Below are 72,089 nucleotides of genomic sequence, written 5' to 3'. Positions count from 1 at the left end.
CTTTCATGTTAGGCCACCAGTATAACTTTTTAAGATCTAGATACATCTTATATGAACCTATATGGACGGAGTAACGAGTGTTGTGCGCCTCGCTCATGACTAAGTCTCTGAAGCCACCAAGTTTCGGGGTCTAGATCCGATCCATGAGATAATAAGCTCCGCCACCCTTGACTTCCAAGTTCTTATCCATCCCCTGCAGGGATTCACTGGTCACATTTTCAGGTTTCAAAGCGTCGAGCTGAGCCACCTGTATTTGTGTGGATAAGGGTGAATGGATAGTCATCGTCAATGATTTGACTCTTCGACCAGAATATTCTTTCCGACTTAGGGTGTCAGCTACTACATTGGCCTTACCGGGATGATAACGAATTTCGCATTCGTAGTCACTGAGTAGCTTGACCCACCGTCGTTGTCTCATGTTGAGCTCCTTCTGGTCGAATATATGTTGTAGACTCTTGTGGTCTGTAAAGATTGTGCTCTTCGTACCATAAAGGTAGTGTCTCCAGATCTTCAGAGCAAATACAACTGCTCCTAGTTCAAGATCGTGGGTAGTGTAATTGACTTCATGTGTCTTTAGCTGTCTCGAAGCATAGGCGATGACCTTACCTCGCAACATTAGAACACATCCGAGTCCTTGATTCGATGCATCACAATAGACAACGAAGTCTTCTATCCCTTCGGGAAGGGAAAGTATTGGTGCGGTGCACAAGGCTCGTTTGAGCGTTTGGAAAACTCTCTCTTGCTTCTCTTCCCAGTCAAAGGCCACACCTTTCTGGGTCAGTGTTGTCAGAGGCTTCGCAATGCGGGAGAAGTTCTGAATGAACCTGCGATAGTAGCCGGCGAGGCCTAGAAATGGACGAATTTATGTAGGCGTCTTCGGTGCTGACCAGCTCTCAATGGCTTTAATTTTGGATGGGTCCACGTGTATTCCCTCCTCGCTAACCACGTGCCCTAATAATTCGACTCGGCAGATCCAAAATTCGCATTTCGAGAACTTCGCATAAAGCTTCTCCACGCGCAATGTTTCTAAGACTAAACGCAGATGTTGACTATGCTCTTCCTTACTACGAGAGTAGATAAGTATGTTATCGATGAAGACGATGACGAACTGATCCAAGTAAGGACGACACACCCTATTCATTAAATCCATGAATACAGCGGGCGTGTTTGTTAATCCGAACAACGTCACTACGAATTCATAGTGCCCATAACGAGTTCGGAAGGTTGTCTTCGGAACATTCTCCCCTATCACTCGTAGTTGGTGATATCCGGATCTCAAGTCGATTTTTGAAAAGAAATTCGCCCCTTGCAGTTGATCGAATAAATCATCTATCCGAGGCAAAGGACAACGATTGTTGACGGTCAGTTTGTTGAGCTCCCTATAGTCGATGCACATACGGAACAATCCATCTTTCTTCTTGACGAACAAGACCGGAGCTCCCCAGGGTGAGAAGCTTGGTCTGATAAAGCCCTTGCTGAGCAGTTCGTTAAGTTGACAGGATATTTCTTGCATCTCTGCAGGTGCTAGAAGATAAGGCGATTTGGCTACGGGAGTAGCCCCTGGAACTAAGTCGATTCTGAACTCGACTTGGCGTTGCGGAGGTAATCCCGGTAGCTCTTCTGGAAAGATGTCGGGAAAATCGCGTACTACTGGAATGTTCTGAATAGGTTTCGTTTCTTGGCTCACATCGACCACATGAGCAAGGAATGCGCGACATTCCTTTCTCAAAATTTCTGAGCTTGAATGCTCAAGATGATACGAAGGTTCGTGCCGGGTTTGTCGCCATATACTACTAGGGTTTCGCCAGACGAAAGATTTAGGCGGACAACCTTTTCGTAACACATGATATTGGCACGATGAAGACTCAACCAATCCATACCGATGATGACGTCGAAACTTTTAATTGAGACCGGCATGAGATCGATCGAAAATGAATGGCTATCTAAAGTTAGGATACACCCTATGAATATACTGCTAGTGCATTCCGTCTTTCCATTGCCCATTTCTACTATGAACGGTTCTTTGAGTGCTCGTGATTTTTGCTTAAGTAATTGAGCAAATGTTTGATTCACGAATCTCCTCTCCGCTCCACTATCAAATAGTATACATGCATAAGAGTTGTCGAGGAGAAACGTACCCGTGACCACTGTGGGGTCGGCAACCGCCTCCTCATGGCCTATAGCCAGAACTCTTCCTACTCCATCGGCATTCCCTGTCTTGGGGCAGTTCCTTTTGTAGTGGCCCACATCGCCACAGTTGTAGCAAGCTTGGCCCACTCCTACGCCGGGGACTTGGGTGATTGGCCTCGCCGGAGCCTTGTAGAAACGGGCAGTGTGCCCCTTCCTGTTGCAGTTTACACACTGCATTTCCCGACAGGCTCCCACATGGTGGTAGTTGCATTTGTTGCAGAGCGGCAAACTTCCAGAATACTACTTTAATGGAGCAGCATCAGTGGCAGGTGCTGTCGTAACATGAACTGCCACGACCTGCTGTTTCTTGGCAGCCTTCTTCTTTTTCTTGTCATCCCAAAATTTCCGCTTGGACTCAGCGGTTCTATCGGGTTCTGAGATGGTCAGGGTGGTTGTTGCAGCCGGGGTACAAACCCCGTGGTCAATTAGCTGTTGTGCCAATCGTTTGGCATTATCAAAGGTAGTAGGGCGTGATGACAAAACATTGACCTGGTATGGTGGCACCAGCCCCCATATATACCTTTCGATCTTCTTTCCCTCTGTATGAATCATATTGGGACAGAGGGCCACCAGTTCATAAAACCTAGCGGTATATGCGACAATGTCGGAGCCCTTCATGGTTAGGCGTCAAAGTTCTTCCTCCAGCTTTTGGATCTCGCCCCTCGGGCAGTACTCCTCACTCATGAGGTCTTTCAAAGTATCCTAGCCCATATCATTAGCCACTGAAAGAGATAGTGACTTAACATGGCTATTCCAGCATGTTAGGGCTTTTGTTTCAAAGGTGCAAGCTGCGAACTTCACCTTGCTCCCTTCTAGACAGGAGCAGATTGCGAAAACCGATTCGGTTTTCTTGAACCATTGTGAGAGTACAATGATTCCGCCAGTTCCCCTAAAGGATAATGGCTTGCAGTTTGTGAAGTCCTTGTAGGAGCACTCTCTCGAGCGCACAGGGGTTTCAACATGTATAGTTGGAATAGGAGTCCCTCCTCCAGCGGAACTTGAGGAATGATATTCAGCCATGGCTGTTGCCACAACCGCAGATACAACAGCATTGAGGGTTGCTGTATCAAATTGAGGAATAGGTGGTGGTGGATTATTTCTTGGTGATTTACGTGGAGGCATCTTTGAGCTGAAAGTTTACAATGATGAAGATATTGATAAGAATAAGTTAGAGAGAATTGATGAGAATGAATCATGGACTAACTCTCCATAGCCCAACAACATAATTGAATGGATTCTTGAATGAGGATGAAAGCTTTTGGATAATAATTTCCATTGGATTAGATATCCGTCAAAGATACTGGAAATACAGATGTAATGAGTTCGGGAAAAATGACCTAGAAGTAGGTCTTACATCAACCAAGATGGAAAATTTTGACAGAACTATGACCTAATCAAGACTTAACAGGTCTAAGATTTACAAGGATAGGAAATTAGATTAGAGTTTTGACATAACTACGTTATATCCAAAAGAGAAGTTGATAAGATTCTATCAGCGACGAGAACTGCTAGAGTGAGTCCTTGAATCCGATAGGAGACGCTCTATGTCTCTCACATGCCTATCAGATCTTGCTTGCTGAGCTCGAAGTTCCCTGACTTCAGCTCGGGTTTCAGCAAGTTCCCTCTGAAGCATTGCATTACCGACCTGAGCCCTTCCTTGAGCGGACTCCAGTTGGCGAATGTGGACAGTGTTAACGCCAGAGTTGGCATCAACCTCCACTACTCGGTCGATAGCTGCTCGGCCTTGCTCGGTGTTCTGAGAAATCCTATGAACCATGATAGGTAGGTCCCTATCAGCTGAACCTCCCTCGGTGAGGTTGTAGAAGCTTCTGTCTCCATCGTAGGGCATGGGCTGCCCTTGCTCTTGACTCTATCTATTCAAGTTTGTGGCCCACAGAGGTGTGGGTCCTTGAAATGCTAGGCGAGGGTTTGGGTTATGAACAGTCGGGGGTTGGTTGTTGACTTCAGGCTCCGAGTCGGAACTATCCGAAAAGACTTCAGCATGGTGATCATACAAAGGGATTGGATGGTCATCTTCTGGCTCGTCACCCAGCCATATTGCATTGGTGTTGGTGGGAAAGTACGGGTCTCCAGGAAAATGGAGACTAGCCATTTAATCTACGCGAAAAAAGGGATAAAGAAATAATTAATAGACGAGTTAACTAGATAATTATAATATGATCTTTATTATTTACTTCAACATTTGCGTAGTGCATACTAGTCCTATGTAACCAAGACAGGATAGACCTTCGAATAAGTGACCCTAACTCTAAGCCCACAACCAAACAAGGAACAGGAAGTAAAGCAAAGATCACAGATTCTAAGTCTATGATACCCTAGACACATATAACCTTAGCGTATCCACTCAACAACTATTGACATACTAATAAAGACCTTTAGTTCTCAGATAAGTAATTATAGTAACACAAAATACTCCTATAGTATTTTAATTTTATTGCTCTGTTCTACTGTTCTTGTTGTAGAAGTGTTGGTAAGTTTTTAGACTTGTTGCAACCTCACAAACATACTTAGGCACATGCTAATCACTCCTCGGATAATGTAGTTGATCAGGCTACATCTTCCCAGGGTTGACCATATGTCTCTAAGTCTACTTGTGATGTCCAACAATCATAATACTTTTGTTCTGTCCTAGTGACACTGATTTTTAGTATGAATGCAGGTATGTATACTTGGTTAAATATTTTATTATTTAAAAGTATAAACTCTTTATTAGAGTACTTTAATCCCACTTTTGTTTATAGTTCGTATATTTTTATGGTTTGATACACTCGATTCACTATAAACAGTGCTCTGATACCAATCTGTCACACCCCAAAACCTATGAACGGCAGAAACGTTCCGGGGTGGAGGACGTCATGTACAGTATCACAACAATGTAAAGTAGTAAACAAGCAACAACATCATCCATTGCATTAATAATATAATTTCATACAAGTGTGTTCTGTCAAATTATAAAGACACCAAAAACAATATACATCAAAACAAAAGAGGAGTCTTGAACGAGCTCCAGCTTCTCAAAACCTGGCACCTGTACCTGTCTACTGGTGACCTGAGAATACAAGTTATTTTGAAAGAGTTTATCAGCTTTAAAGCTGGTGAGATCATGAATATATTAGTGTCTGCGTTTGTATGAAAGCATTTGTAAGATGTTTTGTAAAATGTATTGTGTATGTTTGTAAAAGTTTTGTATTTGTTTGAACTCTCCTAGAAAACCCTATGTTTCCTACTAAAAGTAGCCTTCTACCAAGGCATCTAGCATTTATGTGTGTGTCTCTTGTAAAAGTGTGTATTTTCCCAAATCCGACTATCATTAACCAAAAATATAGTTTTTGCATTATTTTTTATTGTGTGAATATCACAAAGTAAAATGTAAAGGGAAAATGTTTTAGTACTGTAATGTAGTATTAAGTAAACTACTGCTGTACTAACTACCTTAAGCCAATTGTATATTTTAAGGTAACATGTGATCGGCCTGTATCTTGCTACCGACTCAATAGTAAAGTGACAATGTAAGATGCCACAAAAATGACGTTTGGCACCCGTAGACTTGCAAGTCCCACTGTAGCGAGCAGCAAGGTGTAGGATAGTCAATCCAGTATAGATCTATACACAAACTCATACGCTCCCCAATTAAGGAGATTCTGATGCAAAAACAGTCATGGCAGGTAGTGCCATGCCCTGTTTAATGGCTCACATAAATGTATTAATGTATATGTTATGTGAATTGTGTGCTAGCTGTATTGTGTGTTCTTTCTCTGTCTAGCTTGTATGTTTGTTTCTCATCACTCTGTTATTATGTTTGTTTCTCATCACTCTGTTTTATGTTTGTTTCTCATCATAGTATGTATTCATGTATGAACTGACTCATTGTATGTTTCATTGTTCTAGTAATAGTATCTTCCTAAACTACCCCTATAGTAGCTTACTAGTAATGTATGAACATGTTTGTATACCCTTGCTACCCAAGGGCATGGAATTTAATGAAAGAAATAACCTTTTATATCTATATACATATAGATAATATATAACTAGGATTCAAATGACCTTCGGACAACTAACCTTAATACCCTAAGTCCACAACCAAACAAGGAACAGGAAGCAAGGTAGGCTAGCAGTCCAAAGTCCTTTCAATCCTACTTATATAACTATATCTATATAGATACACTGAATATAAGTTAAAAGAGTTTAATAAAAGTATTTGACAACTAAAAGAGTTTGTAAAGTAGTTTGAGGTAAAACAGTTTGATAACAGTTTGATAAACAGTTTGAAAAGTAAGAAAACCATTTGATTGGTAGTTATTAATCACATCTGATTGATATAATAACTATAATTGTTCAACTTGTATTACCCCTATAAAAGCATTTAAAAACATTTAAAAGGTTAATTAAGGGGTATGAACTCACTTGTAGTGAGTGGTTCTGATGAAAATGTCGGATTAGATGCTAAGTGTCAAGTGGAGACTTGAGTATCCACGCGAATCCTATTTAATATATATTGATACATATATGAATATAATTAGTGTTATAAATAACTAATTATTGAATTGGGACCACCTCAGGGACTAGTAAACACTTATATTGAAGTGTTACAACTATATATGATTGTAAGAAGGGGTTATAAGGCTATACAAGAGAGTGTATGGTCAAAATACACACTATATGTGTGTGTGCGGCCAGGTGTGCGGCCAGCATGTGTGTGCGGCCAGGTGTGCGGCCAGCATGTGAGTGTTGCCAGAACACATGGTGTTCTTGGTGTTCTTGGTGAAAGATGTTACCTTTTCGGATGATACTTGAGAGGATTTTCGGGTCCTAGCTTTGAAGAAGTGTAAGAAATGATCAAAATGACCAAGGGTAGCATATATAGGAGAGAGTGTGCGGCTGGAGGGGTGTGCGGTTGGGTGTGTGCGGCTGGCTGGCCGCACACGCGCACACACCTAGTTTGGTGTGTTTGGCCCGATTTTTCGATGCTACATACTTCCAATCCCATCCTCCAACACGTATCTTGATTATACTAAGCCTTAAGCACTCATATAGACCCAAAACTTCATTATAAAATAGCAAAACGAGGCTAACTTTGATAGAAATGAAGAATGTATGCTATAAATTTCGGGTTGTCACAAGTTAATTATCATAAAATTTTCCACAAGTGTCTCTATCTCTTAATCTAATTTTGGTAGTTTAGCTAATTAAAATTAGATTGTATCATATATACATACAAATACACAAATACATATACTCGTCCACATAATCATATACATACATACACCTATACATCATAAAGCTTGAAAATTCAAAAGATATAGAAAATATCGCTTCAAAATCATTGATTGTAATACATTATAAAGCTTGGACATGTTTTTAGTCATGTTACTACATCTTAACTAGTAACTTCTATCGTAAAACGAAATGTAGATAGGATTGTATAGAAAAATCACTTAAAGCATTGCAATTGTCGGTCAATTAAATAAGTATATACCTATAATGGGTAAAAATTAAAGTGGATTGCCAAAATTGGTAGCGGGAGTAAAGAATACAGTTTTCTGTTTTGTCCATTTTCTTTATTTTATAAATAGTTTATGTATTGAATCTTGGTTTTTATTATGGTTCGTCATCCAAGAGTTAAGAGATACAATTTTATACTCACATTTAGATTCGCTCATTTAAGTGGTGTTGGTGATTTTAGTGTCACCATGTCATTTTATGTAATTCGAACTAACATGTGAACTAAGGGGCTTCATAATTTGTACTATAATATATATATATATATATATATATATATATATATATATATATATATACGGCTTTGTGCGGAGTACACACATGTATAAGATCGAATTAGAAGCCGGTTCGGCGACAAGTCGGGGGTTCGGGGTTTCCAAAGGGGCAGCACGCCCTTTGGCGGGGTCTAGGGGCAGTGCCCCTAGCGGGGTCCAAGGGACAGAGCCAGAGTCCGAATTTTACATATGTGAACATAGTGGGAAATTCAAATCCTTGAAGGTGGTTATGGTAAAACTAACAAAACTCGTTAGTTTTGGAAACCTTAAATCCTCATTAAAATTCGGATTTCCATGACTTGCTTTCAAAGAAACCCTGACGACCAACCCTAATCTTGTTTATTATAAATAAATAGCTCTTCTATTTGAGAAGAGACAGATGCAAATCATTAGATCTCTTTTTCTTGAAAGAAACATAGAATCCTTTTAGCAATTTGGCTTATGATTTCTATACCTAGAATCGTAAGTGTCCTCTTGGATTATCTTATGCTGAATTTCTTACAACTCAAGCATATGTTCGAAAAGTGTGTATCCAAATCTCCAACATAAACCTTAATTCCTCCAACAAGTGGACAACCATTTTTATGATTTTGAATCTAAATCGAGTACAAGATATATCTTGTACAAAGTAGGATAGGACAATTGAAATGCATTGTATTGGTTTGTATTTAAATTACTTTTATGAAGTACATTGAGTAAATGCAAACTACAATGTTTTAACAGATAATGTTTATTGTAATATTTTTTTTTGTGGATGAATAAGAATTTTATTATAGTTTTCATATATTGGGTTTTTTTTTCTGCAATTTAGGCAGAAAATATCTGGATTCTTAATTTTTTTTTACTCATTTTAGTGACGAAATCATCTGTCACTAAAAGCTGAAATAGTCTATTAGAAATCCATAAAAAGACAGTTCGTTTGTAATTCTTCACAAATCCATCGGAAATTGATCGTAAATACTTACCCATGATCATTTTTACGAAAACCTACTTCCCGTCGAAAATCTATTTGAAATGACATTTAGTGACGGAATACATTAGATATGGCCATTGGAAAAACCACACATTTCTAGTAGTGTTTTAAGCAACAAAAATGCAATGGTTTAATCACTATGAAAAGTAGTCAAATGAGCTAAATCAATAGAATGTTGAAAGTACGTTGTCCATTTCTCTATTTGGCCCCAACTCAAAATAGAAAGTGTTTTACTTTTAATCGATGTGACCAATCCCATATAAGAAACTTCATGCTTATGAATTAGGTAGTTAGGAACTATACAAGTGATTATTAATCGATATTTGAAGAATAAAATGTCAACACCTTCATTTGAGGGTTAAACGTATTTTCAATTATCTATTTGTTATATCATCCTACTTTCATTTCTTTACAAAACAACTTTCACTGATATAATCTGGTAGAATGTTCATAGTACAAGTGATCTCAATAAGAAAAGTGTTGAAAGTACAATGCTAGAACTAAGTAGTTTTTCTATAGTATAATGCATTCATAAATAAACAAAAATTTGGAAGTACATTGTTGCAATACGGAAAAATGAAAATAAGATGTTATAATAAATAGAAGTACCTTTTGAGACACCTTGTTTGTCATAGGAAAACAAACACTTGTTGATGCAACTTTTTGTCCTGCCAGGTAGATTAAGATGAGACATAGACTTGCGTTGTTAATAAAATATTCTAATATAGGGATGAGCAACGGGTCAAACCCGGACCGGACCGGCCCGAAGACCGAAAACCCGAAGACTGAAAATCATGAATTACCTTGCCCGAAAACCGGACCGTTTTTGCGTGTACCGGGTCCGGGTTCGGTCCGGTCCGGTTCCCGATATTAAACCGGGTTTCGGGTTTTGGACCGAATTATACTTTTGCAGTTTTGTTTACGGTTTCGAGTTTTGTTTGTATCTTTGTTGTTTATGGTTTCGGGTTTTGTTTGTAATATTACTCTCTAGTCTTTATCATACTATTTCAAGTTATAATCTTACTACGTAATATCCATCATTCGTATTTTTGTTGTTTGCACAATTGGAATAAAAAAAATACATAATTGAAGATGAATGTAAATGTAATAAGTAGCAAACCAAAATTACCAAAATATTATTGTACCAAAATAATAATAACCAAACTAATAATAACCATGTACTAAACCAAATTACCATTATACGAAAACAAACAATTTATGAAAAAAACAATTAAACTTCAATCAGCTTCTTTCCATTCCCTCTGTCTTCTTTTTCCTCCATCGCCGCTTCAATCTCTATATAATTAACACCAAAGCATAGTGAGCATCTAAATTTTTTAACAAACAACAAATAAATAAAATATGATTTAAATTTACTACCCAACGCTATGCCATCATCCTTCAATATGTCTTCATCATCATCTATAATGGGTTTCGTGATTTTCTTACCTAATCTTGGGTACATACTAAAGCTTCAACAATCGGCGTATTCAAACGTATTCTATACTCATCTAGAATTCGACCGCAAGTACTAAAAGCGGATTCTGACGCCACGGTCGTCACTTGTATGGACAAAATATCTAACAACAAGCAATCATAAAATTATAAATATAATAATTTATAACTTAACTAAAAGAAAACAAAGATAAATAATAGAATTACCTTTTGCCATACGAGCGACTATCGGAAAACGCAATGCATTTTTTTTCCACCAATCTAGGATGTCAAAATTTTTATCAAAAGTCACTCTAGGTTCATTTAAATATCTTCTCAATTCGTTTTCAACTGTCGCCGACGTGTCTCCTTGTCCCATCAAGAAAGCGTCCAAAAAATCGTTACCCACATCACAACTTACAACTTCTTTTACTTTCTGAGACGAACCTACATTTGCATATTTTTCTTCATAGGTTTTAAATAAATTTTCCATTCTTTTTTCAATTTCCCGCACCGTAGACATCGTATTCAATTTTATGGTGCTTTCCAACAATATGTTTTCTTCCGTTCTCGTGTTTTCGATCATCTTCTTGATGATAGCTGACAAAAAGATAGACGGGGTCCAATAATACGGCAAAACACGTGAAATCATTCAAATTTTCTATTGAACCCCAATACTTGTTGTATTTGGTACGCATGTCGGGGATCATATGGCAAAGATGTACTTTTGTTGAACACGTTTCTAGATGTTGGTCAACATCTATAATTTCCCGTAAAACAGCTTGTACCAACGGTTTTGATGAAGCCGACAACATCTCCGTTTTTGTTTTGAACTTTTCAAGAAACATTATAACATCTTCTATCACTTCGAAATCGGTACGCTGCAGGACTCTACTTAGATCACGTGCAAATGAGGTGTCTACAAAAAAATAGCAATTTTAATAAAAAAAATTGCACTCTAAGAGCTTTTATTTGTAAAAAATAACAACAAAAAAAAAACATTTTTACCTTTAACTTCATATTCAAAAAAAGCATCTTTTAAGTTCAAAGCGCTCTTCAACAACTCAAATGTCGAATTCCACCTCGTTGGACACTCTCCACATAAAAACTTATCCTCTTCTAAGTCGGAATCCTTCATACATTTTTTAAACTTCCTAATTCTAGCGGTTGAATGTCTAATGTATTTCACCGCTCTTTGAACACATGACACGTGAGTATTGTGATATTTTAACCCATCTTTCACAATTAAGTTCAAAATATGAGCCACACATCTAACGTGAAAATGTTTTCCACCTTCATACAAGTTGGGAAGTTTTTTGGTCAAGAATTCCAATGCTTTGTCATTTGTAGTGGCATTGTCCACACTTATAGTCATCACATTTTTTATCCCCCACTCATGTATGCATTCAAGTAACAAACGTCCCACGTCTTCTCCCACATGAGTATCTATTGGTTTAAAATTTAAAATCCTTTTATGCATGACCCAATCGTCATCTATGAAGTGCCCCGTAACAACCATGTAATTCGTTTTTTGACACGATGAAGTCCAACTATCGGTTGTCAAGTGTATCATGTTGTGTGGATTAGCAAAGAAAGTTAACAACTTCTTCCTTTCTTCAACATAAAACTTGGCAACATCACGGCTAATTTTATGCCTAGATGGTATTTTGACTTTCCCGTTTAGAGCATTTGTGTATTCTATAAAAGCTTCATTTTCCACAAATTTAAACGGGAGTTCACCTACAACAAATAAGTTTAGCATAGCTTTTTTAATCCGGTCTTCATCGTGTTTCCATACGGTGACACTAGTACCATCCCCAAGAGGTTGTTTTTTAAATTGTAAAGTATTTTGCCCTTTAATATTATCCGGATTTTGTTTGCATTTTCTTGCATGTCTAAGTAAGCTAGAAGTTTCATTTGTGTTTACATCGGAATTAAAGACTTTAAAGCAATGTTTACACTTAGATTTATTGGTTTTCTTTCCATCTTCGTCCATAACCACTTCCATTGAATCCCAACATTTTGACCTTTTTTTTGTGGTGCCCGTTTTCTTTTATTTTCTTTCTTTGGCAATGCAGTGTTATCTTTAATATTTATGTCTCCTTTGTCAGTATCAACATCATCATCATCAATAATATGTGGGGTGTTATCAACAAAGACATCATCATCCTACAATACAATAAAAATACAATAAAGTAAAAACAATTACTTAGTTAATAATATGTGGGGTGTTATATAATCTTAACAAACAACAAATACAGTAACAATTGCCATATTATATAAATAGTTAATAATAAAAAAAATCTCAAAAGTAGAAATTAAATAATAAAAAAATCTCAAATCCCAAATCTTAAAAGTTGAATCCAGGAAGAAAGTTGAATCCTCATTAAGAGGAGATGAAGTCTCAGATGATCAGAAATATAAAATCAAAACCAAGACTAATTAACAGCATCAGGCGGAGCTTGCTGCAACTACATCTTTTCAAACTTATTAACTTGGATTGAAGTAAGTTGGATGTTTGATTACCATACTGCAACATGTATATATAATACTTGATAGGCTAATACACCATTAACTAATACTCACCCCATACTACATTATCTTATTACAATACCCATACTCTAAATCTAATATATTAATACAACATCATATGAAACCCATACTATTGGCTGGTAATTAGTTCCACCACATGGGGCATTCATCGTACGTGTAGCTTGTGTATGCCGTAATAAATGCAATCTAACACTATTTGGCAAGAAAGAGTCCACATGGGGCAATCACGTACCCATGATTAAAACATAATAGAAAAACGACCCACGGTTAAAACTTACATTACGAGTTTACGACATCAAACATAAAAAATATTGAGACTTACTTGACTTTGATTATCTTCCATGGAACCAACCCAATTTTCAATAACCATTGTAGAGGAGAGGAAGTATTAGAGAGCAAGAGGGAAGAAAGCATCGATTGACACTAAGAACGAACTCAAAGAAATCAAGCCGTCGATAGGGTTTCTTGTATCGGCTTCAATTGTTTTTTTTTTTTGTACACTCAAAAAAGGAATTAAGGAAATAGTATTATTAACTTATTAATAAGGTTTGATTTCCGGTCCGGTCCGGGTTTACAATTTTATTCCGGGTCCAGTCCGGTCCGGGTTTACAATTTTATTCCGGGTCCAGTCCGGTCCAAACCCGAAACCCGGTTTTAGTAAAAAACAAAACCCGAAACCCGGTTTTAGTAAAAAACAAAACCCGAAAACCGGCCCACCTATAAGAATATCCGGTCCGGTCCGGTCCGGGTCCGATCCCAGGTTTTTTCCAGTCCGGTCCGGTCCAACGGGTTATATGATCATCCCTATTCTAAAATATCATGCAACTAAACGTCAAAAGTGGTTTTTATGTATAAAATGCACACAAATGTTGAATTACTAATTTTTCGCATGAGGAAGCATAAACTTGTTTAGGTGAGGGTATATTTTGGTTTTAGTGTGGAATTTTGGGTACCTTTATGCAAAATGATGGGGACCATTAGAAAAAAACTTTCTGTTTTTTACCTCGTCTGATCGTCTCCCAAATTCAGAAACGGGTAAAGTGTTTGTGTGCAGTTTATAACGACATAAGTGAATTGAATGTGACTTCCAAATTTAAGCAATAATAATGAAGATCGAGTATAAGTCAGAGGCTCAACCAGTTAAGAAATCAGCTAAAAGATAAGGAATCAAGAGTGCGAGACGATTATCAGGGTAAAATCCCGAACCCTAAATATTGGTACGCCAATATATCAAATTGGGAGTTTTGTTGAATGAAAAAAGCATGCTCAAAAATCAGTGTAAGGTACGTTATATCACGTAATTATATTTACCGATTACAAATCAGTGCTTAATATTTTAAGACAATAGTTTGTAACTTTGTACACTTTAGGATTTGACATGTTCAACATACAATAACCTCAAGATGCAGGTTAGTATCCTTAAGAGTAAATTTTGGAGGTTAGGTGTTTAGTCTCTTAGTTGTATGGTTTAATTGATGAATATATTAAATCTGCAGGTGTTAGTAGTTATATTATTAAGAAATAAGTAGAAAGAACAGAGGAAGTAACAATAAAAGTTGCTATGGCAACTGATTATATTTTGTTTTTTTAATTCAGTGTGAAGTTTAGTTGTTGGCATATTTGTGATTGTAGAGGTTATGTTGGGCCTATTCTTCATAGACAAGGATACTCATCATATAGGAGAAGCCATAGAGATGTTAATATACCTTTGTTGGCTCAAAAAGGGTCTTAACCCTATTATTATGGTTGAAACAATAGAGATGTAAGATGCTACCTAGTTTTGATTCCCTAATAATTATGTCTTGGGAAGCCTAAAGGTCTGGCAGAACTTGAAACCCTGATGATGTTTTTGCGTTGATTATCAGTAGGATGGAAAGATTTACAACTTGAGCATGTGCTTATTCAAGGAAGCAAAGTTTGATGTGTGTCATTATCCTCCCAAATGATTATTAGTATTCATTTCAATTCCATTTCTGACTACATGTCTATTTTTTTATGTTCTATTGCTTTGTTTCTACATCATGCAACTTTTCTTGCTTCAAGGTAAAAGGTCGAGGTTGGGCTGTTGCCGTGAGAGCTCAGGTAAGGATAAAAATGGTTGCAGTTTCAGTGGGAGACAACAACTACTTTCATAAGATTTGTTTATTCAAATATTCTACTTTGAAAAATCTACCCAATTATCACAATCTCATCCAAGTATATAAGTTTCACTGCTATGATTGGTAGAATTTTCAAAGTACATACATGGTTGTAATATGCTGAAATGAAAGTAAGATGCTATAATTGACAAATAAATGAAATTACATTGTTATTACTTGTATTTAGTCCAATTATTAAAATTCTGAACTTAAATTGTGTCAACGTACCATGATCTCTCCGTTATTTCAAATTTATTTGTACATATCTTGTTGACCCCTTGAAGATGGACATGTTCATCTTCTTTGCACATAATATATATATATATATATATATATATATATATATATATATATATATATATAGTTTTTGGGTGGATCGAAATTTGTTACATGTCTTATTTCCTGCCTAATACATATCAAAAGGAATTATAAAACTGAGCCAAAGGGAAACTACTTATCAATATAAAAAATTTACTTTTCTTTTATGGCACTACTGCTAATATAAATGAAAGGAACATTTGAACAATAACGTAGTTTAAGAGAAATTTTTAACCAACAATAAAATACTTGGAAAAAGAAACAATAGAAATGTAAAAAAATAAAAATTATGCAACAAACTCTCAACGATTGATGGCGTAGAGCTACTTTGGTCACCATTACGTTGCAAACCATCTCAAAGGCAAACCTTTTGGCTATCAACAAATGTGCCCAAAGAAATCAAGATCATAAAAAGCAAAATTATAATCAGTATGTAAAAGAATAGGTTTTGAGAAACTTTATGATTTAGGTTTGGGATTTCGTTTTTCCAAAGCTTGTTACATGTTTGATGTGGTAATGTTTGGATGCCAATTTGGTATATGTACTGCTCAATTACTTTCCTTGGATGTTATATTTAACGTCACTGAAAAACAAAATTAAATAAATGCTAACATGTTACAACTTACAATTTCTCTAAGTTGAAAATGTTATAATGTAAAGGAAATTATAAGTTGGTTACCCAGTAGTTTAAAATGAAAATTATCAAATTATATTTGACATCGTCAATGGTAAATTCGTTGTTACTTTTTCAGTAATAATTTTGAAAATTAAAATCTTGATGATTTATGGATAGCTTCACGACCGCATCTAATACTTATTTTTGCTTGACATTGAATTAATGATATAATAAACCTTTTTCATTTACTTATGGCTAATTATTAGCTTCTAATCACTAAATTTTTCTATTTTTATATTTATGAGACAAACAAAAGTTCATATAAGAGATATACCTTTGATCATTAATGAAGAGACGAGAATTAAATAAGCAGTAAGGATACCAAACCCCCTACAAGGGCCTGACATCTAAATGCTTTTGCTTTTCCCTGTTGATGCTTTAGCTTTTCTCTCTTTAAATACCCTTCTGAGTATGTTATTCACAAAAGTTTGAGAGAGTTTCAGAGAAGAAGATTGCAAGAACAAAAAAAAGGTCCAGGTACTGTATTAATTTACAAGCATTTTCTATACAAGCCATTGTTTTTTGTGTATGTTTTTTAAATTGAACCTGGATTGTGACTTGATGATTCATAAGATATTGCATGAATTTGGGATTGGGTAAGAACAGGAAGCGAACCCAGATATAATAATGGTAGTAAATGATGATGAGAAAGAGACTAAAATGACTACAAAATTGTTTTAATTTGGAATTAATTGATCTGCTAAGTTGAAAAACTCAAGCTAATAGTAACAGATTGGTCATGCTAATTAGTTTTAAAGAATAACAAACTCAATAGTTTTTTTTTTATTTATTTATTTTTTATTTTTTTAAAGATTTTCTATCTTTTCCAACCAAACTAAATAAAGACAAAGTTGCATATCATTCTTCGCAAGTAGCCTTCAATTTTGTTCCTATCATCATGTTGAAAATTCCACAAGTTTATCTGTAATTTCATTTTAGATTATGAGACCGACTATTTTTACCAATTACATTATAGTCTAGGGGCCAAAGCTAATACAATTTGACTCCACTAATTAATGGAATCGAGGTTGGATAGTTGCTGGATTATACATGTCTTCCATACCGGAAAATCAACATAAATTTAAAGCAGTTAGCAGTCATTTTTAAAGTATCCTGGCTTTTGATTTCCTTATTTATGGCCAGATTATTTTATGAAATCTGTTTCTTCACTCCATACGAACATTCCTTTCTTACAAAATCTTCCAAAACAAGGTTTAATGTCAATTTCTACACCATAATCTGTTTGTTTGTTTTTTTTTAAATGGAAGAAAATGTAGGAGGATATTTAATTTCTCTTTTTTTAATATCATTATTTTCCATTAGATTCACGTTAGATTATGATATGAAATCTTTATACAAATCACATATTTGAACTATTTATGCTAACAACCTTACTCCAGTATTCCAATTAAAAATAATGATAATCCCAACTCTTCTTTTTCAGTATTTACAGTCCATAGTATATCAAATAAGTAGTGTGTGTGTCCGCGTGATAAAAACCTATTTTCCCACATGAGGAGAGAGATCTTAAATACAAATGATTTCAATCAACTTCGTCTAATTAAGTTTATAATTTCATCCGCCATGTTTTTAATTATCAAGAGAAGACTTGGATAATACAAACTAAAAACTTTATTATAGGTAATATGAAAAAAAAGGTTGTTATTCTTTGTTCTAGTTCAATGAAAATGTGATGACTGATTCGTACTATATTATTAGTATATTACCTTATATAACCGGTTAAGATATGCAATATTTTAATGATTATTAAACTTTAATAACCAATTAAAAGTTATAACATTTACTTTAATTTTTTTTTTCCTAAATAATGATAAGTTGTAAAAGACCAACCATGAAAACAATAACAAATTGATGGAGGAAAGTCATAAAAAGATTATTCAAATTTTTGTTTTTTCAATTTCATCTTTGATTAATTTATTTTAATTATAGGTTTCTTGGCAAAAGGATAGATCTATTAATAAACACTCAGGTGTGGTTGCAAATCACGGGGATTTAATTATAATAATATAATTCTCAAAACTTTATTATAAGTGTGAAACTGAAGAATATGCATTAAATAATAATAAATTCAGGGACCAAATTTACCATCAGGGAAAAGATTCTAATGTTGTAGGTGACATACAGTAAGGTTTTGAGTTCTAGTTTTTGTTTTCAATCTGCCCGTACTCTTATTTATGCTACATGAAAGGATTATTTGGGATTGCTTATTTAAGGTGCTTATTAATTTTTGCAGTTTGACATTGGTTGATAAATAAATTTTAGTTTTTGGGTAGATTAAAAGTAAAAGTGCTTATGGACATAAATAAAATGTTTTTGATAAGTTAGTGGTTCTAACTTATATTAAATAGCTTAGGACTTAATTTAACAAAGTTACCATATTAACCCTACAGTAACTATATGTCTGTATTGATCATTTTACATCTATAAACATAATAAATTGCCAAATGCTAAAAAACAACTTATCAAATTATTATGTTTTTACACCGAATAAGCTAATCCAATTTTATTTAAACTTTGTTTTAATACTGGGAAAAGCTAATAAATACTTTTACAAATAAGGATAAGTTATTTTAAATTAGCAATCCAAAACACCCCGGATAAAACTGATTCTTGGACATCGTTGTTAAATCCTTCTTTACAATTTCATCCTAATTATTGTTTTGGCTTCCACATGTTCCACAACATTAAATAATACTGATATTAATTTTCTTTAAAGTTGGCAGAAAGTTTATTGTAAAATTGATCTTTGATTACTGAATGTATTTTTCTACACATTACACCATCCGTCTACTCAAACCTTACTCAATGAAATAAATCTAGGATGCATGTAATTGTTATAACCATCTTTAAAATTATACCAATCAAAAGCAATTTTCTTGTATTTTATTGATTACATCATCGGTCCTTACTTAATGCAATGGAAATCTAGAGTACATGCAATTGCTACATTCATTATTAATTTCCATTGAATTGTGTTTGATCAATTGCTGACTACTATGCAGGTGCTACCACAAGAATATCCAACAATGGAAACAGCTAATGAAATTATGAAACAAGTTGTTCCAATTCTCATGATTCCCATTAACAGATACCTACGTTACCTCATTTTGTGCACAAAGTACATGAGAGACATGGGTATCAAAATCATAGAACTGAATGCTGCAAAAGTTGGTGTTGAAGAGAAAACAAGGCACAACATTAGTAACAATCTTGAGGTTCCAGCTCAAGTCAAGGGTTGGCTGGATGATGTAGGAAAGATCAACACACAAGTGGAAAATGTTCCTAACAACATTGGCAGTTGTTTTAATCTAAAGATTAGACACACAGCCGGAAGGAGTGCTGTTGAGATAAGTGAGGAGATCGATAGTGTCATGAGACGATACAAAGAGATCAATTGGGCTGATCATCCCATTCCTCCAGGAAGGGTTCATTCCATGAAGTCATCTACGTCTACACTATCAACTAAACATAATGACTTCCAATCAAGAGAGTTGACTTTTACAAAAGCACTCAAAGCACTCGATCCGAACCACAAATCCCATATGATAGCCTTATGTGGGATGGGCGGAGTGGGGAAGACCACAATGATGCAAAGGCTGAAGAAGGTTGCCAAAGAAAAGAGAATGTTCAGTTATATCATTGAGGCGGTTATAGGGGAAAAGACAGACCCCATTTCCATTCAGGAAGCTATATCATATTACCTTGGTGTAGAGCTCAATGCAAATACTAAGTCAGTAAGAGCTGATATGCTTCGTCAAGGGTTCAAGGCCAAATCTGATGTAGGTAAGGATAAATTCTTAATAATAGTCGACGATGTATGGCAGTCTGTTGATTTGGAAGATATTGGATTAAGTCCATTTCCAAATCAAGGTGTTAACTTCAAGGTCCTGTTAACATCACGAGACCGACATATTTGCACTGTGATGGGGGTTGAAGGTCATTCGATTTTTAATGTGGGACTTCTCACAGAAGCAGAATCAAAAAGATTGTTCTGGCAGTTTGTAGAAGGTTCTGATCCTGAGCTCCATAAGATAGGAGAAGATATTGTAAGTAAGTGTTGTGGTCTACCCATTGCCATTAAAACCATGGCATGTACACTTAGAGATAAAAGTACGGATGCATGGAAGGATGCACTGTCTCGTTTAGAGCATCATGACATTGAAAATGTTGCCTCTAAAGTTTTTAAAGCGAGCTATGACAATCTCCAAGACGAGGAGACTAAATCCACTTTTTTGCTATGTGGATTGTTTCCAGAAGATTCCAATATTCCTATGGAGGAGTTGGTGAGGTATGGGTGGGGATTGAAATTATTTAAAAAAGTGTATACCATAAGAGAAGCAAGAACTAGGCTCAACACTTGCATTGAGCGGCTCATCTATACAAATTTGTTGATAAAAGTTGATGATGTTCAGTGCATCAAGATGCATGATCTCATCCGTTCTTTTGTTTTGGATATGTTTTCTAAAGTTGAGCATGCTTCGATTGTCAACCATGGTAATACGCTAGAGTGGCCTGCAGATGATATGCACGACTCTTGTAAAGGGCTTTCATTAACATGCAAGGGTATATGTGAGTTTTGTGGAGACCTTAAGTTTCCAAACCTAATGATTTTAAAACTTATGCATGGAGATAAGTCTCTAAGGTTTCCTCAAAACTTTTATGAAGGAATGCAAAAACTTCAGGTTATATCATACGATAAAATGAAGTACCCATTGCTTCCCTTGTCATCTGAATGCTCCACCAACCTCCGAGTGCTTCATCTCCATGAATGTTCATTACAAATGTTTGATTTCTCTAGTATTGGAAATTTGTTAAACCTCGAAGTGCTCAGCTTTGCTGATTCTTGCATCCAAATGTTACCTTCCACAATCGGAAATCTAAAGAAGCTAAGGGTACTTGATCTGAGAGGTAGTGATGATCTTCATATAGAACAGGGTATCTTGAAAAACTTAGTCAAACTGGAAGAGCTGTATATGGGATTTTATGATGAATTTAGACATCGAGGTAAGGGTATATACAACATGACAGATGATAACTATAATGAAATAGCAGAACGTTCAAAAGGTCTTTCTGCATTAGAAATTGAGTTCTTTCGAAACAATGCCCAACCAAAGAATATGTCGTTTGAAAAACTTGAGAAATTCAAGATCTCAGTGGGACGACGTTATTTATATGGAGATTACATGAAGCACATGTATGCTGTCCAAAACACATTGAAGTTGGTTACTAAGAAAGGTGAATTATTGGACTCTAGACTGAACGAGTTGTTTGTGAAAACAGAGATGCTTTGTTTAAGTGTTGATGATATGAATGATCTTGGTGATCTTGATGTGAAGTCCTCACGTTTTCCTCAACCCTCATCATTCAAAATTCTAAGAGTCCTTGTCGTTTCCATGTGTGCTGAGTTGAGATACCTTTTCACAATTGGTGTAGCCAAAGATTTGTCAAATCTAGAGCATCTTGAAGTTGATTCATGTGATAATATGGAAGAACTCATCTGTAGTGAGAATGCTGGAAAAAAGACAATTACTTTCTTAAAGCTGAAAGTTTTATGTTTGTTTGGGCTACCAAAGCTATCGGGTTTGTGCCATAATGTGAACAGAATTGAGTTATTACAACTCGTGGAGTTGAAACTTAGCAGAATTGGAAATATCACAAGCATTTATCCCAAGAATAAGCTGGAAACATCCTGTTTTTTGAAGGCAGAGGTAAATATGGTTTATGATGATACAGTTCAAATAATCTTTTCAATTAAAAGTTTTTAAAAAGTTGTTTGTAAGCATTGTTTGGATGAGGCTATTAATGGATGATATATTGTTATGCAGGTTCTAGTTCCTAAGTTGGAGAAATTGTCTATTATTCATATGGATAATTTGAAGGAGATATGGCCTTGTGACTTTAGGACGAGTGATGAAGTTAATCTGAGAGAGATTTATGTGAATAGTTGCGATAAACTTATGAATTTGTTTCCATGCAATCCCATGCCTCTGCTACATCATCTTCAAGAGCTTCAAGTCAAGTGGTGTGGTTCCATTGAAGTCTTATTCAACATCGATTTGGATTGTGCTGGTGAAATTGGAGAAGGCGGCATCAAAACCAACTTGAGAAGCATTGAAGTAGACTGTTTAGGGAAGCTAAGAGAGGTGTGGAGGATAAAAGGTGATCAAGTTAACTCTGGTGTCAACATCCGTAGCTTTCAAGCTGTTGAAAAAATAATGGTTAAACGATGTAAGAGGTTCAGAAATTTATTCACACCTACCGGTGCCAATTTTGATCTGGGGGCACTTATGGAGATTTCGATCGAAGATTGCGGAGGAGAAAGAGGGATATTCAATGAATCGGAAAAGAGTAGCCAAGAGGAAAAGCAAGAGGTATGTATGGATTTCAATCTTAGTTTATGTTTAATTAAGGTTTGGTTTGACACATCCCCTTAATCTTTTTGTTTTTTCCTTTTGACTTGTCAAGACCTCATCAAATAACACGCGCACACGACATGCATCCACTAATCGACATCAAAGAGATAAGCGGTTAAACAATTACAAAAAATTACAGTTAGAAAAACAACATTACTAACCGATAAGCTAATGTATATTATTATTAACATGTCATTTATAAAATGTAACATATCTTTTTTTTTATATAAACAATTAGTAAAAAATGTTTTTTAAAATGTAATAAGTACATAAAATGCAACATATCATAATTTCCCATTAATAAAAGTTTCTATTTACACATCATTTATAAAATCTATCTAACTATTATTTTTTTATTATAATAATTAAACTAGACGCCCCTCCTAAACTTCATATTCCGATGTCCGCTTTGCAACGGGTGTAATCTATAATTTTCTATCAAACATGAACCATTTTTCTAATTTTTTGAAACACATGGACTGTTTTCCGTAAAAAAAAAAATCCCTGCCTAGGACCTTTTATATAAATTACAGGGACGATTTTTTAATTAGTTTGTACACATAAACCTACTAACATACGAAAATATTATAGCCAAAGTCTAAAACCTAAAACTTTTGTGGCCAAAATCTAAAAGCCAAAAGTATATTATTCATAACCAAGTGGCTTTTTATTGGATATAATCATGTGGCTAATTTAACATGTTTAATAACTAAAAATGTCAAGTGTAAAAATAATATTTGTAATAAAAAATACAAGCACTGTATTTTTTTAATGATTACATATAAATAAAGAATATAAATTATATTGAAAAGAAACTTTTTTTTATAATGACTTGAGAAAATTTACAAAAAATTTAGGTATATTTTAAAGATTTTACAAATTATGTGTGTAGCAATAATAATAATAAATGTTTTGCGGTCATTTATAGTAATATTTCAAATGATCTATTGTTAATATTAAATTCGAAAATGGTTTCTAGTTGTTAGTAATGTTGTTTTCTTAATATTTATGCCAAATTAAGTTCGAATTCGTTGTCCCTTAACCTTGCAAAAAGGGCGATATTTGAAAATAAATACATATATTTATAGGCTGTAAGAGAAGAGGAAATAATATTTACCGACCTTAACCACCCTTTAATTTGTTGCTTTGCTTCTTATAATTAGATTAAGCACTACAGTTTGGTCCTATTTGATAATAATAATAATAATAATAATAATAATAATAATAATAATAATAATAATAAGCTAGCTTATTATAATTTAGCAATTGGTAAAACAATAAAAGTAGTTTATCATAGTTTACAAAATATCTTATAAGTAAACTTATTGATAAGTCATGTTATAAGCTAAAAACCAGTTTTTCATCTAGTTTGCCCGAATAGAGTCTTTTTTTTTTCTTGTTATAAATACCTTAACATCTTAATTGATTTGATTCTTTTGGACCCTTAAATTTTTTATCCTTATTATTTAAGCATAACTGTAAAATTTGATTTTTGATTTTTGATTTTTGCCACTCGTATGACATAATTTTGTTACAACTAATTATTAAAATTCCTTTACTTGAAAAGGAGACATCATCCATAATTTCCAAATATTCCTTGAAATTTTACCTAAATTCAGAATAAGCCAACGCAAATCCAAAATTATAAAGTTGAATTGTAAACGAATGTGCAATTATATATTGATATATCGTTCATACAAGTCATTTTTAACCAACTGAAGTTACTAATTATAGCGTTTAATTGGAATATATGTACGTACAGATTGGTATTTCATTCCTATCGTGTCTCACACACTCTTCCCAGAACCTCCACAAACTCAAATTGATGAAATGTCAAGGAGTGGATGTGGTGTTTGAGATAGAGAGTCCAACAAGTAGAGAATTGGTAACAACTCACCATAATCAAGAAATAGTACTTCCCTACCTTGAGGATCTATATATCCGTTATATGAACAACATGAGTCATGTGTGGAAGTGTAACTGGAATAAATTTGTCACTCTTCCAAAAGAACAATCAGAATCCCCATTCTACAACCTCACAACCATATACATGTATGGGTGCAGAAGAATTAAGTACTTGTTTTCACCTCTCATGGCAAAACTTCTTTCCAACCTAAAGAAAGTCCATATAGAGTTTTGTGATGGTATTGAAGAAGTTGTTTCAAACAGAGATGATAAGGATGAAGAAATGACTACATTTACCAACACAAGTACCATCTTGTTCCCTCATCTTGATTCTCTCCATCTTAGTAGCTTAAAAACTCTCAAACATATCGGTGGTGGTGGTGGTGCGAAATTTTGGAACAATGAATTATCTTTTGACAATACCATTATAACTACCACCCTTGATCAATCTAAGGTATGTATTCTACATTTTCAATAACAAATTTAATTTTTTTTAATATATATTTCTCTTTGCAATATTCTAGAAAAAAAGTATTGACATTACATCTAATAGTTTGGCATTTTTCATTTGTGTGAAAATTGACATACTATTGTTATTTTGATGATTCAAAAATATAATAAGTAATTTTTTTATTTATCCTATCATCTACTAGTAAGATTTATTTTTCTAATTAGATGATGCTCATCGTTCTAACCATTGTTATTTTGATGATGCTCTCCCTTCTAACCATTTGTTATTTTGTGTATGTTGTATCACCTTAATTTTTGTAACATAATTAACTGTAATGATAATGATAAAATCTCAACATCATAACAAGGTCAACCATAATAATCCCGATAAAGCTTAATTGCCAAGGTATTTATTAAGCACTAGCAGTTATATGCTAATAGAATAATAGTTTATGTATTTATCAAGTACTAGCAGTTATATGCTAATAGAATGAATGAAATCAAATATCATGTGATACAAAACAAAATTTTTTGTATAAGCAACCACAAAATTCACATGACCTAGTAGTCTTGACTCTTGAGGGTTGTTCACAACAATAGAAACCATAACAGATTCGCATCATGAGAAAATCGTTGCCATTTAAATAACATAACCATGTTATATGACCATAACTACCAACACCTAACCACCATCCAATATACTAGCTAGAACACAAGAGTACCGAATCCAATGAAGCTTTCGCTCCTCAGAAAAACGAGTTCTCAAAACTTCTGGAGCTTTAAGAAGTAGAACATGAAAATCAAACACATATATGTAATATGAACCCAAAGTACCAATAACATACCTAAGAATAGTAAGCCTGCCTCTAATAGAGATGGTCTTTGACTTCCAAATAAATAGTATAAAAGTGAACCTTTCCAATAAACCTTCCCAAGCATTAACCATTGAATCACCAACAGGAAGACCAAAATAAATGAATGAAATACGAGTAGCCGCACAACCAACCCACATCACCACCTCCTTCAGCTACGAAAAAGGAACTCCCTATCAACTCATTTGTTTTCTAGCATATTAATCTTAATCCCCGATCACCATAAAACGCACAATACACCTAGCGTTCTCCAGAGACCAATCAAAAAGTAGAACTACATTATCTACATAAAAATGAGAAACCTCTATAGATGCCCCACCCACCTGAACTCCTTAAAACACATTAGTCATCCTAATAGCTTGATACAAAACCACATACAAGCCTTCCATAGCCAGGATGAATAAGAAACGGGACAAATTCCAAAACCAACTCACATATATATATATATATATATATATATATATATATATATATATATATATATATATATATATATATACTAGTTTATAACCCATGGGAACCACGGTTACAAAATTAATTAAACTTTCTAAGTAAAAACTCAAAACTATTAATTAATAATTTTAAATAACTTATTAAATAAAAGATATTTTTTTAATTATATATAAAATTATAATCGTTGATTCATATAAATACGTACAATATATCATCTTATAATTTGTATAAATTTTATTTTATTATAATTGGTATAAATTTTATTTTATTTTAATTCTAATATTATTAATTTAATGTAATTAAAATGTGATTTAAATTTTGAAATTTGAAATTTGAAATGGAGAATTAATAGATTGACAAGTGTCATGATATTAATTACAAGTGTCAATAGATTGACAAGTGTCATGATATTAATTACAATGTCTAACATGGTGACACATGGCAAAAGAGTTACTCATTTATTAGAATATATATATATATATATATATATATATATATATATATATATATATATATATATATATGCTAGTTTATAACCCGTAGGAACCACGATTATAAAATTAATTAAACTTTCATAATAAAAATTTATAATTATTAATCAATTGTTTTTAATAATTCATTTTAAATCAATTATTAATAAAGAGATATATCAAAATTTTAAAGTTATTTTAACTTCAAATTTAACATATAATTAGAAAATGTAAATTTGAATTTTGGAATGAGTTGTCTAACATATCTACATGACACATGATATAATATTAATAAGGACTTGTATTAAAGTGACATTTGGCACAAGAATATTAAAAATTATTCATTTATTAGAATATATATATATATATATATATATATATATATATATATATATATATATGAACAGCTCAGTAAATATCATTAAAAAAAAGCGCCAACTCTGACGAGAGGCTAGAGCATACAAACAACAAGAAAGAAAATTACAAGTTAAAAAAATAATTATTAAGATAATAATATCAAACCCATTAAAAAATTAATAATAATATCAACTATCAACATACTAAATAGCTAAGATTCGACTACGTGTTCGATTGATTGCATTGCATTCTAGTTATTTATTTTATTTATCGCATTTTAGTAATTTGGTATAATAAATAGGCTTAGATCCACTAAAATGCTCAGCTCTAACTTCTTTTCTCTTTGACCCGAGATACAACACCAGTCATCTGTAATTTTTAGACATTCATTTTCTTCTTCTTCTTCTTCTTCTTCTTCTTCTTCTTCTTCTTATTATTATTATTATCATCATCATCATCATCATCATCATCATCATCATCATTATTATTATTATTATTATTAGGCTAACAACATTATCTCCATTCCGGATAATAACCATTTGCAAATAACTTTCAGAAACAAATTAAATCCTTCCTTTTTTAACCGGATTGTATTAATAAAAAACTCCATTGATTTGTTGATTTCTAGTCAAACTTGGCTAACGTGATTCTCAACCAACAATGATATGCATAAACACCAATGACATTAATGTTTACATGCGTCATATTAGTATATTAAAATATTATTAAAAAAAAATAAATGTTACAAATATCATTATTTTTGTATGAACAAAAAGTAGGAGGATATTTAATTTCTCTAGTTTTGTTCCTACAAATCCTCTTACCTAATTAAAATATCATTAAATAAATATTAAATGTTACACGTGTCACTATTTAATTGAATTGGAAGATTTATAGGAACAAAATTATGAGGATATTTAATTTCTCTGATTATAATCTACATACACAAATTATATATACCATCAATCACTAGCTAGCAAACACGAATTTGGCATACCATGCATTTCCTAAAATCTCTTTCCGCTGCCAATGATGGTTCATCTTTTTCATATCTAAATTGCGCAATCTTGGAAAAAAGCCCCGGCCTTAACTTTCAGTTCTACTTTGAACCTATCTTCAACCTAGCTTATAATGCTTGATATTTGGTTTTTTTCAAATAAAAAAAATGATTCCTCATTTGTTTATTTATCTCTTTATATTAAATTGTTCAATTACTACATCTATGATGTATCCTTTGTTGCTTTTTTAACAAGCATTTTAAACGCTTTTTCATTTAATTAAAAACTGCATTTAATTTGTTAAGTTGGACTATTTTTTTATAGCTATAATTTCAACGAGTTACATGTTTAGATTTTGATGGATATGATAATAATTTTTTTCTTAAAATACGAACTATATAATTTTTGTTGCGATGAACATGTGCTTTTTCAACCTTGTTGATCATCATTGTTGAAATTTCAGGATGCAGGGTCGTATGCCATTTATTTTCTCTTCAATACATCTGCTTATTAATAAAATAAGAGTATATTTTTTAATGTGGCGAGGAGTCTTGTCATTCGTTGTTAAAACTAAAAACCAAATGTGAAATTATATGCCTTATATAAATAATAGTAAAGTATTAAAGTAATGTATATGTATGTATGTATAGCAAGGATGGTAACAATTAAACAATTGAACTCTGTTAGCATATATATAGTTTAATTTTGCATGTGTTGTTGCAGTCTTCTGAAGCAGGTGGTGTTTTTTGGAGCTTATGCCAATACTCTAGAGAGATAGAAATATCACGGTGTAATGCATTGTCAAGTGTGATTCCATGTTATGCAGCAGGACAAAGCCAAAAGCTTCAAGTGCTGAAAATAAAGTTTTGCAATGGGATGAAGGAGGTATTTGAAACTCAAGAGACAAGCAGCAACAAAAGTGGTTGTGATGAAGGTAAAGGTGGTACACCAACACCAGCAATTCCAAGAATAAATGATGCTATTGTCCCTAAACTTCCATACCTAAAGATATTGGAAATCGTAAGTTGTGAGGGTTTGGAACATATATTCACATTCTCTGCACTTGAAAGCCTCAGACATCTCAAAAAGTTAAAGATATGGAATTGCAAGGCAATGAAAGTGATTGTGAAGAGGGAAGAATATGCATCAGCATCATCATCAAAGAAGGTTGTGGTCTTTCCTCGTCTGAAATCTATTGTACTAAAAGCTCTACCAGAGCTGGTGGGTTTCTTCTTGGGGATGAATGAGTTCCGGTGGCCATTATTGGATGAAGTTGTGATCGAGAAATGCCCAAAAATGATAGTGTTTGCATCTGGTGGGTCCACAGCTCCCAAACTCAAGTCTATAAAAACAACCTTTGGTATATATAGTGTTGATCAACATGGTCTGAACTTTCAGGTATAACTTTTTCTTTATTATTCTTACCACGTCATCCAATTAAGTAAAAATGTTTTAATTAATTCATTTAAACAACGTTACATATGGATAACTAATTGCTTTATGAGATCAAAATTCGAATTTTTCTGTTTGGGGTAAGTAATTGCCATGATCATCTTTAATAATAATTATAATCACCTCATTGATATTTGTTATTACTCTTACAATTTCGTTATATTTATGGCATATGACATTTCAAATTCATGGTGTTTGTTTCTTTGTTGAACTTGCAGACCACATTCCCTCCTACTTCAGAAAGGACACCTTGGTCTTTTCATAAGTTGATTGAATTAGATGTGAAACATAGTCATGATGTTAAAAAGATTATTCCATCTAGTGAGTTGCTGCAACTGCAAAAGCTGGGAAAGATTCGTGTGAGTGGTTGTAAGATGGTAGAGGAGGTATTTGAAGCATTGGAAGAATCAGGGAGAAATAGAAATAGTAGTAGTGGACGTGGTTTTGATGAATCGTCACAAACTACTACTACTCTTATCAATCCTCCAAACCTAACACAACTGGAGTTAGTGGGATTAGATCATTTAAGGAATCTATGGAAGAGAAATCAATGGACAGTGTTTGAGTTTCCAAACCTAACAAGAGTTGAAATTAGTGAATGTGATAGGTTAGAACATGTGTTTACTAGTTCCATGGTTGGTAGTCTATTGCAACTCCAAGAGCTATGTATAAAGGACTGCGGGCATATGGAGGAGGTCATTGTTGTAAAAGCAGAAGAAGAATCTGATGACAAGACGAATGAGACACTTGTGTTACCTCGTCTAAACTCCTTAACACTTAAAAGTCTTCCACGTCTTAAGGCGTTTGGACAGTGTTTGAGTTTCCAAACCTAACAAGAGTTGAAATTAGTGAATGTGATAGGTTAGAACATGTGTTTACTAGTTCCATGGTTGGTAGTCTATTGCAACTCCAAGAGCTATGTATAAAGGACTGCGGGCATATGGAGGAGGTCATTGTTGTAAAAGCAGAAGAAGAATCTGATGACAAGACGAATGAGACACTTGTGTTACCTCGTCTAAACTCCTTAACACTTAAAAGTCTTCCACGTCTTAAGGCGTTTAGCTTGGGAAAGGAGGATTTTTCATTACCCTTATTAGATTCTTTGGCAATCAGCTACTGCCCAGCAATGACGACTTTCACCAAGGGAAATTCCACTACTCCACAGCTAAAAGAAATAGAAATAAATTATAACTCGTTTTATGCAGGGGAAGACATCAAATCCTTTATAAAGATGAACAAGAGGTAAACTAGTTTCTTCCTTTAATAATTAGTAAACTACATATGAAAAGTTTTTTTTGATACTGTCAAAATCTGCTACCAATATTTACAAACTTAATTATGTAATTTATGCAGGAATTCAGAAAAGAGAAAGACTGATTAAAGTCAAGTGCATATTAAAGGTAAATTCTATTTCCAATCTCTGAATTGCCTATTAATGGCCTTTTAATTCATGATTTTTGGATGTCTTCTTCATGATGACGTTAATGTTCTAATACCCCATTGATTGTAGTGTTAGCCATCTAAACCAAACAACCATGCCACCAGTATTCAAGGGGAAAATTGTTGATCATCTAAATAAGATCTGAAGAAGAACACGGTTGCTATGAAGATGTTCACGAATGAGGAAAAAATGTGTAAAACTAATAACAAGATACATGTTGATTTAAGTATGTTAGTTGAAGATATTAATTTTAATATTTAAAATTTTTTTGTTATCATTACGTGGGTTTACGAGTGTTAATGCGATGATGAGTGACTTAAGCTAGATTATGTTGTAGTAGATGTTGGACTCAATTACAGAAAAATAGCAATTGGTTGTGAAAAATATATGCAAAATACAATAGCGAAATACTGGAAACTTAAATGATAAGATTAAAATTTTTAATGAAAATATTACAAAACTAAGAGCTTTTTCACTACTAGAAACAGGGGTATCAGCGACGGTCAATTCCGTTGCATCCGTCGCTGAAGGCCATCAGCGACGGAATTTGCCAGTCGAAAAAACCCTTGTTGCTAATTGTCAGCGATGGACTAGCGACGGATTTAGCGACAGATTATTGACAGATTAGCGATGACACAAACTGTTCAGGAGCCTCTAGATTCCGTCACAAATCTGTCGCTAATCCGTCGCTGTTGGATTATTTAGCTGTCGAATACCTTGTTGGGAAAGCTTTAAAAACCAGTGGATTCTGTCGCAATTTCTATAGCTAATTACATTTATAGCAATAATTTTGTTGTTCTAAATATATAACCAGAATCTACAAAATGAAACTCAATGCATACAATAAACTATAATTAAAATTCAAGTACTAAATTAGCTAATAATATTTGACTAGCAAAATGAAAAAATTAATACTCCATTTTAAAGTATCAAAACCAAATAACAATAATCAAGTGTCAAAGGCTAAACCGATTTTATAATATCAAAACCAAATTACAAAAATCAAGTGTGCAAGTCTAATTAATTGGGTAGGTTACTTCCTTGAGTGGGTTTTAAGATGTCGTTATACATATTGACAGTTTCTTGTATTTTGTCCCCAATTTCTTCACGTTCCGCACATAACTCATCCTTTATCTCCTCATGAATACGATCAAGAATAACATACAAAGCAAACACTTTGTATAAACGTACTTTTAAAAACGTGGTTTGCACAGGATCAAATAGTGATTGTGGACAGATGGTTGATCCTCTATGTGTGGCTACATAAGATGCTCTACTACTAAATAATATATATAAAAAAAGAAACAAAAAGAAGAAAATAAGTAGTCATTTTTAGAATCAAATTTTATGGGATCAATTTAGTTATAGATGCTTACAATTTCACCCTTCAATAAAAAAAAAAAAAAAAAAAAAAAAAAAAAAAAAAGAGTTGAGAGATTCCCGATTAGCTGAAAAATCCATACAAAAAGGAATAATTTATCGGTAATTATGATTCCATTCCATTATACATTTTATAAGACAAAATAATCAACCAACCATTATACATTTTATAACACAAAATAATCAACCAACCATCTGTAACTATGACTCCATTCCATCAAAACGTATACCTTGACTTTTGAGGTTAACATTATGATTCCTCAAATCCAAATTGACATCAATTTGTTACAAATTTTATACTGAACTTAGCAAAGTTTTCTCAATAATTAATTCATTAATCGGAAATGTGGAAAGGATAGAGTCGTTCATCCACCAACTTCTCTGTGATAAAAAATGATGCATTTTTCTACACCTCTTATATATAAATGAATTATTTCGGATTTAAACGATCCATAGAAACACTACATTACACACTCCTAACAGTCTACATACAAACATTGATCAAATTTAACACAATAACTAAACATAAAATTACTGAATATATGTAGAAACCAGAAAAAGAAAACTCACAATTTTGAGTGTACTCTGCAAATTCTGAGCAGCATCGTAAGCCAGGTAAAACAACAAGAACACCCAAATTAGAATATGAATTTCTCTGTTATGAATAAGTGTTTGAGTTCCATTTTGATTCTCATCAACAAGCGATGATTCCTCATCCATGGCCATCTACTCACTCGACTAACGATTATCCCTTCATATCTACAATATTGAGACGCTGACTTTATAGAATCATAGATTTGGGGAATGTAGATTAGAATAGTCTTGAAAGTGAATGTCGAAAACATCAAAACATACCTGGAATCATGGAGATTGGCAACAGAAACTCGAAGAACCCATAATGTGGTGTTTCAATTTCGTTGTCGACACCTCTAAGAGAATCTGAGGTGTACTTAACGTCATGAATCGGCGCTATTGGGTGTGGTGGCGGCAGAAATTGGTGATGTTAGGGGTTGGGGGTGGGGTGGCCAGAATCGACGGTGGTGGAGGTAAGGAGTGACGGGTTGAAATTAGGGTAAGATATTTTTAGAGGGAGAATTTGGGAGGGAGATATAGGGGGGAACGAAAATATTGAGAGAGAATTGAAAATGAGACAAAATATGGGAGGGAACCAGAGATTAGCGATCTGATTTCCGTCGTTGATCCCTAGTGATTAACTATAGATATTTTCTGTCCTGATACATTATTTTCTAGTAGTGTTTTTTTGGTAAAAACGGTTAAGATGTACTAACTAGATGGAATATATGCAAAAAAATGCACAAAGGCAGCAAAACCACAATAAGAAACATATTCCAAAAGAGGATCACAAATCCGTACAGTTTGCAACTAAAACAACCTGATAGGTACATTTTATTTATTTTTTCTAGAGTTTATATAAGCTTATTTTTTCTTTTATTTTTAGTTAATCTTCTGCATATTTTACTTTTTGTTATTATATATTTATTTTCGGGTACTTTCTAGTTTTTGTGTTTAATTTCATATTTTTCGAAGACGATTACGAGCGAGGATGATCAACGGATTAGTGGGATTATTGATTATTCAAGATGCGATGATATGGGTTTTCGAGAGTTGATGGAGATGATCTTTGGCTAGTATTGGGCTTCTTAGATGCACTATGGACCTCATAACTCATGTATTTTTGGTGGTGGCAAGCTCAAAAAAAGCAACAATGAATGCACTACAAGAAAAATAGACATCTATGACTAAACAATCAAAGACCGGTTAATAGATACCATGTATTTGAACCGATGATAATATCTACAACTGATTTTCATGTTTGAGTAAAGAGAGACTAATTAGACTTATTCAAGACTAAAATTTAGTGTCTAATACATTTCTGCTAGTTTAGGTTTGCAAGGAAGCATATTTAGCATCGCCGCTATTACCGCCGTCGGTAATAGCTTAAGTCCATTTCATCCCCATGTCAACATTCTACTTTCTCACTATCACTCCCACTTCTCTTCCCCGGCGATTATGACTCCACTTTAACCATTTGGAAAGCTTAAGGCCATTCACAAGTCAGTTATCACCTTGACCGACAGGAACAACCGGAACACCACCGGGGTTTTTATACCGGCGATTTTGGGGCGTTTACCAGCCATTTTGGGACGTTTACCGGCGATTAGGTGTGTTTTCGGTGACCCTTCCACCACAAAACCGCCGCCAATTGGTAATTTCTCGTCCCTCCTATCGGTTTTTCTCCTACGAATTGTGTCCTCTCTAAGATAATTTTTTTTGTGATCAAGAAATCCACAAACAGCCATTGTTACTGCTGCGGCGAGGCGCCATTGCATATTTTTCTGGCATAAACACCACCACAGATGCTTATAATTTCGAATTCAGGTAAGTGATTCTCTTTGGTATGCAAATAGATGGTATTTGGTATGCAAATATATGGTATTTGAGCTAAAACATATGGTATGCAAATTTTTATGACCTAAAATAATTATAGAATTATTTTGGTCATATTCAAGGTTATGATAAGAAATGTAACAATTATTACATAAATTTGATAGTATGCAAACATATGGTATTTGGTATTTGGTATTTAGTATTCAAATTTGTTTAATGCAACAGTTTAAATGTTTATGAGTGCATTTTGTTTTATGTTTATGTGTATTTGGTAAGCAATCATGTATGTGTGTATGAATGTACGCATATGTGTATTTGTATGTATTGTATATATATATATATATATATATATATATATATATATATATATATATATATATATATATAATGGATGTATGTGTATTGTGTATATGTGTCTTTGTATGCAATCAAAATTTTATGTGTGTATAATGTATGCATATGTGTATTTGTATATATTGTATATATATATATATATATATATATATATATATATATATATATATGTGTGTGTGTGTATGTGTGTATAGGTATGATGGATATATGTGTATTTGTGTGCAATAAGAATTTATGTATGTAGGATGTCTTAAATTCTTATGTCTTAATTAGGCAAACCTCAAAACTACAATGCTATAATTAAAAACAAAAAAGTAGGATGATATAAATCGTAATGTAATTTAATGCTATAATTAAAAAATAAAAAGTAGGATGCTATAATTCATTTCGTCATGTAAAGTATAATGTATAACTGAAACTTTATTTCGATTCCTAGTGTATGTGTATTTGTAATAGATTTGTATATGTATATCTTATAATGTTCTAGGAAATGGTGTCGATATGGCTCTTATTTTTGTAAATCATGGTGGTTGTTATGGGTCCTGGACATGGGGATGACACTTGAAAAGTTGGAACAAGTTCATAATAACCCCATCCTATCTGTTAACAACAACATAACTTTAGCCTACTTTTCCTTTTTAGATTCATTTCCATCATCTTAATCTTAATTTGGTTGTCTTTCTGTATCAGTTTGTAACTTGTGGTTTGGTTTCATTCATGCTCCAGATTGACTTTGTTTCGGAGCTACTTTCCAAACTCGTAAGTAAACGCATGAGCGACTTGATCATAAAAACCATAATATATATATATATATATATATATATATATATATATATATATATACAGAGAGAGAGAGAGAGAGAGGGAGAGAGAGGGAGAGAGGAAATAAATGTTTATGGTTGTGTATAGGTATGGAGAATCCTAAAATTTTGGGCTGGATTTTTGAAATGCATTTCACAAACACAACCACATTCTTTTCGTGTTTTATTAAACGTAAGTATGCCCCCTTGTTCACTTTCACTTTCATATTTTGTATTTGATTCTTTTTGGTTTATATTAAGTTATATATGAAATATGATTATTGCTTGTTGATGATTACAGTTTCCTTCACCACAACTTGAGGATGCTCTAGACAAGTATGGTAGCCTACAAAGTCCCCTTGCACAATATTCCAATCAACCTAGTATCAAAAACTCCTTGCCTAGGTACCTAACCCTATCTACCTACCTATATTTTCAAAAAAAAAATTAATTAGAAAATATAGCAATGACTTAATAGTAGTGGATTTGTCCTTGTGATATGTGTTTAGGTCAACTCTACAAAGAGGCATGACTCCACCCCACCCTTGCTACTTTCCAAGAGTAAATATAGTTCAAGATAACAATCGCCTCTTATCACATGTTGAGGCCCTCTCTCTCCCACTCTCTCTCTCTCTCTAACATCCAGTTTTCCAGGTATATAATATTTTATCATTTTAATTTGAGAATTTCATAGGGACTCGACGAGTTAGTGCCTCAACTCGTTGAGTAGGGACGCGATTGATGACGTGGATAAATGAATGGACTCGACAAGTCGGAGAGTTGACTCGTAGAGTCAGCGTTGATGAGGTAAACCCTAATATTCTGGGCCTGAGGACTATATAAGGACCTTATGGCCTCCCATTGCGTCCATATCTTCCAGAGAGCAACCCTAGAGAGCCATTGATCGAGTAGAGTGTGTGTGAGAGAAAGAGAGAGGGAGAGCTACTTTGAGCTTATTAGTATAACTTTTGCAAGAGAGAAGGAGATTTCAACCTAGAAGATAAAAGGAGGCTGCTAGATCTGAAGATCTCATTCAGAGGACTTCAATTGGAGGTATTATATTCGGCCCTTTCTTTCCTCAATTGTGTAGATAATTATTTTGGGGGTTAGGGTTTGTAATACCCTCTTGAATGGGGTTTTGGATGCATCAAATTCCCTTTCTATGCTTGTGTTGTAGATCTGGACCTTGTGAGGTCCAGACAGCCCGAAAGTAGAAAGTTATGGTTGTGTAACCATGGGGTTTTGGAGCTTGAGAGCGTTAATGGAATCTTGATGGTTTATAGAGCAATATACACCATGCATGGACCCCAAGTTAGGACCTTTACATGACTTTTGGATGCTAGGAGGCTAGATCTATGTTTTAGAGTTGTAGATCTGACCTTAGTCGATCAAATGAGAGGATTGTTCAGATGACTCGCCGAGTCCATGAAGCAACTCGACGAGTCGGATCGGGTTTGACCCTGGACCATTGACCCAGAGACAACTCGTTGAGTTGGGAGTCAACTCGATGAGCTGAGTTAATCTCGGTGAGAACAGTGAAGAAACGCGATTGGACTCGCCGAGTCACATGGGTGAACTCGGAGAGTCATGTCAACTTTGTCTGTTGAATTCGTGTGTTGGTCAGTTAAGGACTCTTTGGATATCTAGAGGGGTATAAGGGTCTTTTACCTATCATGAGGGTTAGAGGGTAAAAAAAGAGGACATTATATATATAAAGGGGCAAAATAGTGTTCTTGATTGAGTTGCTCGTCTATATTGTTAGCTGGAGGCTAGTCCGGATTACCACGTGTGTATCTATTTCCTACTAGTCACGAGGTGAGTCTTCTCACTATACATACCGTGAGGGGTAACCTACATGTGACCGGAGGGTCTTATGTGCATGCTCTATGTTTGAGATATCGTATACTGTGATATTCTCTTTATTGCTTTGTGATATGTATGTTATGTTTATTTGAGTATTGAGCAAAGGGATCAGAGGATCCAATATGAGTTGTGGATTGGAGGGTCCCACTAAGACACATTGACCATAGGGTCTTATTGAGTTACAGCCTCAAGTGGATAATGAGCTATGTGTGGTATTTTGGGGAACTCACTAAGCATTTATGCTTACCATGTTATGTGTTATGTGTTTCAGGTACTTTCGAGGACCGTGGGAAAGCTCCGACATGATTGTACACCTGCATTGAGAAGGAGTGATGATCTTGGATTTAGAATAAATGTTTTTGGAAAACTTTGTGAACACTTTTTGGAATTATGATATGACTTATGTTTCATGAATTTAAAAACGAAAATTTGGTTGAAAATTTTTGGTTGTTACAAGTTGGTATCAGAGCCTTGGTTTGAGGGATTCAGATGCACCATCGGGTACATTTGAACTCAAACTGAGAATTTGAGAAGATTTTCAAAAAGAAAAGAGTTTTTTAAAAGAGAAAGAGTTTAAGAGAAATCGAGATGGAGCAGTGTGTACAATCAGCTAGAGCCCGAACAGTGACTTCCCAAAATACCCTCACTTACTTACTTGTGCTATGAAAAAATTAATGAAATAATAGTGATGCATGCTAGAGAATAAGCTAGGTATTCCATATCTTAGGGCTAGGATGCCTCATTTGTGATGCCTTAGCTTAGGAATCGTAATTATTTGTTATGTGCTATGTGTATGTGATCATGAGAGTAGAGAACATGAGCATTTAAAGTAAGAGAGTTGAGACGAGATTAGTCTGATGTTGAGAGGGGTATAGTGCTTGGGAATTAGAATCGTAGGAGGAGGACATGGGATGACTACAAGCCGGATGTGGAAGGTAGTATTAGGCCCGTACTACTGAAAACATCATATTTGTATGCAACCTAAGTAGGAATTCTTAGGGAGCTAAGGAACAAGTAGGGAAAATGATCGAGTGTGAGTCTACTCGAACTAGTCTTTGACATGTTTGTGTTATGTTTTAGAGACATCGTGGTGGGGACACGCCACAACCCAGAAGGCGGTGGGGCTAGTGATGAGGAGATATAGAGGATCATTCATGAGGAGGTGGTTGCAGCCATCCGAGCAGAGATTCCTGAGATGTTTGGGTCTATTAAGACCACCTTGATTGAGAATTTCGACGAGCGATATGCTGCTATCACTGAGGATGTTGTTGCTGCCGCCACTGCAGCTATCACTGCTACTAGACCTCAGGGAGGTGACTCGTTGTTGTTTCGGGGTTTTAGCAACACGAAGCTACTAGAGTTGGATGGGACTCAGGACCTGATTGTTGCGATGAGATGGATCTTTGACATTGTGTAACATCCGGATTCTCGGGGTATGATAATTTCATTATTTTATTATTTATTTATGGAGGGCCTCGACGAGTTGGTGCCTCAACTCGTCGAGTAGAGGAGGATTTTTCCACGTGTTTTCGCGACCAGACTCGACGAGTCGGGTATCTGATTCGCCGAATCGGTGCTGGCAAATGAAACCCTAATCCCCGGGTTTGTGAGCCTATTTAAAGGCTCTTATGGCCTTCATTTGCGGCTATGTTGCCCCTGATAGAAACCCTAGAGAGCAGAGAGTGAGTTTGAGAGCTTGAAGAGGCAAATTTCATCATTTTGGTGTGGTTCTTGCTAGAAGGAAGAGGAGATCATCAATCTAGGGAGTGTGGGAAGCTTAGATCCGTGATCATATACTTGGAACATCATTCCTGGAGGTATAATTCTTTCCTATTTCATTTTGATGAATAGGATTCCATGATTTGAGGGTTTTTCCTCTATTTCTATATGAGATCTAGTGAGTATGAGACTCCCTTTTTGCTATTAGCATCAGATCTAGTCTATAGGGGGTCCATAGAGCCATTACCCTTCAACTTTATGCAAACTTATGAGAAATTGGGGACTATGTTGCCCTTTTGGGGGTTATTTCTCCATTTATGATCATTTATTGGTTGCATGCATGTAAAGGTTGTGCCTTTACGTGATATTTGAGGCCTAGTGTAGCACCTGGTTTCCGGTATGTGAATTTTATTTGAGCATTGCCCTAATTTAGCCTTAGACTCGGCGAGTCATAGGGTCCGACTCGCCGAGTAGGGACGAGACTCAGGACGCGTTTTAAGTAGGCGACTCGACGAGTCCATATCCTGGACTCGGCGAGTCACCGCTGCGGGATGAAACCCTAAGTTTCAAGGGTTTGCACCCTATTTAAACTCTCATTCCGCCCCAACTCGTCCCCATTCACCCCCAGAACTCCCCCTACATCGTTTTCCCTTGTTTCCTTGAGAGTTTGAGGTATTCTTGGTGTGTTCTTGAAGGTTTTGGAGAGTAAGAGGAGTAGATCAAGAAGAGGAGAAGGAGATCAGCCATCCTTGTGTCATTTCAACCTTTCCTTTGAGGTATAACCCGTTTTCCCCTTGATTCTATGCTTAAAACTTCATTTGGGTCCTTCTTGGTCAATTCCCCAAGTTTGCATGTTCATTATATGTTGCAATAAGGCGTTTGGCCTTTGGATCTATGTAAGATTGAGCTCCAGGAGCTCAGATCTGTTAGCTTTTTGGCCTCATGAGACTTGTTAGCCCTAGATCTACCATTTTGAGTCATTTTGAGCCCTATAATCCATATTGGTGAATATCCACACGTAAAGTTGGAAACTTTACGTGTGATTCGTGTCCTAGAAGTTCAGATCTATGAATGGCATGGTCTGGAACCGAGCAAATTGGTGTATTTAAGGAGTGCATGGAGACGACTCGGCGAGTCGCATAGGTGACTCGGCGAGTCTGGTCGCGAGTCACCGAATTGGTCCCTTCTTCATGTGTCGAGTTGAGCCTTGAGTCACAGGGGGTGACTCGGTGAGTTGGGAGCTGAACTCACCCATGTTAGGACTCGGCGAGTCAATGCCCTGACTCGGCGAGTCCAAGGCAATCTTCATAGCTCAAGAACAGACTCGGCGAGTTGTTCATACAACTCGGCGAGTCTTAGCATAAAGTGTTCATCGGATGAAGATGAACTCGACGAGTTGTTCATATAACTCGGCGAGTAGGATGAAGGTGTTGAATGGCAGTTAGAAGGTGAACTCGTCGAGTCATAGCCCGACTCGACGAGTAGAACCAGGGACCCAGGACATTGGTTTGCTAGGGACTCGGCGAGTGGTGATCCACTCGGCGAGTCGGGTCAACTGAAAGTTGACTCCAACTTTGGCTTATAGTTAATCCAGGGGTAAAATGGTCATTTTACCTAAAGGACAGTTAGCAGTGTTTGATTTAGTATGTCGTGGAAATTGCAGCCGGAGGACTCCCGGAGCAGCAGCATTCAGTTAGTTCCCGATCAGTTCAGCAGCTACTTCGAGGTGAGTTACCTTCCAGTAGCGGTGGGTCTAAGGCCACAATGCCGACCCACCAGTAGGAGTTGTATGATAGATGATTGTCTTTGTGATGTCATCTAAGTTCGCGAGCACCTGACATGTTATATGCTAGCATGATATGCTGTATGTGATAGTAGTCGAGTCGGTTGTTAGGACCGAAGGGTAGTCAGACACCCCAGATACGTCTGACAGTATATGATTATATGTTTGCATGCTGGCTTGTTATGTTATATGCGATAGAGGTAGTATGAGGGGACCAGTCCCTGTGGTCGGTTGTTAGGACCGACGGGTAGTCAGCACCCCAGAATGGCTTGACACGGGTAAGACGGCACCCCAGAATGGCCGTATGGGTAGGTCGGCACCCCAGAATGGCCGTACCGGGTAGTCAGGCACCCCAGAATAGCCTGGCAGTATATATATGTTATGTGTTTGTATGGTATGCGGTACGTTGGGGGAACTCACTAAGCTTTGTGCTTACGTTTTCAGTTTTGTTTTCAGGTATCTCTGCATCGAAGGGGAAGGAGCCGACGCGGTAGCGGCACGTCATACACACACTCTTCGGTTTCCGCAATTATGAGATTTACTGGGATTGTACTCTGATATTTTGATGGGATGTACGGTTTGACTTTTGAGAACATGGTTGCAATGTGTTATGGTGTGAACAAACAATGTTTCTTTTATTTAGACAATGTTTTAATTATTAATGCTTCTCTAAAGTAATATTAAAAAAAAAAAAAAAAAATTTTGGGTCGTTACAAGTTGGTATCAGAGCCCTGGTTTGAGGGATTCGGACACGCCTTCGGGAGTGTTTGGACTCAAACCGAGGGATTGAAAGATTTTTCCAAAAGAAATTATTCTTTAAAACCCGGAAAAGAGTCACGAGAAAGAGTAAAGTGTGTGACGTGCGCGACCGGCCGAGCTCAAGTAAGTATTCCCCATAGTACCCATACAAGTTTATGTTATGTTTATCAGCTTTATGAATATTGCATGCTAGAATAGGCTAAGGATCTAGGAGTGATGCCTTATGTGCCTGTTTATTTGTTGCAGCTTATTGAATATTGCATGCTAGAATTGAGTAGACAGCAGTAGGGTAGCCTGTTTAGGTTATGCCTGATAGTATGAGCTTAGCATCCTATGTTAAGTGTCGTTTCTTGTTTTAAGAACAGTTTTGGCTTGAGTCTGTTTTTCCTTATCCGAATGCTGCTTGCTTCGTGCTCGGTGGGATTCTGAGTAATGGGAGTGAGCCACTAGGTAAACACGTCACACCACATGTAATCGGGGTTGAATAATCCCAAAGTGTTGGAACTGGCCCTATTGCGCAGCTCTTGTTTGAGTCCAACCGTTGTAGGGACGGGCCTTTTACTTGAAGGATGATCTAACCCTCATCACAGGTGGTGGTGTTTAGGTGGTGGCTAACTGGCATTATGAGGAGACCTACAGCAGCTGAGGACCAGTTGTGTTGAACTTGAGTCCTCCCTAGGGCAAGCCTAGGGTGAGAATATCGGAGAGTAGCAGTAGTAGAGGGGAGTTGGTGGAGTCGAGGAATTCCTCGGAGAAGGTACGGATAGATGTGGAAGGTAGTATGGGCCCGTACTACTGAAAGCAGAGGATCCGTACCCGAGCCGAGGAAGGCCAAGACGAGACCAAGGAACCTGTAAGTAGTTGAGATCCCTCAGAAAGTTGCAGTACCACTAATGATTATTATTGATGTTTTGCAGAATGGTGGTACTTCGACCGAGATCGACAGATGGCGGGTCAGGAGAGGGGTCAGGTTCGGGATCTGGCACCGAGCCGATTGAGGAGAGGCTACGTGAGTTCATCACGTCGGAGATCACTAGGGGCATCCTTGAGTCGACCCCCATCATCTTTGGGTCGATCAAGGAAGGGATCGTGGAGATGATGGAAGATCGCCTACGGGCATTCAGGAGCGACTTGGCCTCTAGCCAGTCAGGATCTCGCACACTGTCCTTCAAGGACTTCAGGAGCAGTGGTGCGCCGGATTTCCATGGGGTGAAGGACCCCATTGTCGCCAGGCGGTGGATTGCGGATATCGAGTCTGCCCAGTTGATCAGCTTCTGCCCCGAGGGGTCGAAGGTGAGGTACGCAGCAGGATGTTTACGGGACCGGGCCCGAGATTGGTGGGAGTCAGTGGGTGACTCGATGGGGGCCTCGGCTATCGAGGCAATGACCTGGTCGGACTTTGTGGCTAGGTTCAGGGCAGAGTTTGCGCCAGCAGTCGAGCTTCAGCAGCTGGCCAGGGAGTTCTTAGACATGAGGCAGACGACAGAGACCGTGGCGGAGATCACCGCCAAGTTTCGGGAGAGGGCTTTATTGGTGCCCCAGTATGCAGGTGATGAGGATATGAGGAGGACTCGTTACCATGATATGCTTCGAGCTGACATTCGGGAGCATGTTAGTTTTTCGGCTTGCCCTACCCTGGACTCCATGATTGCCAGGGCTAGGGAGAGGGAGATAGATTTGGAGCACATCCGGAAACGGAAACTTGAGAATGGTCAGTCATCGGGGGCTTCGGGGAAGAAGCCCAAGGGATCAGATGGGAGGCCGAAAGGCCAGTCGGGACCGAGCCGCTGCGGGAGGTGCGGCAGGCCGCACGAGGGGGCGTGCAGGATGGGATCGTCAGGCTGCTACAAGTGCGGCAAGATTGGGCATATCAGCAGGGATTGCACTGCTCCTGCGACCATTATTCAGACATCGGAGTTGCTGTGTTTCCACTGCAACCAGAGGGGCCACAAGAAGGCCAATTGCCCTATGTTGACAGCTTCAGCGCCAGTGAAGGCGCCAGCTCCAGCGACCCTGCGGATCACGGATGGCCGTCAGGGCAAGGCAGAGGCTCCAGTGGTGAGGAGTCGGGCATTTCAGTTGACTGCCGAGGAGGCACGCGCCGCGCCCGATGTGGTGACGGGTATGATTCCTTCCTTCTATCTTTTATTTTACATTGTTATGATATTGATATGTGCTCCGTGTGTATACATGTGTATTAGGATCGTTCCATGTGAACGGCATCCCGGTTCAGGTATTGTTCGACTCGGGTGCATCCCGATCGTTCGTTTCTCTTGCTCTTAGCAAGAGATTTCATGAGACTTCAGGCGAGTTGGATTGCCCGTTAGAGGTAGAGATTGCCGATGATCGATCGGTGCGAGCATCGATGGTGTTTCGAGATTGTGTCCTGCGACTGTTTGAGGAGTGTTACCTGGTAGACTTGGTTCCCATTCCATTGCGTGGGAACAAGGTGATTATTGGTATGGATTGGTTGAGCCCTAATGGGGCAGTGATAGATTGCGCACAGCAGCTAGTGCGAGTCAAGACCCCAAGCGGGGGAGAGTTAGTGATCCATGGAGAGCGGCCGCAGTGTGGACCCACTGTATGTTCAGCAGCGAGGGCTAGGCGCTACCTTCAGCAGGGATGCGCGGGTTATGTCGCGTACGTGATGGACACCCGGGAGGCGGGTAAGGCAACCGTGAGCGAGGTCCCGGTGGTTCGAGATTTTGCTGATGTTTTTCCGGAGGAACTACCTGGGATACCTCCGGAGCGACAGGTGGAGTTCAGGATTGACCTCGTTCCCGGTGCGGCTCCGATAGCCAAAGCACCGTATCGGTTGGCTCCTCCCGAGATGCAGGAGTTGTCTACGCAGCTGCAGGAGCTGCTGGACAAGGGATTTATTCGGCCGAGCAGTTCGCCCTGGGGAGCCCCGATTCTGTTTGTGAAGAAGAAAGATGGGTCGCATCGGATGTGTATAGATTATCGGGAGCTGAACAAGGTAACGGTGAAGAACCGTTACCCGCTCCCGAGGATTGATGACCTCTTTGACCAGCTTCAGGGCGCATCTTGGTTCTCCAAGATTGATTTGCGTTCGGGTTATCATCAGATGAGGGTCAGGGAGGAGGATATGCAGAAGACCGCGTTTCGGACGCGCTATGGCCATTACGAGTTTGTGGTGATGCCGTTTGGGCTCACCAATGCTCCTGCCGCGTTCATGGACCTCATGAACCGTGTATGCAGACCGATGCTGGACCGGTCTGTGATAGTCTTTATCGATGATATCTTGGTTTATTCCAAGACTCGGGAGGAACATGAGGAGCATTTGAGAGAGGTGTTAGAGACCCTGAGGAGGGAGAGCTTGTATGCCAAGTTCTCCAAGTGTGAGTTTTGGTTGCGCGAGGTGCAATTTCTGGGGCACCTCGTCAACCAGAACGGGATTCTGGTCGATCCGGCCAAGGTTGAGGCCGTGATGAGATGGGAGGTTCCGAAGTCCCCATCTGAGATTGGGAGCTTCCTAGGATTGGCAGGCTACTATCGGAGATTTATCCAGGATTTCTCCAAGATAGCCGTGCCCCTGACGCGGCTGACGAAGAAAGCCGTGGTCTTTCGGTGGGGACCCGAGCAGCAGGCTGCATTTGAGACGCTGAGACAGAGATTGTGTGAGGCGCCGATCTTAGCCCTGCCGGAGGGCGTAGAGGATTTCGTGGTTTATTGCGATGCGTCCATTTCTGGGTTGGGCGCGGTGCTGATGCAAAGGGGGCATGTCATTGCTTACGCTTCGAGGCAGCTCAAGCCTCACGAGGCGAACTACCCGACGCACGATTTGGAGTTGGGGGCGGTGGTATTTGCCCTCAAGATTTGGCGACATTACCTCTATGGGGTTCGGTGTACCATCTACACGGACCACAAGAGCTTGAGGTACCTCATGGACCAGCCGAATCTGAACATGAGGCAGCGTCGGTGGTTGGATGTGGTGAAGGATTATGATTGCGAGATCCTTTACCACCCGGGAAAGGCCAATGTGGTGGCCGATGCGCTTAGCCGCAAGACGGCACCGATCAGGGACGCCTGTTTGAGGATGACTGTGGTGACTCCCCTGTTGGAGCAGATTCGGGAAGCTCAACAGGAGGCTATCAAGGAGGAGCATCGGAAGAACGAGCGCGTAGTAGGTCAGGTTTCCTCCTTCGATTATGATAGCCGAGGGTTATTGACACTACACCGTAGGGTGTGGGTGCCGTATCATGGGGGCGTGCGCCAGATTTTGATGGAGGAGGCGCACAAGTCCCGATTCTCTATTCATCCCGGGGCGACGAAGATGTATAGGGATCTTCGTCTAGACTATTGGTGGCCCTGCATGAAGCGGGATGTGGCATGGTACGTCGAGCGGTGCTTGACCTGCAGGAAGGTCAAGGCCGAACATCAGAGGCCGCATGGCAAGATGCAGCCGTTGGACATTCCACTGTGGAAGTGGGAAGATATCACGATGGATTTTATCACGAAGCTTCCCAGGACCGCGCGTGGAGTGGATTCGATTTGGGTCATCGTGGATAGATTGACCAAGAGTGCTCACTTTATTCCGATTCCGGAGAGCATATCGGCCGAGAAATTGGCCGACATCTATATCAGGGAGATTGTGGCACGGCATGGGGTGCCAGTATCGGTGATCTCGGACAGGGATGTGCGTTTTACTTCCAGGTTTTGGAAGAGATTCCATGACGAGTTGGGCACTCGTCTGCATTTCAGCACCGCCTTTCACCCGCAGACAGATGGACAGAGTGAGCGGACCATCCAGACTTTGGAGGACATGTTACGGGCGTGTGTTCTGGATTTCGGTGGTAGCTGGGATACCTATCTTCCTTTGGCTGAGTTCTCCTACAACAACAGCTATCACGCGAGTATCGACCGCCCTCCCTTCGAGATGTTGTACGGACGGAGGTGTAGGACCCCGATATGCTGGGGTGAGGTTGGCCAGAGAGTTATGGGAAGCACCGAAGTGGTGCTCAAGACGACTGAGAGGATACAGCAGGTCCGGAGCAGGCTTCAAACTGCTCAGAGTCGACAGAAAAGTTATGCCGACAAGCGTCGATCCGATTTAGAGTTCCAGGTCGGGGATATGGTCCTCCTGAAGGTGTCACCGTGGAAAGGCGTCATCCGATTCAGGAAGCGGGGCAAGTTGGGCCCGCGATTCATCGGACCGTTCAGGGTCTTAGCCCGGGTGGGCAGGGTAGCATATAGGCTGGATCTGCCAGCCGAGCTTAGCCAGATCCACAGCACTTTCCATGTTTCGCAGTTACGGAAGTGCCTAGTGGACGATTCTGCAGTAGTACCTTTGGAGGATATTCAGGTTGATGACAGCCTGAACTACATCGAGCGCCCAGTCGCAATCCTCGACAGGAAGTCGAAGGATTTAAGGAACAAGAGGGTGGAGCTAGTGAAGGTGCAATGGCAGCACCGCAAGGGTTCAGAGTGGACTTGGGAGCCGGTAGACGAGATGATGGAGCACTACCCCGAGCTGTTTCAGGATCAGGCGGCAGACTTCGAGGACGAAGTCTAAAATAAGTGGGGGAGATTTGTAGCACCTGGTTTCCGGTATGTGAATTTTATTTGAGCATTGCCCTAATTTAGCCTTAGACTCGGCGAGTCATAGGGTCCGACTCGCCGAGTAGGGACGAGACTCAGGACGCGTTTTAAGTAGGCGACTCGACGAGTCCATATCCTGGACTCGGCGAGTCACCGCTGCGGGATGAAACCCTAAGTTTCAAGGGTTTGCACCCTATTTAAACTCTCATTCCGCCCCAACTCGTCCCCATTCACCCCCAGAACTCCCCCTACATCGTTTTCCCTTGTTTCCTTGAGAGTTTGAGGTATTCTTGGTGTGTTCTTGAAGGTTTTGGAGAGTAAGAGGAGTAGATCAAGAAGAGGAGAAGGAGATCAGCCATCCTTGTGTCATTTCAACCTTTCCTTTGAGGTATAACCCGTTTTCCCCTTGATTCTATGCTTAAAACTTCATTTGGGTCCTTCTTGGTCAATTCCCCAAGTTTGCATGTTCATTATATGTTGCAATAAGGCGTTTGGCCTTTGGATCTATGTAAGATTGAGCTCCAGGAGCTCAGATCTGTTAGCTTTTTGGCCTCATGAGACTTGTTAGCCCTAGATCTACCATTTTGAGTCATTTTGAGCCCTATAATCCATATTGGTGAATATCCACACGTAAAGTTGGAAACTTTACGTGTGATTCGTGTCCTAGAAGTTCAGATCTATGAATGGCATGGTCTGGAACCGAGCAAATTGGTGTATTTAAGGAGTGCATGGAGACGACTCGGCGAGTCGCATAGGTGACTCGGCGAGTCTGGTCGCGAGTCACCGAATTGGTCCCTTCTTCATGTGTCGAGTTGAGCCTTGAGTCACAGGGGGTGACTCGGTGAGTTGGGAGCTGAACTCACCCATGTTAGGACTCGGCGAGTCAATGCCCTGACTCGGCGAGTCCAAGGCAATCTTCATAGCTCAAGAACAGACTCGGCGAGTTGTTCATACAACTCGGCGAGTCTTAGCATAAAGTGTTCATCGGATGAAGATGAACTCGACGAGTTGTTCATATAACTCGGCGAGTAGGATGAAGGTGTTGAATGGCAGTTAGAAGGTGAACTCGTCGAGTCATAGCCCGACTCGACGAGTAGAACCAGGGACCCAGGACATTGGTTTGCTAGGGACTCGGCGAGTGGTGATCCACTCGGCGAGTCGGGTCAACTGAAAGTTGACTCCAACTTTGGCTTATAGTTAATCCAGGGGTAAAATGGTCATTTTACCTAAAGGACAGTTAGCAGTGTTTGATTTAGTATGTCGTGGAAATTGCAGCCGGAGGACTCCCGGAGCAGCAGCATTCAGTTAGTTCCCGATCAGTTCAGCAGCTACTTCGAGGTGAGTTACCTTCCAGTAGCGGTGGGTCTAAGGCCACAATGCCGACCCACCAGTAGGAGTTGTATGATAGATGATTGTCTTTGTGATGTCATCTAAGTTCGCGAGCACCTGACATGTTATATGCTAGCATGATATGCTGTATGTGATAGTAGTCGAGTCGGTTGTTAGGACCGAAGGGTAGTCAGACACCCCAGATACGTCTGACAGTATATGATTATATGTTTGCATGCTGGCTTGTTATGTTATATGCGATAGAGGTAGTATGAGGGGACCAGTCCCTGTGGTCGGTTGTTAGGACCGACGGGTAGTCAGCACCCCAGAATGGCTTGACACGGGTAAGACGGCACCCCAGAATGGCCGTATGGGTAGGTCGGCACCCCAGAATGGCCGTACCGGGTAGTCAGGCACCCCAGAATAGCCTGGCAGTATATATATGTTATGTGTTTGTATGGTATGCGGTACGTTGGGGGAACTCACTAAGCTTTGTGCTTACGTTTTCAGTTTTGTTTTCAGGTATCTCTGCATCGAAGGGGAAGGAGCCGACGCGGTAGCGGCACGTCATACACACACTCTTCGGTTTCCGCAATTATGAGATTTACTGGGATTGTACTCTGATATTTTGATGGGATGTACGGTTTGACTTTTGAGAACATGGTTGCAATGTGTTATGGTGTGAACAAACAATGTTTCTTTTATTTAGACAATGTTTTAATTATTAATGCTTCTCTAAAGTAATATTAAAAAAAAAAAAAAAATTTTGGGTCGTTACACCTAGGAGGATAGATCCATCAGTTAGGGAAGCAGATCTGACCCTAGGAGGTCAGTTGAGCATTTCCATGAAAGGAACTCGCTGAGTCGATAAGGAACTCGAAGAGTCGAGTCGAGGTTGCCCCTTGATTCAGGACTGGGTTCACCCACCGAGTGGAAGGATCACTTGACGAGTCAAGGGAGGCATTAGGACGGGGAAACCCGCTTGGACTCGCCAAGTCACCCAAGGGTAGTCGACGAGTTGGTCAGTTGACTTTTGTTGACTTTTAGGGTTTTGACAACAAGTGGGCCTTTTGGGCCAGCAGAGGGGTAGAATGGTCTTCTCACTATACTTTACCTAGAGTGGTAATTAGAGCTATGTGACATAGTATCTTATTTGCTATCTATGTGATATGATTTCTATGTGTTTGTGTTATGTATGACTCAGAGTTAGGACCGGAAGGTCCATAGAGTTAGGACCAGAGGGTCCACAGAGTTATGTGACTGGAGGGTCCCACAGAGTTATATATGGCTGGAAGGTAACCAGAGTTCTAGCCTCGAGTTGCTTATATGTTGTATGTGGTATTTTGGGGAGCTCACTAAGCATTTTATACTTACAATGTTTGTGTATGCGTTTCAGGTACCGGTGATGATCACGGGAAGGCGCCGACATGATTTGTACACACTCATGGAGTTTTGTTATATGATTCTAGGATATGTTTTTACTATTATATCGGTGGATACAATGTGTTTGACAATATTTTATGAATGAAAGTGTGTTTTAAAATTCAAAAATTTGTTTTAAAAATCTGGTGTTACACATTGAGGGCAGGGGCGTAGGTAGTAACATTGAAGGTAGGTCCTAGGACCTACCTTTTTTATTTATTTTATATATGAAGTATTTGTTAAAAAAAATAAGGACCCATCTTATTTTTTATAAAAGACCTACCTTTGACATCAAAGCCCATATCTGTTTTTTTTTTTTTTTTATATCAATGCCCATATTTTTTTCCCATTATCTATTAAGTTGTAGCCCAATCCAATTGATCAATTATTTTATTTTTATTTAAAAAAAAAAAGAAATGGAAAAGACGCAAAGTCACAGTTTGGAAAATTGGAATCGATCATTCATCATCGTGAGTTCGTGACATCGTCCCTGTTGTGAGTGTCGTCGTCGACTCGTCGGTCGTCCTCGTCTTCCCGTCCGGCGGTAGCAGCTTATCGGCTATCGGCTATCGGAAATTTCTGATTGGCCACAGGGCACAACCGCACAGCCCACAGGCCATCGATCAACTGCTATTTGTTGGTCAGGTTTGAGGAATTGAGGTTTGTATTACATTACAATTTCATAAATCAGAATTCTTTGCTTTTTCTTGTTCAAAATCAAAACCCTTTGATTGATTAATGATTGTATATTTGTATGTTTTCATGATTTATATTACATTATCACTAAATCAGTGATTAGATTGCAGAATTCTTAATTTGTTTTTGTTAAGTGTTAACAGTTTTGATAATTCTTTGTGTATTTGATATAAAAACATTGTTTGTTCTGCTATTGTCTTGATTTTTATGTTATATTGTTAATTGTTATTGTCTTGATTTTGTGATTTGTCTATTACTCTATTTGATAACAAAAGATTGATAAATGATAAATTGATAATGGTTATTACTTATTAGTTTGGTACTTTTTATAACATTCAATTTCATAATTCAATTTTAGCATAAAGTATCAACATTCAAGAATGTCTTTGCATAAGTTTTATAAAAAAAGAAAGAAGATGGTGAACAACAACATAAGTATAAGAAGGTTGATTTAAACGCACTACTTGTTGATCCATTTGAACGACCAAGTATAGATATTTATCATGTAAACCAAAGAGATGAAATTAGAAGAGCATACTTGCAAAAAGGGCCTTTCCAACCTCTAAATCATAAGTTTGCACCACGTTATTTTGGAGGTAAACCTCGAAGATTTATTCAATCTTGGTTTGATGATAATAAATATTGGTTAGAATATAGTATAAAAGAAGATGCTGCATTCTGTTTGTGTTGTTATCTATTCAAATCAAGTATACCAAATCAAGGTGGATCAGATCATTTTGTGAAATATGGATTTAAAGCTTGGAATAGTAAATCAGGAATAGATAAACACAAAGAAGGAACTCCACACACTGTTGTTGTCCAAAAGTGTCAAAGTTTGATGAACCAAAGACAATCCATCATGTCAACTTTTGAGAAACAAATTACTTTACAAGAAAAAGAATATCGTACTCGTTTGAATGCTTCAATTGACTGTGTTAGGTTCCTACTCCGACAAGGTTTAGCGTTTTGTGGTCATAAAGAGAAGGAAGACTCAAATAATAAAGGTATCTTTCTTGAACTATTACAGTGGTTAGCCGATCGATGTGATGTTGTAGATCGTGTTGTGTTAAAGAATGCCCCAAAAAATGCTCAAATGAAATGCGGTGAAATCCAGAAAGATATTGTGCAAGCATGTTGAGAAGTAATTTTTAAAGATTATTATGGGAGAGCTTGGAAATGATTTTTTTTTTCAGTTTTAGTAGACGAGTCACGTGATGTGTCATGTAAAGAACAAATGGCATTGGTTTTGCAGTTTGTCAATAGAAAAGGTGAAGTTGTAGAAAGGTTTGTTGGCCTTAGAAATGTTAATGACACTTCGGCTTTGTCAATAAAGGCTACCATTTATGGTATGCTTTCAAAACAAAATTTGAGTCCTAGTAGGATTAGAGGACAAGGCTATGATGGTGCTAGTAATATGAGTGGTGCATTCAATGGATTGAAGACTTTGATTATGAATGAAACAAAATCTGCACACTTTGTTCATTGTTTTGCTCACCAATTACAGTTAGCCCTAGTGTTTGTTGCAAAGAATCATAAGACGGTTAATGATTTTTTTGATGTGGTTTCTCGGCTGTTAAATATTATTGGATCTTCTTACAAACGACAAGCTAAGTTAAGAAAAAAACAAGCAGATAAAGTTATGGAAGCATTAGCTGATGGTATGGTTTATTTTCATTTGTTTATGCTAATTATTCGACTAATTAATTTTTATGTGGTTTATTTTAGGTGAGCTTGAGAGTGGTACTGGTTTGAATCAAGAAGTCGGTATTAAACGACCGTCTGATACTCGATGGGGTTCTCATTTTGCATCTTTATTAAATATCCAAACCATATATGCTTCCATTTGTGATGTACTTGAAGACCTTGGTGAATTTGATAGTGATAGTGATCGTAGAGCTGAAGCAATTCGCATCTTAAAGTGGTTAAAATCATTTGATTTTGTGTTTTGTCTACATTTGATGATTGATATCTTGGGAGTGACAGATCATTTAAATACAATACTACAAAGAAAAGACCAAGATATCATAAATGCCATGAATCAAGTTAGTAGTTCAAAAAAAGCAATTCAAGAAATTAGGGATATAGGATGAGAACCACTTTTAGAGAAAGTTACGTTGTTTTGTGCTAAAAACGAAGTTAAAGTTGTGGATTTGGAAGATGAATATTTTAATGGATATAGTCGTCGCAAAGGTTCACATGTTAGTAATGTTTCTTATTACCAATTACCACATTGATTTATAAATTTATTGTGTTTTATCATTAGTTATTAATATATATGTGTATATATTATTTTTAAGGTTAATAACTTGCACCATTATCAAGTTGATGTCTTTAAGGAGGTGATTGATATGCAACTTCAAGAGCTTAACCATCGCTTTAATGAAGCAAACACGAATTTACTTCTTTGTATTGCTTGTTTGTGCCCAAGTGAATCTTGCAAAGCCTTTGATTTAGAAAAAATAATGAAAATGGCTTCACTTTATCCGGAAGAGTTTCCAACAGAATACGATCTTCGAGTTCTTGAAGTGGAACTTGGAAATTACATTAAAGATGTGCGACAAGATGCACGATTTCATGATTTGAAGAGTATTGGAGATCTTGCCAAAAAGATGGTTGAAGAAAAGAAGCATATAATATTTCCTAAGATTTACCTTCTTATGAAACTTGCATTGATCTTACCCGTAGCAACAGCAAGTGTAGAACGCGCATTTTCAGCAATGAAGTTGATAAAGACTGATATACGCAACAAAATAAGTGATCAGTTTTTGAGTGATAGTTTAGTGTCGTATATTGAAAAAAATGTTTTAAAAGGTATTGGTAACGATGCAATTGTGACAATGTTTCAAGCTATAAGACCTCGTAGGGTTCAATTGTAAGAACTTTATTATACCTATTGAACTGATGTTTAAATATTTTAGTCATACAACCCGACCCATCATCGCTAGTATTTTTTAAACTTTCATATTTTTTTTTGTCTTATTTACATAAGTAACCACATGGTTTTTGGTTCCAGATTCGCCACTGATTGAGGGGTGTTTCTATACTTGTTCGTGCCCTGATCACTTGAGAGTTCGGTTTGCGTTGAACCAACTTCGCTTGGGGGCGAAGGACTGGTGGAAATTTGTGACTTCTAATTTTACCTATGCAGACCTTGCTGCAGTGACATGGGAGAGATTTGTTCATATGTTCCGAGATGTGTACATCCCCCCGATACAGAGGGAGCGATTGGCACAGGAGTTCCTGTCTCTCAAGCAGAAGACAGAGTTAGTCACTGAGATCTCGAGGATGTTTCACGAAAGGGCGATATTTTGCCCTGAGCATATGCCCATTGAGCAGGCACATGTGAGTCGATACTTGAGCATTCTGAGGAGGGTATACGAGAGTTCTTGGCGAACTCATCATACAGGACATTGGCCAAGCTTCATGCCAATGCCAGGAGGATGGAGATTGAGCTTGAGCTACAGACCAGGGAGGAGGAGGAGTCCCGGGGTAGGGACCGGAGTCCAGTGCAGTCGCAGCCGGCGATGAAGCGGGCCAAACACGCTGATACTAGATTTGGGGGCTAGAAGGTTCGCACTTGTGGCAAGTGTTGTAAGAGCCACGAGGGTACATGTTGTATAGGGATTTGCTACAAGTGTAGCAAAGAGGGGAACATGGCGAAGGACTGCCCCAAGGGATTATCGGTTTGCTTCCATTGCAACCAGACAGGTCACCGTAAGGCCGAGTGTCCTCAACTCGTGCAGGGGTCAGCACATGGATATGCACCAGCTTCGGTGCGTGCTACTGATAGTCAGCCTGTGAAGGTCGAGGCGTCGAGGGTTCATGGGAGAGCCTTTCAGCTGAAAACGGAGGAGGTCCGTGCAGTACCTGACATCGTGGTCGGTATGTAATTTGTTCATTCCTATGATTATATTGAGATATTGTGCTTATATCATGATGTGTATAGGTACTTTTCTTGTGAATTTTGTGTCCCTAGCTTTTAGTCTTCACCTCCGCATTAGGCGTGAGGCTTTGAATCGGCCTCTGAGGGTTTGCATAGCCGACGAGCATATGGTTTTGGCTACTGATGTGATTTGAGGGTGTACTCTAGAGATTTTTGGTGTTGAGTTTTCGATAGACCTAGTACCGATTGCTATGGGTGATGTCTGTGTCATTGTGGGCATGGACTGGTTGAGTCGATTTTGAGTTATGATAGAATGCGAGCGTCAGTTCGTGACTATACGAGACCCTAGTGGGGGAGTACTTACGGTGTACGACGAGGGTACTAGGCCTGATTCGACTTTCTGCTCTGTTGCCTGAGCGAGATAGAGTTTACAGCAGGGATGCATGGGGTATGTGGCATATGCGATTGATACGCGGGTTGCTACTGAAAGAATGAATTGTATCTACGAGTTGTCGATTGTATGTGAGTTTGAGGATGTGTTTCCCAAAGAGTTGCTAGGTTTTCCACCTGAGAGATAGGTGGAGTTTCGGTTTGATGTGATCCCAGGAGAGGCACCTGTTGCCAAGGCACCCTATAGCCTTGCACCACCAGAGATGCAGGAGTTATCCTCTCAGCTCTAGGAGCTATTGGGGAAGGGGTTCATTAGACCAAGTAGCTCACCGTGGGGAGATACGATCCTTTCTTTTAAGAAAAATGATGGTGTACACCGTATGTGTATTGACTACCGGGAGTTGAACAACTTGATGGTAAGAACCGTTATCCACTTCCGAGGATCGATGACTTGTTCGATCAGTTGCAGGGTGCATCTTGGTTTTCCAAGATTGACTTGAGGTCTGGTTATCATCAGATGAGGGTTCGTGATGAGGATATTCAGAAGACGACCTTTCAGACTCATTATGGGAATTACGAGTTTGTGGTGATGCCTTTTGGACTCACCAATGCACCGGCAGCGTTCATGGAACTCATGAACAGGCGTGCAGGCCCATGTTGGATCGGTTAGTGATTGTGTTCATCAACGATATTCTGGTATACTCAAGGTCTAGGGAACAACATGAGGAGCACCTCAGAGAGATTTTGCGAGTTTTGAGATCGGAGAGGCTATATGCCAAGTTCTCCAAGTGTGAGTTCTAGTTACGGGAGGTCCAGTTTCTAGGACACCTTGTTAATCAGAAGGGGATTTTGGTCGACCCGGCCAAGATTGAGGCAGTTATGCGATGGGAGGTACCAAGATCTCCATCTGATATCATGAGTTTCTTGGGGTTGGTCGGCTATTACCGAAGGTGTATTAAAGATTTCTCTGAGATTGTCGTTCCACTCACCAGATTAACCCGGAAGGGTGTTGCTTTTATTTGAGGTTCTGAGCAGTAGACCTCGTTTAAGAACCTTCGGCAGATACTGTACGAAGCCCTGATGTTAGCCCTTCCAGAGGGAGTGGAGGACTTCGTAGTTTTCTGTGATGCGTCTATATCGGGATTAGGTGTTGTTCTGATGCAGAGGGGGCATGTGATAGCATACGCATCGAGGCAGTTGAAGCCTCATGAGACAAGATATCCTACCCACGATCTGGAGCTGGGGGCGGTGGTGTTCACCCTCAAGATTTGGCGTCACTATCTGTATGGGGTTCGTTGAACCATTTACACATACCATAAAAGTCTGAAATATCTTATGGACCAACTCAATCTGAATACGAGGCAGAGGAGGTGGTTGGATGTGGTAAAGGATTATGACTGTGAGATTTTGTATCGCCCGTGCAAGGCTAATGTGGTAGCTGACGCCCTGAGCCGTAGAGCAGAGTGTGCTCTGATCCTAGACATATGTATGAGGATGACGGTGATGACTCCAGTCTTAGATACCATCCGGGAGGCCCAGGCGGAGGCTGTAAGACTAGAGAACCGTAAGAGGGAGTGGGTGATTGGGCAGGTATCTGCATTTGTGACGGATACCCGAGGGCTTTTGACTTTCCGAGGGCAGATTTGGGTGCCCTATACGGGCGGAGCTCGGAGTATATTAATGGAGGAGGCGCATAGGTCGAGGTTCCCGATTTATCATGGGGCCACTAAGATGTATTTAGACTTGAAGAGGGATTATTGGTGGCCCTATATGAAGAGGGATGTTGCGTGGGTAGTTGAGAGGTGTTTCACCTGCCGTCAGGTCAAAGCAGAGCATCAACGTCCACATGGTCCATTGCAGCCTCTGGAGATTCCTCGGTGGAAGTGGGAACAGATCTCCATGGGCTTTATCACCAAATTACCAAGGATTACACGTAGGGTCAACACAATTTGGTTAATCGTTGACCGACTAACGGATAGTGCTCACTTTCTTGCTATTAGTGAGAGCTCTTTGGTGGAGAAATTAGACGAGATTTATGTGAAGGAGGTGGTGTCTCAGCACGGGGTGCCGGTTTCAATAGTGTTAGACCGAGATGTGCGTTTCACCTCTAGATTCTGGGGGAAATTTCACTAGGAGTTAGTTACACTTCTGCATTTCAATACCACATAGCACCCACATATAGATGGGCATAGTGAGCGGATGATTCAGACACTCGAGGACATGTTGCGTGCCTGTGTTTTAGACTTTGGAGGGAGTTGGGACACATACTTGCCTTTGGCTGAGTTTTCATACAACAACAGTTACCATTCGAGCGTAGGCATTCCTCCTTTTGAGCTGTTATATGGAAGGAGGTGTTAGACTCCCATTCGCTGGGGAGAGGTGGGTCAGAGAGTGATGTGTGGCACTGAGATAGTGCTCAAGATGACTGAGTAGATTCAACAGGTTAGATAGAGGCTACTGATGGACCATAACTGCCAGAAGAGTTATGCAGATAGACGATGTTCCGATCTGGAGTTCCAGGTTGGCGATTTTGTGCTCCTAAAGGTATCCCATTGGAAGGGAGTGATCCGATTTAGGAAGAGGGGCAAGTTGGGGCCCTGATACATTGGTCCTTTTAGAGTGATTGCCAGGGTGGGCAAAGTGGCCTACCGGTTGGAGCTGCCTGTTAAATTAGGCCAAATCCATAACACCTTCCATGTGTCCCAACTGAGGAAGTGTGTAGCCGACGAGACGACAATAGTGTCATTGGAGGGCATTCAGGTTGATGTGATCCTAAAATATGTTGAGACGATGATTGCAATTTTAGATCGGAAGGCGAAGATTCTGAGGAACAAGGAAGTGCCCCTGGTGCAGGTTTAGTGGCAACATCGGAGGGGATCCGATTTTACTTGGGAACTGGAGTCGGAGATGCGAGAGCAGCATCCTGAGCTATTTTTGGAGCATGACTTTGAGGGCGAAGTCATATTCTAGCGGGGGAGAATTGTAACATCCAATTTTCCAGGTATAATATTTTATTATTTTAATTTGAGAATTTCAGAGGGACTCGACAAGTTGGTGCCTCACAATACTCAACGCAATTACCACAAAATATACATATTCCAAAATCAATACTGACGCAGATAAATGAGTAGACTCGACGAGTCAGAGAGCTAACTCTCCGAGTCAGCACTGATGAGGTAAACCCTAATATTCCGGGCCTGAGGCCTATATAAGGACCTTATGGCCTCCCATTGCGGCCATATCTTCCATAGAGAAACCCTAGAGAGCCATTGAGCGAGTAGAGTGAGATATATATATATATATATATATATATATATATATATATATATATAGCTACTTTGAGCTTATTAGTATAACTTTTGCAAGAGAGAAGGAGATTTCAACCTAGAAGATAAAAGGAGGCTGCTAGATCTGAAGATCTCATTAAGAGGACTTCAATTGGAGGTATTATATTCGACCCTTTCTTTCCTCAATGGTGTAGATATATTATTTTGGGGGTTAGGGTTTGTAATACCTTCTTGAATAGGGTTTTGGATGCATCCAATTCCCTTTCTAATATTGTGTTGTAGATCTGGACCTTGTGAGGTCCAGAGAGCCCGAAAGTAGGAAGTTATGGTTGTATAACCACGGGGTTTTGGAGCTTGAGAGTGTTAATGGAGTATTGATGGTTTATAGAGCAATATACACCATGCATGGATCCCAAGTTAGGACCTTTACGTGACTTTCGGATGCTAGGAGGCTAGATATATGGTTTAGAGTTGCAGATCTGACCTTAGTCAATCAAATGAGAGGATTGTTCAGCTGAATCGCCGAATCCATGAAGCGACTCGATGATTCGGATCGGGTTTGACCCAAGACCATTGACCTAGAGACAAGTCGTCGAGTTAGGAGTCAACTCGACGATCTGAGTGAATGCCGATGAGAACAGTGAAGAAACGTGATTGGACTCGCCGAGTCACATGGGTGAACTCAGCGAGTCAGGTCAACTTTGTATGTTGACTTTATGTGTGGGTCATTTAGGAACTTTTTGTATATCTAGACGAGTATAAGGGTCTTTTACCTATCCTGAGGGTTAGAGGGTAAACAAAGATGACTTTATATATATAAAGGGGCAAAATAGTGTTCTTGATTGAGTTGTTCGTCTATATTGTTAGGTGGAGGCTAGTCTGGATTACCACGTGTGTATCTATTTCTCACTAGTCACGAGGTGAGTCTTCTCACTATACATACCGTGAGGGGTAACATACGTGTGACCGGAGGGTCTTATGTGCATGCTCTGTGTTTGAGATATCATATACTGTGATATTCTCTTTATTGCTTTGTGATATGTATGTTATGTTTATTTGAGTATTGAGCAAAAGGATTAGAGGATCCAATCTGAGTTGTGGACTGGAGGGTCCCACTGAGACACATTGACCAGAGGGTCTTATTGAGTTACAACCTCGAGTGGCTAATGAGTTGTGTGTGGTATTTTGGGGAACTCACTAAGCATTTATACTTACCATGTTATGTGTTATGTGTTTCAGGTACTTCCAAGGATCGTGGGAAAGCTCCGACATCATTGTATACCTGCATTGAGAAGGAGTGATGATCCTGGATTTAGAATAAATGTTTTTGGAAAACTTTATGAACACTTTTTGGAATTATAATATGACTTATGTTTTATGAATTATAAAACGAAAATTTGGTTGAAAATTTTTGGTTGTTACACACACACACACACTATCTCTCTCTCTCTCTCTCTCTGGAAGTGTATCATCCTTTAATTCGTTGTTATGTTTTGTATTTCATTCAGTATGTAGCGACTAGTGACTAGTCAGTAAGTTTTCTTTCTCTCTTAAGGACCTTTTTGTCTTATCAAATTACCACATTATCTATCCCTAGGACATTGTCAATTCCAGAGAGGTAACTTATATTTTATATTGGAAACTTGAATCATATTCTTCCTTCCTACATAAATTATGTTGAAAACAGGTATGCAAGTTTATGGGGGCTTCAAAGTTATCCTTTTGTCAAGAGTATGGCTCCTAGCTAAAAGAAGAATATGTATTAGTGAAGCATTTACCAAAAATCTCAAACTGGGATGATGAAAGAAAATTCTCCTCCTGTTTTTGGTTGAATTGTTGCAATGACAACTGGCAAAAGGTATTTTACTATTTCACTCTTTCATATTAACTTTTATAATCTACATGTGTGTTAAATTTTAATATTTTATATAGGTATGGGCTGTATTGAAGCCTGGATTCTTGGTATTTCTAGAAGACCCATTTGACAATTGGCAAAAGTTATTTTACTACATGTGTATTAAATTTTAATATTTCATAACATAGATTGATGATACTTTAAGCCTTTCTGAATACAAATGTGTTGATGATGAAAGCATGTATCATGTGGAAACAGAAACATAACAATAAGAAATAGAAACAAGAAGGTGTCCCTTAATAGCAATGTAGTATTAGGTTATACAGTTAGGGAAAACCTGTTAATAACAATGTAAAGTTAGATCCCTTTAATATCAATGTATTACAATTTTTTGACATGATGTTATTGGATAAAATTGATTGTTTTGGTATATATTTGTGTGGCAACCATCAATTTTGGTCAAGCAAAGTCAACAAAGTAAACCTGCTCAACCCAACTGGTACTAGTATGTTAGGGTTTATGCTATGTTTCCTAAAGAATAACTTACTATCATAATACAAAGTATCACTCGGAGATTTCAAATTTTCAAATATAAACCCTAAATAGGGTGAATAACGTAACAACTCGATGAAATTCAACTATGTATCCTTCGGGGATATGTAACACTCATAACACGGCGTAGTGGAGTTTATAATCCTAGCACTATGGGGCAAAACCATAATAAAGACTACAAACATAATCTCTCTCTCTCTCTCTCTCTCTCTTTCTCTTTCTCTTCCAAATCTCTACTATATCTCTCTTGGTAACTAGAATCACACTTCTAACCTTTTCGATAAACACCCATACCATCCCAACCCTTCAACTTGTTGAAAACCACTCAAAATGGGAGGAGAAAACCAAAAAGATCAAGAAAGTTACGCAGGTTACCGTTCATCTACGAAGCTTCGCAAGCCTTCGGAACCATAGCAACCTGCGAAACCCTCACTTTTGCACTGAAACCCTCACTTTCATACAGAAACCTCTTGCAATGAACCCTCTCACAGCGAACCTGTGACTTTCGCATTTACAGTGGGTACTTTTGCATTCGTAGGATGACATTCTCTTTCGGATCCTACCTTTCGCATCTGAGACCTTCGCAACTTATACCTTCGCATCTTACACTTTCGCACCTTATACTCACGCATCCGAAACCTGCGAAGCCCTCGTACTCCACTCCGGATTTTTGGCAGTTTCTGGCTTTTCGTCATTTTTAAGAGTTTGTGACGTCGGTTTTCCATCAAACTCATATTTTTCACATCTTAGACCCCCTAACTCATATTTTATGCACATCTTCGAGTTTTATTAATTATAAATCACACATTTGCATAAAATATTATCTAAAATTAAAAAGATATTATATGACACAAGTGGACCAATTGGATCCACCATCAAGACCCATGTCACATTTATGTCACTTCTCTAGTCTCTATTGGTCAAATCATTATCCATCACACATCCCAACAAATCCACTTGCATTATTCTATCCTATATAAACATTTTTAGAAGATTTTCCTTCTTCATTTCTACACTTCCTTCCAAAATTCCACTAATCCTTCCACAAGAATCCCTCATTATCTCTCTAAGTCACGTTTTCTATCCAAGAGGTGTTCTTGAGTCCTTTCCTCATTATTGGTAAGTATTTCCTCAAACATCTAAGATTTATACATACTTCCATGATAATCTTAAGTCATTTACACACATATTTACATATTAGTCTCCATAGGATAATCAAAATCTCCAAGCACTCTTCAAGTGCTCTTGACTTGAAACTCTTCATCCTCAACCTTCCACTCATCAAGAAAACATATAAGGTGAGTTTATACCCCTACATTTTCGAGGGTTTTTCCAAGTTTTAAGAGGGGGGGGGGGGATACAAGTTACATCACTAATTCATTATCTAAACTTAAAGATCTGCTTTTTACAGAAAAGTTGCGATCTGTTCATGGATTGTTTTACCCATCTTAAACTTAATATTTTTAAAAATTGTACAATATGAAAATAGTTAAGGTCTATACCTTTTTAAGGACTACTTGCATGCATTCATACGATTTTTCTACAATTTATGGTGATTTTTACAAAACTGTCTGTCATTTCAGAACAGTTTCGTACCAGGTTGTGAAAATGAACATCTTCACTCAGGTTAGGAACCACCTAAGGACAGAACTAAAATTTTGGGCAAAGTAGACTCATTTTCTAAGCTCCGAGAGTTTACGGATCCAGATTACGACTTATGATGATTTTTCTATAATTTTTCTAAAAACGTGAACTGAAAAGCTAAAGACTCGCGTACTTATGTTTGATGTAAAAATAAACGATTCAAGTATGGTTTGTGAATTTTCAACACTTTGTATCATGCTGAGCAAAGTGTATAATATTAATTAAATGTGGATTTATTAATTTCATGCTATTTTATTTCCATGAAAAGGTGATAATATTACATATAAAAGTTTTCATCACTACAAAACATTTATGATAAACTATAATCGGTATAATTTATGGGTCTTATACACTATGAACTTACTATGGAAAATTATTATTCCACTTACAAAATGGTTTTTCATTTACACTATACGTAAACCCGTTGAATCTAATTTTGTGAGCCAAAATCTTCACGTACAAATCATTGTACCTTCAAAAGTCCTGTATTATAACCGGGGTCTCCAGTAAGAGAGCGTGATAGTTGTATATAGATCTATATTGGGATTGACAATCCTGCACCTAAGCTGCTTGCAACAACTACACCGGCAGGTCTAGAGTGACAAATGTCATAACATTCCAACGCCTGAAGAACTTCGTAACAGGCCATCTATGTTGTTAGTACGGTTACAATAACTCATATGGGGAAACAACCATACATATAGTTTACGGGGATACATTCACTCAAACGGTTTTATATAATTTAAAACTGCATCTCATTTTTAAAGGGAAAATATTATAAGTATGGAAAATACTTGTACATTTCGGTCTTTGGGTTTTTAGACTGCAACTCATTTTTAAAGGGAAAATATTGGATTTTCTGAAAGGAACACTATCTTTTTATAAAGAAAGACTTTCAACTCCACATTGTTATTTTGATCCCTTAAATTCCAACGTTACTCATTTTCTATCTATTACAATTCTAAAAATCTATGAAAGAATTTCTTAAACCTTGAACAATCTATGCATGTCAAGTGTTGGATAGAATGCCTGAAAGTAAATCTTCTTTATATTTCTTTTCAATTGTTTATAAGTTTTGGTGTTGTTGGGTGTTTTTTTTCATCTACTCGATATTTGATCTACTTGTATTAGGAGGGAAATTATGACCTTTCATCTCGTTCAATAACTCATTAATTGACCTTTCCAAAGATGGAATCTTGACAATATGACTTGATGATTGTCGAATATGTGATAACAGATATTTCTTAAATTGTTCAATGTGCTTCACAACCCTCTTAGCTTTTCACCAACCATGTATGAATATATTTAGAAAATGAGCACTATGTGGGCATGGGATGTATGATTTTAGATCCAAGAAAATCTTGCGAGCTTGTTCAATTTTATTCTCTTTGCACAAAGTGTCAACTTTATGTGATTGTTTTTTAATATCTATTTATGACAACTTTATGTGTTGTAGGGATATTTTAATCATTTCTCTTTTTCTACATACCAAACAATATGGATAAATAACTAATTTCATTCCTTCTCATTAGAATAACCAAACATGACACTGGAATGGTAATGTACCATTCAATTACCTTGTCAATTCCATTAGCTGTCCATTCCATCTTTGTAATTAACATTTGTTTTACAATGGAAGATAGAAACAGGTACAAAAGAGGGATAAGACAAAAAGTAGCTTCAACGAAATGTTAATCACCAAAGTAATAGAAAATGGAGAGAAAAATGAAGAAATGAGAGGATTGTGAAGGATTAAATTAGGGTTTCTTCCCCTCAAAATCATCCCCCCATATTTGGCCTGATTGGGTGGGAAAGAAAATCATTCCCAAATTACCCTTGCCTTTCCAGCTTCACTAAAATGAAATGACCATCGTTGCAGCAAAAACAACTCATACCTGCTTCGGTAACCATCGCTGCTTGCTTCATCTATCTTCAACAGCAAAACAATTGTTCTTCATCGGTAAAACCAAATCAAACCACAGGTATGTATTTAGCCTTTTCCATTCTTCACTGCGTTTTTTCATCAACAAAAACGATTTTGATGTTTGATTACTCTGTGTCATCGTTCCTTTTAGCATATAAAACAAAATTGATTTTAACTTCTGATTACCTCATCGATTTTGAGTTTTGATTACTTCATCGATTTTGACTTTCACACTCCACAAATTTTCCATTTTCCTTCCAGAACCACCTGTTTAGTAGTAATCACTCTAAAACCATCATCCACCATGTTCCTGTACTTATCAATAACTTCATCAATTCTTCAAGCATTGAAATAAGCATCAATCAATGTCGTGTAAATGTTGACATCACCTGATAAACACTGTACTAAATTACAGCTTTTGTCCCTGTGAATTGCATCTTCTATCCACTGTGTTTTATTGTTGGTTGTTTAGGCCTGCTTTATATTGATTTTTTGTCTACTCTTTCTTAAATGGTTACATCTTTTCTTGTTTATTGTAGCCATGAGAAAAGTTGCATGTGTGGACTACCTTAATCACAGAATTAATGAAAAATTCTTTCTTCAGGAATAAATTTGAAAATTAAAATCTGGATAATATATGGATAGTCTGGGGACTACGCCTAGTATATTATTCACTTGATATTGAATTAATATCATTATTAACTTTTTCTTTTACTTATGGCTAATTACTTGTTTCTAATCACTAAATTTTACTATTTTAATATTTATAGGACATTCAAAGCTTCCTGTAAGAGATTTGCCTTTAAATTATAATGAAAAGAGCATAAATAAATGAAAAGCTAGGATACCAAACCCACACCACACCCAAACTTCTAATACAAAATATTATTGATGCTTTTGTTTTTCTCTTTAAATGCCCTTCTCAGTACCTTATTTTGGATAGTTTGAGAGAGTTTCAAACAAGAAGATTGCAAGAACAAAGCAAAGTCCAGGTATTATTCTCTTTTCTTATGCATTATTCTACAAGCATTTTCTATAGAATCCATGATTTTTGTTTAGTTTTTTTTTTTTTTTTTTTTTTTTTTTTTTTTTTTTAATTGAACTTAGATTATGACTTCTGTGCTTTATGATTCATAAGATTTTGCATGAGTTTGGGATTTGGTAAAGAACGATGGTGAATACTAAGAGCAAGTGAATTTGGATGTAATATTCTAGTATATGATGATGAGAGAGAGAGAGAGAGATATCATAAAATGACTACAAAATTGTTTTAGTTAGGAATTTGATCACTTAAATTAAAAAGACCCATGCTTAGAACATACTGCTTATGCTAATTAGTTACAAAGAATAACAATTTGCTCATATTTTTTGATGATGTTCAAGCGTATAGTACCAAACTAAATTATGACAAAATTGAATATCAGTCTTTGCAATTAACCTTAAATTTTGTTACTATCATGATGTTGAAAATTAGTATGCCACAAGTTTATCTTCAAATTCATTTTAGATCATGATATTGACTATATTTACAAATTACATCATAGTCTAGGGCACAAAGCAATACAATTGGAATCAGCTAAAGGATTCTAGGATGCATATATACTTATATAGTTAGTTGTTGGATTAGAGCATGTCTTATGTACCAAAAAACAACATAAATTTAAAGCAACAATTTCTGAAATACCGTAACTTTTCTTTTCTTTATTATTTTTTACAAAATTATTGTATTTATGAAAATATTCCAATAATTCCTTTATTTCCTAAAATCATCCAAAGCTAGGTTTAATGTCGATTTTAATTTGATTCTTAACTTTTGCACTCAATTTTAGTTTGATTTTGGGTCTATGTTTTGGTTGGTATTCAAGGGTATGCTATGCTGCACATGAATTATTACCCAACAGCTTAACATGTTTGCATCCGAATTATTAATGCCATCTTTTTCTTGAGCTTCACAGTGATAAAGAGTTTTGTTATATCTTTTGTACTATTATATGTAAAACATATTGTATTACAATAAATATTTATTTACAAATTTTCAACCATAGTAAAGTTTGAGCATCGAAAACAAATTTGTCATTCGATTTTAAACTTTTCCCAAGATGTTCACCACGTCAAGTCTTTTTATTAACATGGTTGTTTTTTTTTTTTTTTTTTTTTTTTTTTTTTTTTTTTTTTTGAGAAAGAAAATATGAGAGATTTCTTTTTGTGTTGACGACTCTTCAAGTTGCATTCTTTTAAATTCATTATATCACCATCCTTAATATAGCACTAAGCCACTAATATTCATTTTTTCTTTAGAAATAATAAATATATCAAGTATTACTAAAAAGTTATATTATTCAAATAGTAATTTACTTATTTCAAATTAAAAATGATTAAAAAGTTAGTATATAAGTATATGTTTCAACCAATTGTAACTTTTTTTGTTAAGCATTAAAATTTCACCTCTTAAATAACTGTCGGGAATTCAAAAAACAAGTTAAGCAACTTCAGACAAATGATAAACGAATTCGGTAAAACACACGGAATAAAACTTTTCAAAAACTATAATTGAAAAACAGAAATTCGAACACAACATTTAACATGATTCGGTCAATCTAGCCTACCTACGTCCACAGAACAAACAAGAGAGAGATGATTTTATTAACTTTCAAGGACAATTACAATCACAGTCACAAAGGTTGCACTTTAGTTTATCTCTCAAAAGAAAAGGATATCTTTTGCTTACAAACTACTCTAAAGGATGTGCTCTTAACATCACAATAATTAATCTCTCTATCCCATAGTGATCTATCCCACGTCCCAAGTACTCTTTTCTCTTTATGAAGTTATCAAACTTTAAGTGTCATTGCTTAGAAGCTTACTTCATTCCATACATACTTTTATTCTTCTCGGAAATCAATTTTTTCTTACCAAAAACTATAAGAGCAGGTCGTGCCTTGTAGATTTCATCTGCCAATTTATCAAGGAGAAAAGCTTTATTCACATCTAGCTACTCTAAATGGATATCTTCAAAGGCTATTGTCATCCTCACAAGTGGAGAATCAACCTCTCCGTTCTGTTGGAATCCCTTGACTACAAATCTACTCTCATATGTCTTATTGCCATCTAACAAATCCTTAACCCAAAACATGTTTTTTCTGTTGGAAATCAAGCTTCCACAGGACCTGATCACACTCAAGCAACTGAAACGAGAAGGAAGAAAGAACACTCTTTTCGAGCAATTTTCTCTGGTTTATTACTTTTAATCAAAACTGAATACACATGAATAAAATGCAAGATACTACTGCTATTTAAAGGCTAAAAACAATCCTTATTTTACTCAAAAACAAAACAGAAAACAACGTCCACTTTCTCCTAAATAGCTGGTAACGAAATGCCCATTTTCTCTAAAAACTCGGTCAAAAGCAGGACCTAGTCAGAGTTGACTTCCAACATTCTCCCCCGTTAACTCTGACTTATATCTTCCAGGTTTTCGACGCCTAACATGCTTAGCATCTCTGTGAACTTCAATCTTGGGAGTGCTTTAGTAAGAATGTCAGCCTTATGTTCCTCTCCACTGATATGCTCCACATGAATCAACTCTCTTTCAATGCACTGATGAATGAAGTGGTATCGGGTGTCGATGTGTTTACTCCTTCCATGGAAAACCGGATTCTTTATTAGCTTGATCGCGGATTTGTTGTCTACCAATAGCTTGACTTTCCCAGCTTCCTCTCCAGTTAATTCTTTCAACAAACCTCTCAGCCACAATGCTTGGCAGACCGCAACAGTTGCAACCATAAATTCAGATTCACACGAAGATAGAGCTACTGTGTGTTGTTTCTGCGAGCACCAAGTGATCAAGTTACCTGAAAGGTAAAATGCTGTTCCTGTTGTGCCTTTCCCATCATCCCGATCCATGTTGTAGCTGCTATCGCTATACCCAATTAGCTTCCCATCTTCACCTGGTTTATACATCAAGCCATGATTGATGGTGCTCTTCAGATACCTTAGAATCTTTTTTACTGCCTTGAGGTGGCTTACTCTTGGGTTTTCCATGTACCTGCTAACAACTCCTACCGAATATGCAAGGTCTAGTCTTGTAAGAATCAAGTATCGCAGGCTTCCAATGAGACACTGGTACTCTGTAGCATTCACTAACTCTCCATTTTCATCCTTTGTCAAGGATACCTTTGGTTCCATAGGGTACTTTGAGCCATTACAGTCCATCATTCCAACCGTTTTTAATATTTTTTTCACTTACCCTGCTTGACCAATTGCAATGCCTTCTTTGGATTGGTTCACTTCTAAGCCAAGATAGTAAGATAACCTCCCCAGGTCACTCATATCAAACACTTTTTGCATTTGTTTCTTGAATTCAGCCACCTTTTCTTCACTAGAACCTGTCACGATCATGTCATCGACATAAATTCCGACTATCAACAAAAATTTTGTGTTCTAAAGCTTGTACACCGCCTGTTCTTGAGGACACCTTCTAAAGCTGAATTCTTTAAGTGTTTTGTCTAGGCGTATATTCCATGCCCTTGGAGCTTGTTGTAGCCCATAAAGGGCTTTGTTCAACCGATACACCATATGTTCCTTTCCTGTAATCACAAAACCATCAGGTTGAGAAACGTATACCTCTTTTTGTAGTTCCTCGTTCAGGAAGGCTAATTTTACATCTAAGTGGTGAACCTTCCACCCCTTCTTCGCTGCCAAAGCCAATAATAGTTGAATAGTTTCCAACCATGCCACCGAGGCAAAGACCTCATCAAAATCTATGCCTTTCTGTTGTGCGTACCCCTTTGCTACCAAACGAGTCTTGTGCTTCAATACTTTTCCTTCTGCGTCCCGTTTCAGCTTATACACCCATTTTAAACCGATTGGTTTCTGCCCCCTTGGGAGAGTGGTCAGATTCCATGTGTGGTTCTTAATGATGGAGTCAATCTCTCTTTTCATTGCCTCCTGCCAATCTTGATCAGTTGCTGCTTCTAAATAGTTTGTTGGCTCACCATCCACAAGCATTAATTCTTCTAGTTCAACTTCTATTGGCTCCGTTTCATCATAAATTTCAGATAGGTTTCGAAAACCTCGAACAGGTGTATGATCATACCTTGAAGAACTCTCGTCTTGGTGCGTATCTGTCGGTGAATTTTGCACGTTCGTTGTGTAGGGTGTGGCATCTCATGCATTTTCTGAGTCGTAACTAGCTCCAGGTGATGCGAGCAGTGGTGAAGGTGGATTGTTTACATTGTCTTGTTTGATAGGGTTTTCAACTTGGCCTCCAATTGTTTGCTGATGGGCTTCTCTTTTGTATCCATTATTCATAAATGTTTCAAACCAAGGTTCTTTTGATGTGGGCTCATGACCTTGGATACCGGCCCAGACCCATTTTCGTTTCTCTTCAAAGATTACATCACGTGATACCACTACTTTATTTTCTTTAGGGTTGAAGAAACGATAAGCATTTGTTCCAGGCTCGCTTCCTAAATATACCATCACCGTGCTACGATCACTGAGTTTCGTGGTCTGATTCTTGGGTTTCTTTACGTGTCCGACACAGCCAAACACTTTCAGGTGCTCAAGCGTTGGCTTCTTGTTCTTCCACCCTTCGTATGGAGTCATTCCCTTCACCCCTTCGTTGGAACTCGATTGATTATGTCGACAGCATGTCAAACTGCCTCCCCCCATAACGTATCTGGTACATACATCATCTTCAACAGAGATCTAATGGCTTCGAGGATGGTACGATTGCGACGTTCCGCCACCCCATTCTGTTGAGGGCAATATGGGGCAGTTAATTGCCGTTTGATTCCTTCCTGTTTACAAAAATCAACAAATTGTTGGGAGGTGAACTCCCCCCCTCGATTAGTCCGCAACCCCTTTAGCTTCAAGTGACCTTCACTCTCAACTTGTGCTTTGAACCCCTTGAAGGTTTTAAGCGCTTCATCCTTCCTTTTAATCATGTAAACCCACATATACCTACTATAGTCATCGATAATCAACATAAAGTATCGATTACCTGCCATTGTGGGTGGATCGATTGGATCACATAAGTCAGCATGGACTAATTCAAGGGGTTTAGCTGCACGTCATTCTCTATCTTTCGGGAAGGGTTGACGAGCTTGTTTAGCAACCAGACACCCTTCACAAACTTTTTTGGATGCTTTATATTTGGTACTCCTCGTACCAAGTTGTTTCTTACCATTGAATCGATGATTTGAAAGTTTATATGCCCCAACCTCGCATGCTAAAGCCAAGCTTCGTCATTAAGACTTGATGCGAGACATACCGGTTGAGTTGTGCGAAGCGCTATCTTGTACAGGTGGTTCTTTGACCTTTGCACCTTCATCATTAACCGACCACCTTCATCATGTATTCTCAAGTATTTATGCACCATCTCAAATTTATATCCAATTTCAGTCATCTGTCCCAGACTCAATATGTTGCTGTGTAGTGCTGGGATAAAGTACACCTCTGTGATTAGTTGTTCGCCATTTTTGCATTCCAGCAAAATAGAGCCCCTCCTCACGATTTGAACTCTAGAGCCGTCACCAAAACGTACCTGCCCAGTTATATTTTCATCAAGTTCAGCAAAGAATTCTCGCACCCCTGTCATATGGTTGCTTGCCCCATTATCTAGATACCATATATCTTCACCCTTCTCATTCTTTGCCTCGTTTTGTTTTGGAAACACATTCTCTTCATTTAGCAAGACCATGGTGACATCATCCTCTCCACACACAGTTAGAAGCAGTGTCGGTTCTTTTTCTTCTACTCGAGTCAGATTGGCTTCATCACCATTCTTCTTTGGTGCCTTGCACTCAGATGCATAATGGCCATGCTCCTCAAGTTAAAACATTTTATATGCCTCTTGTCCCTGCTCTTTTGTTAGTTGATCCCTGAATTTCGCTGCCAACTGGAACCTCCACGGCCTCCCCTACCTCGGGTACTTCCTCTACCACGTGATCCACTTCGACCACCTCTGTCATGATGTTGTGAACCACGACCTCTTCCATTCGATCAACTTCCTCCTGGAGTTTTCCGAACATTCTTAACATCTACTTTAGTGAGTAGTAGAGTGCTCTGTTCATTAGTTGACCCGCTCCGAAGTCGTAAGCGGTCTTCGTATGCTTTCAGTCTACCGATTGCCTCATAAAATGGCATTGTGTCAATATCTGCATGTTGTTCAATCGAGGCCACCAGTTGGAGGTAATTATCTGGAACTGAGTCAAGCAACTTTCTCACCAACACACCATCTTCAAGAGTTGCCCTGAGACTGTTGTATTTTGCAATCATACCACTTAATTTTCCTGCAAAATCATCAATGGAATCTCCGTCCTTCATCCGTAACGCCTCAAAATCACTTTTGAGTGTATGCAATCTTGCCTTTTGTACCCTATCTGCTCCCAGGTACCTTAACTTCAAAGATTCCCAAACCTCTTTTGCTTCCCTTTTCTTCGCCAATTGCAGCAGAATGTCTTCCGGTATTGCTTGAAAAAGAAAAGCCCGAGCCGACTTGTTCTTTTTCTCATCCACAGCTTCTCCGTTTACTGTTTCAATGGATTCCCATATTCCCTGGGCATCCAT

The 72,089-nt window shown here is 37.8% G+C and overlaps 2 protein-coding genes, 1 long non-coding RNA gene and 1 pseudogene across 4 annotated transcripts; 3 read left to right on the top strand and 1 right to left on the bottom strand.

The window, feature by feature from the left end:
• Positions 1 to 13,959: 13,959 nt before the first annotated feature.
• LOC145090238 (uncharacterized) lies at positions 13,960 to 15,259 on the top strand. Its single transcript, XR_013701455.1, has 2 exons — positions 13,960 to 14,228; positions 14,989 to 15,259. It is a non-coding gene; the product is annotated as an uncharacterized LOC145090238 (long non-coding RNA).
• Positions 15,260 to 16,154: 895 nt separating this feature from the next.
• On the top strand, positions 16,155 to 31,186 carry LOC145085978 (uncharacterized). Of its 2 annotated transcripts, XM_079023685.1 has the most exons (8): positions 18,933 to 21,806; positions 21,924 to 22,469; positions 24,274 to 24,870; positions 28,740 to 29,414; positions 29,687 to 30,172; positions 30,415 to 30,710; positions 30,822 to 30,868; positions 30,979 to 31,186. In XM_079023685.1, exons 1-7 carry the CDS (start codon positions 19,095 to 19,097, stop codon positions 30,847 to 30,849), a joined length of 5,340 nt encoding a protein of 1,779 aa, XP_078879811.1. In that variant the 5' UTR covers positions 18,933 to 19,094; the 3' UTR covers positions 30,850 to 30,868; positions 30,979 to 31,186. The 2 variants fall into 2 exon arrangements, with proteins under 2 accessions (XP_078879810.1, XP_078879811.1); XM_079023684.1 differs by lacking the exons at positions 30,822 to 30,868; positions 30,979 to 31,186 and adding an exon at positions 16,155 to 16,554 and having other exon boundaries at positions 19,101 to 21,806; positions 29,687 to 30,554.
• A 4,414-nt stretch (positions 31,187 to 35,600) lies between these two features.
• LOC145089030 (uncharacterized) lies at positions 35,601 to 60,663 on the top strand. Its single transcript, XM_079027530.1, has 13 exons — positions 35,601 to 35,630; positions 35,743 to 35,811; positions 36,154 to 36,257; positions 51,298 to 51,301; positions 51,392 to 51,578; positions 51,633 to 52,085; positions 52,176 to 52,640; positions 52,708 to 53,024; positions 53,119 to 53,172; positions 53,280 to 53,793; positions 54,131 to 54,324; positions 60,475 to 60,504; positions 60,586 to 60,663. The coding sequence occupies exons 1-13, from the start codon at positions 35,601 to 35,603 to the stop codon at positions 60,661 to 60,663; spliced, it is 2,499 nt and encodes an 832-aa protein (XP_078883656.1).
• Positions 60,664 to 67,964: 7,301 nt separating this feature from the next.
• LOC145089029 (secreted RxLR effector protein 161 pseudogene) lies at positions 67,965 to 68,729 on the bottom strand (annotated as a pseudogene).
• Positions 68,730 to 72,089: the final 3,360 nt, after the last annotated feature.

The sequence above is a fragment of the Lactuca serriola genome, chromosome 2 (genome assembly GCF_051521515.1).
Source record: "Lactuca serriola cultivar US96UC23 chromosome 2, Lser_US96UC23_V15, whole genome shotgun sequence".
NCBI classification, from domain to species: domain Eukaryota; kingdom Viridiplantae; phylum Streptophyta; class Magnoliopsida; order Asterales; family Asteraceae; genus Lactuca; species Lactuca serriola.
The sequence above is the reverse complement of the archived record's forward strand: the minus strand, read 5'-3'. Positions and strand labels throughout refer to the sequence as shown.

What these genes read in the sequence shown, in the direction of transcription:
- LOC145085978 (XM_079023685.1), top strand. Translation starts at nt 19,095, where the DNA reads ATGCAGGTGCTACCACAAGAATATCCAACAATGGAAACAGCTAATGAA. An exon ending in CCACCCTTGATCAATCTAAG is followed by an intron (nt 24,871 to 28,739) that starts GTATGTATTCTA and finishes GTGTTGTTGCAG; the next exon opens with TCTTCTGAAGCAGGTGGTGT. An exon ending in AACATGGTCTGAACTTTCAG is followed by an intron (nt 29,415 to 29,686) that starts GTATAACTTTTT and finishes TTGAACTTGCAG; the next exon opens with ACCACATTCCCTCCTACTTC.
- LOC145089030 (XM_079027530.1), top strand. Translation starts at nt 35,601, where the DNA reads ATGGGGATGACACTTGAAAAGTTGGAACAA. An exon ending in TGAAAAAAATGTTTTAAAAG is followed by an intron (nt 53,794 to 54,130) that starts GTATTGGTAACG and finishes TTACCTATGCAG; the next exon opens with ACCTTGCTGCAGTGACATGG. An exon ending in TGCCCATTGAGCAGGCACAT is followed by an intron (nt 54,325 to 60,474) that starts GTGAGTCGATAC and finishes TATTTTATATAG; the next exon opens with GTATGGGCTGTATTGAAGCC.